Source organism: Balaenoptera acutorostrata, chromosome X, assembly GCF_949987535.1.
Source record: "Balaenoptera acutorostrata chromosome X, mBalAcu1.1, whole genome shotgun sequence".
Lineage (NCBI taxonomy): Eukaryota > Metazoa > Chordata > Mammalia > Artiodactyla > Balaenopteridae > Balaenoptera > Balaenoptera acutorostrata.
Genome location: NC_080085.1, coordinates 76774081 through 76846169, shown reverse-complemented (window position 1 = coordinate 76846169; position 72089 = coordinate 76774081). Strand labels below are relative to the sequence as shown.

The 72089-nt window shown below is 36.9% G+C and overlaps 1 pseudogene; it reads left to right on the top strand.

The window, feature by feature from the left end:
- The first annotated feature begins 71346 nt into the window (after positions 1–71346).
- LOC103019713 (ADP-ribosylation factor-like protein 5A) lies at positions 71347–71879 on the top strand (annotated as a pseudogene).
- The last annotated feature ends 210 nt before the right edge of the window (positions 71880–72089 follow it).

The window sequence follows — 72089 nt, the reverse complement described above, 5'->3', positions numbered from 1 at the left end:
AATTTAGTTTCTTGGTTTCCTGTGTAGAGCATAGACCTGAAATAATGGGGCAGTGAGAGTGGTACTTTGAGGATGAAAGAAGGGCAAAGAAGAAAAAGAGGTAAAGGTCAATGCAGGATAGCTTTCCTGGCCCAATTGGAGTACCTCAGTGGAAGGCACTTGAGCAACTTGCCAGAAGAGAAAAGACTAACATTAAAATACTGTGAATTAAAATGGAGAAGAGATGTGCAGAAGAAGAAAGTGAGAAGATGCTGAAATGAAGTTTTAGCTATTTTACCATTTTGCCAAGTGTGTGCAATAGCATTTGGAACCGTGCAAATATAACCTAAACCTCTCTGCAAGAAACACTTTCCTGGCAGATTTAAGTTAATGCCGTCGTCTCACATTTTAGGTGCCCCAACAACTATTTGAAGTTATAAAAACTTGAAATATTGTATTCAGGAATTGGCCATTCATACTTACAATAGTCTCACACTTTTCTTAAGTCTTCATAAAAAAAATCCCATCCACATGAATGAAAAATGTCACACAGTGTTATGTAATAAACAACAAAGTGGGGACTTCCCTGGTGGCACAGTGGTTAAGAATCTGCCTGCCAATGCAGGGGACACGGGTTCAAGCCCTGGTCTGGGAAGATCTCACATGCTGTGGAGCAAATAAGCTCATGCACCACAACTACTGAGCCTGTGTTCTAGAGCCCGTGAGCCACAACTACTGAAGCCTGTGCACCTAGATCCCGTGCTCCACAACAAAGAGAGGCCACCGCAATAAGAAACCCATACTCCACAACAAAGAGTAGACCTCACTAGCCACAACTAGAGAGAAAGCCCACGTGCAGCAACAAAGACACAATGCAGCCAAAAATAAATGAATTAATTAAAAAAAAAAGAAGTTTTGAAAAAGTAAATTCTGACATAGAAATATAGATTGATGGCATATACTACCACCTAAGTAAAATATTCTGTCCTCAATCTCATAAAACGTCTGTGTGTATGGATGGTAGTTCTTAATAAAGACTCAGAGTAGAATATAACCTCTCTTCCCTGAATTCCTTCTTAATGTCTCCTTCCTCTTATGGTGTTTCCCACAGAATGAATGTAAGAGAGGCTGATCTTTTTGTGTCAAGTCAGATGTGCCAAAGACTATAGCTTTTTTTAAGTTTTGTTTTCTGTTTTCTAGATGTGTCACTCAAAGGTTGACAAAGAAGCATACACTGCTTACCTACATTAATTAAACAGCCAAAAAAAGATTCAAATTGAACAATACCACAAGTCTGAACTTTTTCTGCTGGTTTTGTGTCTGGCTTTCTTTTTATACTTGCATTTGAGGATACCTATTTTTATGGACTGAATGTGTCCCCCAAATTTTATATGTTGAAACCCTAAACCCCAATATGATCCTATTTGGAGATAGGGCCTTTGGGAGGTAATAAAGGTTCAATGAAACCATGAGGGTGAGGCTTTTGTGATGGGATTAGTGCCCTTACAAGAAGACACACCAGAGAACTTGCTCTCCATCTGTGTCTCTGTCTCTCTTTCTCTCTCTCTTTCTCCCTGCCATGTAATGGCATAATGAGAAGATGACTGTCTGCAAACCAGAATGAGAGTCCTCACCAGGAGCCAAATTGGCTAGCACCTTAATCTTGAACTTTCCAGAACTGTGAGAAAATAAATGTATATTGTTTAAACCACCCAGTGTATGGTACTGTTATGGCACCCTGAGCTGGCTGAGACACCTATTTGCACATATCTAGTTTGGAAAGTATCTTCTTCTTTGTAAACTCCAGAATCTAGTCTCTTAACTAAAGAGACACTCAATCCACATATTATCTGAATCCATATTTAGGTGGTATCAATAACAATGTGATATTTAGATGTTGCCAAATCAATTCTAGACTGCAAATCTGTTTCAAAGTAGTCATTTTTTAGGACTACTCTGACACACCATTAAATGTTTATTATTAAAAATTGCCATTCCTTTCAGACACTTTTAACTTTGTTAGAATCTGCTGATGCAATTTTACAAAACTAGCTACTTTTAAACTTAAAATTAAGATTTGACCATTGAAAGCCAGTCAATGAATGATTGCCTGACTGGCTAAAGATTTACTATTAACTGATAAACCTAAATACTGTAGGAAGTTACTCCTGGCAGCTTCAAATTTAAAACAGTGGTTTGACATATATTTAAAAGATTACATCTGTTTTAATTTTATTAGAATTGTACATACACTATGGAAGGACAATTTTTTCCCTTTTTGTTTTGGTCACAGTTGATAATACATAAACTATTATCTTCTAAAAACTGTTTTTAAAAAAGATTTTGACACCGATATTTGAAGGCAATGTATAATTAGAAGGAAATAAAAAATATAACAAATATAAGTGATCTTGTGTTACCTAAAATTTTGGTACTTCTAGTCCTCTATCCTCAGAAACTAAAATCACTGTCCTAGCAGCTTCATCCTCCTTGTTCTGTCTATAGAATATGACTCATTTAATCACTCACTCTCTCATGTGGTTTTCTTGGCTTCCACTACATTATTCATTTTCTAGTTTTCTTACCTCTTTGCCCATTCTTCCTCAGTTTATATTGTTGATTTATCTTCCTTGTCTTCCCATTCGGTGTTGATGTGCCCCAGATTTTTCCCCTTGTTCTCTTATTTTAAAAATCTTCCCTTTGGGGTTTCCCTGGTGGCACAGTGGTTAAGAATCCACCTGCCAATGCAGGGGGCAGGGGTTCGAGCCCTTGTCTGGGAAGATCTCACATGCTGCGGAGCAACTAAACCTGTGTGCCACAACTACTGAGCCTGTGCTCTAGAGCTCGTGAGCCACAACTACTGAACCCGTGTGCTGCAACTACTGAAGCCCGCACACCTAGAGCCCATGCTCCACAAGAGAAGCCACTGCAATGAGAAGCCCGTGCACTACAACGAAGAGTAGACCCCACTTGCCGCAACTAGAGAAACCCAGCGTGCAGCAATGAAGACTCAAAGCAGCCAAAAATAAATAAATAAAATAAATATATTAAAAAAAAATCTTCCCTATGGTTTATATATTGATAACACATGGGCTGACTCTGGTCCCAGAAATATTTAATTTAGCAGTTGCAATATTAAAAAACAACAACAAAAATAATTTGGATGGCTTTCAAGCAAAGCATGTACTATCAATTTAGGCCATGATTTCCATCTTCCTTCCTTCATCCTACACTCTACATTGCTGATTTATTTCTTATAACTTGACTTTGGAAACCCTACTCTGCATAGCCTTTTGAGAAATCATAATCACTTCTATTTCTTTAATTATCATTTACTTTTAGATGATATCCACTTTGACATTTATAGTACCAGGCTCTCTCTTGAGTTCCAAATCTCCATTTTCTACTAGATATTTCCATCAAAATAAATAAGTTCTCAGGTTCAACTTATCCCAAAATAACTTTACCATAATCCACACTAAAGCAGCATTCTTATTTCCTGCAATTACGATTACACATTGCCATCGTCCAGATCACCAAAGATAGAAATTTTAAAGTCTTGCTGATTTAAACTGCCCCCCTCCTCCTAAATCCCAGATTACACTAGAGTAGATCTGTTTTGTAGTATAAGAATGAGCATTTTTTTAACGTCCAAAGTGATTCTGATGCTGATGCCTACTGCTCCACATTTTGAGGGATAATGATAAAGAGTTCCATCTCTGAATTCTTCTTCCTCACTTGCTATCTAAAGAATGGGTCATTTCTATTGATCCTACCTCTGAATGAGCTACCAAAACCTAGACTTTGTTCTTTTCCATTGCCACTGTCAAAGAATTAGTTCAGCCCCTTCTCTTTCCTCAAGGGTACCATTTCTCTAGCTTCCTAATGACTCATCACACCTCCATCTCCTTTTATACTTTGTACAGATATGATACAATCATTTCTCTGCTTGAAACACTTTACAGGATTTCTAATGGCTGTAGTACAAAGTTTAAATTCCTTAACATGACTTGCAATTTCTTCTGTGATCTGAATTTAGTATACGTTTTAGACTCATCATTCTCACCTCACCATGCTTCCCCCACAAACACATGCATTTTTTTGGCCCGGAGGACCACCTGAGGTTCCATTATACTGGCACAATTTGTTTTGGTCATTTATTTTCCTCCCGAGTGATTCTCCTTTGTGGCATGTCCCACCCCCCGAATATCTGTGTAGAAGTCTTTTAGAATTTAACTCAAATAAGACTTTCTTTATAAAGCCTCCTTTAACTCCCTCAGGATAAATCAATAGCTCCCTCATCTATGGAATCATAGAACCTTTAAACATTTTTCAATTATAATTTTTATCAGAACATATTATGATGGTCCATTAATGAGTATTTCCCCAAAAGAATGTGATTTCAAAAGGACTTATTTGTATCTCTAGCACTAGGTTCTCAATGCATGTTTGTTTGTTTGTTTGTTTGTTTGAACCAGTGAGTGAAAGAATGAATACTGAACTATCAGAAGTTTACTGATTTCAAACAAAGGATGCTATCTTATGTCCTCCTTTCATGTATGTAAAGCAATTTATGTCACTTACTGATATACTATAATTTCTTACAGCCAGGGATAACAGAAATGTGATTTTCTATTCACTGGAAAGCATAGTGTCTGTTGTTCTTGTTGTTTGATCTGGAAAAATCTTGAGTACTAGACAATTGAAATTTCTCACTTCTACTTTTTTTTTTGTTCAGTAGGTATGTTCTTAGTCCTCTTTCTCTTGGTAATTATAGAACAATAATTTGAAATGAAACTCCACATTTCATTATGACAACTCACTTCCAAGATTTCTCAGAGGCCTAAGTAAATAGATGGGCAATACTTCTCAATAACCTTCAACTCTAAAGGTCGGTTTTAGTGATTAATACAGAATATATTGACTAAGTAAATTTGCAATACAAATAATAAGAAAGAGTAAAAATTAATGAAATGAAATATATACCATTCTCAGATTTCTCTGTTTTGAACAGGTAATATATCTGTGAAGTTCTCTATGATGTTCTTCAAAGGAGATATAATGAGTCCACTTACTCTAAAAACATTTACTGAACAAGTATTAAGTACAAGGCACTATGCTAAGGAAAATGGGGAAATATAATTATTAATAAAAAATAGACCTTGTTCTCATTATGTTTGCAACCTAATGAAAAGAACCAACCTGTAAACAATAAAAACACACAAGGCAAATTTGAATAAATGCTACAATTGTCTTAGAAAATTATACCTTTCTAAGAATTTGTCCATTTCTTCTAGGTTGTCCATTTTATTCGTGTATAGTTGCTTATAGTAGTCTCTAATGATCCTTTGAATTTCTGTAGTGTCAGTTGTAACTTCCTTTTCATTTCTGGTTTCATTAATTTGAGTCCTCTCCCTTTTATTCTTGATGAGTCTGGCTAAATTTTTATCAATTTTGTTTCTCTTATAATACAACCAGTTTTTAGTTTCATTGATATTTGCTATTGGCTCTTCTAGAGAGCCAATGCCAGTGGTAACGGGTCATGTGAGGGGGCCTGCTGTTGCAACAGTGGTGGCACCAGTTCGGGCCCTTAACATGGCTCAGCTGCAAATGCAAGAGAGCTAGCCCTAGTCACTTCTATTTTTTAATGAAAAGTCAGCTGATTTGGTTATTTCCTAAGTGTGATAGCTCTGGTAAAAAGATTTTCTGAACCCCACTCTACAAATTTCAGTGTACATATGATTCATTTCTATTTTTTATACTTAATATTTTAGGTATAAGTGATTTTGGCCTCCCCCAAAATTTCCATGCAATAGAACTCAAGCAATTCATATTGTTGTATTTCAATACAATATCCATTACAAGGGTGACACACTCTTCCTGGAATAGTTGTCATAACAATTAACTCTGAAAAGCACTGAATTCACTTCTGGGGTTTGCTAATGTTGATTTAGTAGTAACAGAACCAAAAATCAACACTCAAATGTTTCGTTGGAATATTACTGTTCCATTAGTAAAGGAGTATAATATAAATTTAATGTTTTTTTAATAAATGCTATCATGCTTATTCAGATACAGAGTAGGCTATCACATTGGGAAAAGAGTGCACAAAATAAAATAAAAGAAATCCTCTGTGGAATTTTCATGACAGAATTTTATTAGAGAATGCACAATTTCTAGCTGATTTAATTCAATTTTTCATTTCTAGCAGATGGCAAATTCTAGTCTTCAGAATTCAATTATCCAAGCAGCTAATTAGAACTCTGAGACATTAGAGCCTTGAAATAACTTTTGGAGAAAATATGCTTTTGTAAAATTTATTTTCTATAATATTCAACATAGCTTTTGCTAGAGAAGGGCCAAAAATATTTGAAAATATTTAAAACATTTCCTTTACTTGTTGTACTGAAAAATTCTCAATTACGTATATTATAGTAAAATCATATGGCAATTTAATAAAGGATATATTAGAATCATAAGAAGGTATATATATTTACAAAAGAAACTATGAAATATAACTGAACTAAAAATTGCTTGATCCATTTCAGACCTAGGGACACATACAGACTGAAAGTGAGGGGATGGAAAAAGATATTCCATGCAAAGGGAAATCGAAAGAAAGCAGGAGTAGCAATTCTCATATCAGACAAAATAGACTTTAAAATAAAGACTATTACAAGAGACAAAGAAGGACACAACATAATGATCAAGGGATCAATCCAGGAAGAAGATATACCAATTGTAAATATTTATGCACCCAACATGGGAGCACCTCGATACATAAGACAAATACTAACTGCTATAAGAGGAGAAATCAACAGTAACACAAAAATAGTGGGGGACTTAAACACCTCACTTTCATCAATAGACAATTCATCCAGATAGAAAATGAATAACTAAACACAGGCCATAAATGACTCACTAGACTGGAAGGACTTAATTGATATTTATAGGACATTCCATCCAAAAACAACAGAATACCATTTCCTCTCGAGGGCTCATGGAACATTCTGCAGGATAGATCATATCTTGGGTCAGAAAACAAGCCTTGGTAAATTTAAGAAAATTGAAATTGAATCAAGTATCTTTTCCAACCACAACGCTATGAGACAAGATATCAATTACAGGAAAAAACCTGTAAAAGATACAAACACGAAACCTTCTTCCAGGGTCAGAGAGAAGATGGCGGAAGAGTAAGACGCGGAGATCACATTCCTTCCCACAGATACAGTAGAAATACACCTACACGTGGAACTGCTCCTACAGAACACCCACTGAACGCTGGCAGAAAACGTCCGACCTCCAAAAAGGCAAGAAACTCCCCCCGTACTTGGGTAGGGCAAAAGAAAAAAGAAATAACAGAGACAAAAGAATAGGGACGGCACCTGCACCAGTGGGAGGGAGCCGGGAAGGAGGAAAGGTTTCCTCGCACTAGGAGCCCCTTCGCGGGCGGAGACTGCGGGGGGCGGAGGGGGGAAGCTTCAGAGCCACGGAGGAGAGCGCAGCCACAGAGGTGCGGAGGGCAAAGCGGAGAGGTTCCCGCACAGAGGCTCGGCGCCGAGCAGCACTCACCAGCCCGAGAGGCTTGTCTGCTTAGCCGCCGGGGCGGGCGGGGCTGGGAGCTGAGGCTCGGCTTCAGTCGGATCGCAGGGAGAGGACTGGGGCTGGCAGCGTGAACAGAGCCTGAAGGGGCTAGCGCACCACAGCTAGCCGGGAGGGAGTCCGGGGAAAAAGTCTGCAGCTGCCGAAGAGGCAAGAGACTTTTTCTTGCCTCTTTGTTTCGCGGCGGGCAAGGAGAGGGGATTCAGAGCGCCGCCTAAACGAACTCCAGAGAAGGGCGCGAGCCGCAGCTATCAGCGCGGATCCCACAGCAACAGGGGCGCAGAGGGAAAATCGGAGAGACTCCTGCACAGAGGCTCGGCGCCGAGCGGCGCTCACCAGCCCGAGAGGCTTGTCTGCTCCCCCGCCGGGGCGGGCGGGGCTGGGAGCTGAGGCTCGGGCTGCGGTCGGATCGCAGGGAGAGGACTGGGGCTGGCAGCGTGAACACAGCCTGAAGGGTTTAGTGCACCACAGCTAGCCCGGAAGAAGTCCGGGAAAAAGTCTGCAGCTGCCGAAGAGGCAAGAGACTTTTTCTTGCCTCTTTGATTCGCGGCGGGCAAGGAGAGGGGATTCAGAGCGCCGCCTAAACGAACTCCAGAGAAGGGCGCGAGCCGCGGCTATCAGCGCGGATCCCACAGCAACAGGGGCGCAGAGGGAAAATCGGAGAGACTCCCGCACAGAGGCTCGGGGCCGAGCGGCGCTCACCAGCCCGAGAGGCTTGTCTGCTCCCCCGCCGGGGCGGGCAGGGCTGGGAGCTGAGGCTCGGGCTGCGGTCGGATCGCAGGGAGAGGACTGGGGCTGGCGGCGTGAACACAGCCTGAAGGGGTTGGCGCACCACAGCTAGCCGGGAGGGAGACCGGGAAAAGGTCTGCAGCTGCCGAAGAGGCAAGAGACTTTTTCTTGCCTCTTTGTTTCGCTGCGCGCAAGGAGAGGGGATTCAGAGCGCCGCCTAAACGAACTCCAGAGAAGGGCGCAAGCCACGGCGATCAGCGCGGACCCCAGAGACGGGCGTGAGACGCTGGGGCTGCTGCTGCCGCCTCCAAAAAGCCTGTGTGTGAGCACAGGTCACTCTCCACACCTCCCCTCCCGGGAGCCTGTGCAGCCCGCCACTGCCAGGGTCCCGGGATCCGGGGACAACATCCCCGGGAGAACGCACTGCGCGCCTCGAGCTGGTGCAACGTCACGCCGGCCTCGGCCGCCGCAGGCTCGCCCCGACTCCTCTGTACCCCTCCCTCCCCGCGGCCTGGGTGAGCCAGAGCCCCCGAAGCAGCTGCTCCTTTAACCCCGTCCTGTCTGGGCGGGAAACAGACGCCCTCAGGCGACCTACACGCAGAGGAGGGTCCAAATCCAAAGCTGAACCCCAGGAGCTGTGCGAACAGGGAAGAGAAGGGGAAATCTCTCCCAGCAGCCTCAGAAGCAGCGGATTAAAGCTCCACAAACAACTTGAAGTGCCTGCAACTGTTGAATACCTGAATAGACAACGAATCATCCCAAATTCAGGAGGTGGACTCTGGGAGCAGGAGATATTAATTTTTCCCCTTTTCCTTTTTTTTGTGAGTGTATATGTATATGCTTCTGGGTGAGATTTTGTCTGTATAGCTTTGCTTTACAATAGCTTTATTTTACTTCACTATATTATAGCCTCTTTCTTTCTTTCTTTCTATTTTTTCTCCCTTTTACTCTGAGCCGTGTGGACGAAAGGCTCTTGGTGCTCCAGCCAGGCATCAGGGCCGTGCCTCTGAGGTGGGAGAGCCAACTTCAGAACACTGGTCCACAAGAGACCTCCCAGCTCCACGTAATACCAAACGGCAAAAATCTCCCAGAGATCTCCATCTCAACATCAAGACCCAGCTTCACTCAACGACCAGCAAGCTACAGTGCTGGACATCCTATGCCAAACAACTAGCTAGACAGGAACACAACCCCATCCATTGGCAGAGAGGCTGCCTAAAATCATAATAAGGCCACAGACACCACAAAATACACCACCAGACGTGGACGTGCCCACCAGAAAGACAAGATCTAGCCTCATCCACCAGAACTCAGGCACTATTCCCTCCACCAGGAAGCCTACACAACCCACTGAACCAACCTTAGCCGCTGGGGACAGATACCAAAAACAACGGGAACTACGAACCTGCAGCCTGTGAAAAGGAGACCCCAAACACAGTAAGATAGGCAAAATGAGACGACAGAAAAACACACAGCAGATGAAGGAGCAGGCTCAAAACACACTGGACTTAACAAATGAAGAGGAAATAGGTAGTCTACCTGAAAAAGAATTCAGAATAATGATAGTAAGGATGATCCAAAATCTTGGAAATAGAATAGACAAAATGCAAGAAACATTTAACAAGGATGTAGAAGAACTAAAGAGGAACCAAGCAATGATGAAAAACACAATAAATGAAATTAAAAATACTCTAGATGGGATCAATAGTAGAATAACTGAGGCAGAAGAAAGGATAAGTGACCTGGAAGATAAAATGGTGGAAATAACTACTACAGAGCAGGATAAAGAAAAAAGAATGAAAAGAACTGAGGACAGTCTCAGGGACCTCTGGGACAACATTAAACGTGCCAACATTCGAATTATAGGGGTACCAGAAGAAGAAGAGAAAAAGAAAGGGACTGAGAAAATTTTTGAAGAGATTATAGTTGAAAACTTCCCTAATATGGGAAAGGAAATAGTTAATCAAGTCCTGGAAGCACAGAGAGTCCCATACAGGATAAACCCAAGGAGGAACACGCCAAGACACATATTAATCAAACTGTCAAAAATTAAATATAAGGAAAACATATTAAAGGCAGCAAGGGAAAAAAAACAAATAACACACAAGGGAATCCCCATAAGGTTAACATCTGATCTCTCAGTAGAAACTCTGCAAGCCAGAAGGGAGTGGCAGGATATACTTAAAGTCATGAAGGAGAAAAACCTACAACCAAGATTACTCTACCCAGCAAGGATCTCATTCAGATTCGATGGAGAAATTAAAACCTTTACAGACAAGCAAAAGCTGAGAGAGTTCAGCACCACCAAACCAGCTTTACAACAAATGCTAAAGGAAATTCTCTAGGCAAGAAACACAAGAGAAGGAAAACACCTACAATAACAAACCCAATACATTTAAGAAAATGGGAATAGGAACATACATATCGATAATTACCTTGAATGTAAATGGATTAAATGCTCCCACCAAAAGACACAGGCTGGCTGAATGGATACAAAAACAAGACCCATACATATGCTGTCTACAAGAGACCCACTTCAGACCTAGGGACACATACAGACTGAAAGTGAGGGGATGGAAAAAGATATTCCATGCAAATGGAAATCAAAAGAAAGCTGGAGTAGCAATTCTCATATCAGACAAAATAGACTTTAAAATAAAGACTATTACAAGAGACAAAGAAGGACACTATATAATGATCAAGGGATTGATCCAAGAGGAAGGTATAACAATTGTAAATATTTATGCACCCAACATAGGAGCACCTCAATACATAAGGCAAATACTAACAGCCATGAAAGGGGAAATTGACAGCAACACAATCATAGTAGGGGACTTTAACACCCCACTTTCACCAATGGACAGATCATCCAAAATGAAAATAAATAAGGAAACACAAGCTTTAAATGATACATTAAACAATATGGACTTAATTGATATTTATAGGACATTCCACCCAAAAACAACAGAATACACATTTTTCTCAACTGTTCATGGAACATTCTCCAGGATAGATCATATCTTGGGTCACAAATCAAGCCTTGGTAAATTTAAGAAAATTGAAATCGTATCAAGTATCTTTTCCGACCACAATGCTATGAGACTAGATATCAATTACAGGAAAAGATCTGTAAAAAATACAAACACATGGAGGCTACACAATACATTACTTAATAACGAAGTGATTACTGAAGAAATCAAAGGGGAAATCAAAAAATACCTAGAAACAAATGACAATGGAGACACGACGACCCAAAACCTATGGGACACAGCAAAAGCAGTGCTAAGAGGGAAGTTTATAGCAATACAAGCCTACCTCAAGAAACAGGAAACATCTCGAATAAACAACCTAACCTTGCACCTAAAGCAATTAGAGAAAGAAGAACAAAAAAACCCCAAAGCCAGCAGAAGGAAAGAAATTATAAAGATCAGGTCAGAAATAAATGAAAAAGAAATGAAGGAAACAATAGCAAAAATCAATGAAACTAAAAGCTGGTTCTTTGAGAAGATAAACAAAATTGATAAACCATTAGCCAGACTCATCAAGAGAAAAAGGGAGAAGACTCAGATCAATAGAATTAGAAATGAAAAAGGAGAAGTAACCACTGACACTGCAGAAATACAAAAGATCATGAGAGATTACTACAAGCAACTCTATGCCAATAAAATGGACAACCTGGAAGAAATGGACAGATTCTTAGAAATGCACAAACTGCCGAGACTGAACCAGGAAGAAATAGAAAATATGAACAGACCAATCACAAGCACTGAAATTGAAACTGTGATTAAAAACCTTCCAACAAACAAAAGCCCAGGACCAGATGGCTTCACAGGCGAATTCTATCAAACATTTAGAGAAGAGCTAACACCTATCCTTCTCAAACTCTTCCAAAATATTGCAGAGGGAGGAACACTCCCAAACTCATTCTACGAGGCCACCATCACCCTGATACCAAAACCAGACAAAGATGTCACAAAGAAAGAAAACTACAGGCCAATATCACTGATGAACATAGATGCAAAAATCCTCAACAAAATACTAGCAAACAGAATCCAACAGCACATTAAAAGGATCATACACCATGATCAAGTGGGGTTTATCCCAGGAATGCAAGGATTCTTCAATATACGCAAATCAATCAATGTGATACACCATATTAACAAATTGAAGGAGAAAAACCATATGATCATCTCAATAGATGCAGAGAAAGCTTTTGACAAAATTCAACACCCATTTATGATAAAAGCCCTGCAGAAAGTAGGCATAGAGGGAACTTTCCTCAACATAATAAAGGCCATATATGACAAACCCACAGCCAACATTGTCCTCAATGGTGAAAAACTGAAACCATTTCCACTAAGATCAGGAACAAGACAAGGTTGCCCACTCTCACCACTATTATTCAACATAGTTCTGGAAGTCCTAGCCACAGCAATCAGAGAAGACAAAGAAATAAAAGGAATCCAAATCGGAAAAGAAGAAGTAAAGCTGTCACTATTTGCAGATGACATGATACTATACATAGAGAATCCTAAAGATGCTACCAGAAAACTCCTAGAGCTAATCAATGAATTTGGTAAAGTAGCAGGATACAAAATTAATGCACAGAAATCTCTTGCATTTCTATACACTAATGACGAAAAATCTGAAAGTGAAATTAAGAAAACACTCCCATTTACCATTGCAACAAAAAGAATAAAATATCTAGGAATAAACCTACCTAAGGAGACAAAAGACCTGTATGCAGAAAATTATAAGACACTGATGAAAGAAATTAAAGATGATACAAATAGATGGAGAGATATACCATGTTCCTGGATTGGAAGAATCAACATTGTGAAAATGTCTCTACTACCCAAAGCAATCTACAGATTCAATGCAATCCCTATCAAACTACCACTGGCATTTTTCACAGAACTAGAACAAAAAATTTCACAATTTGTATGGAAACACAAAAGACCCCGAATAGCCAAAGCAATCTTGAGAACGAAAAATGGAGCTGGGGGAATCAGGCTCCCTGACTTCAGACTATATTACAAAGCTTCAGTAATCAAGACAGTTTGGTATTGGCACAAAAACAGAAATATAGATCAATGGAACAGGATAGAAAGCCCAGAGATAAACCCACACACATATGGTCAACTTATCTTTGATAAAGGAGGCAAGCATATACAGTGGAGAAAAGACAGCCTCTTCAATAAGTGGTGCTGGGAAAATTGGACAGGAACATGTAAAAGTATGAAATTAGAACACTCCCTGACACCATGCACAAAAATAAACTCAAAACGGATTAAAGACCTAAGTGTAAGGGCAGACACTATCAAACTCTTAGAGGAAAACATAGGCAGAACACTCTATGACATATATCACAGCAAGATTCTTTTTGACCCAGCTCCCAGAGAAATGGAAATAAGTACACAAATAAACAAATGGGACCTAATGAAACTGAAAAGCTTTTGCACAGCAAAGGAAACCATAAACAAGACCAAAAGACAACCCTCAGAATGGGAGAAAATATTTGCAAATGAAGCAACTGACAAAGGATTAATCTCCAAGATTTACAAGCAGCTCATGCAGCTCAATAACAAAAAAACGAACAACCCAATCCAAAAATGGGCAGAAGATCTAAATAGACATTTCTCCAAAGAAGATATACAGATGGCCTACAGACACATGAAAGAATGCTCAACATCATTAATCATTAGAGAAATGCAAATCAAAACTACAATGAGATATCATCTCACACCGGTCAGAATGGCCATCATCAAAAAATCTAGAAACAATAAATGCTGGAGAGGGTGTGGAGGAAAGGGAACACTCTTACACTGTTGGTGGGAATGTAAATTGATACAGCCACTATGGAGAACAGTATGGAGGTTCCTTAAAAAACTACAAATAGAACTACCATACGACCCAGCAATCCCACTACTGGGCATATACCCTGAGAAAACCATAGGTCAAAAAGAGTCATGTACCAAAATGTTCATTGCAGCTCTATTTACAATAGCCAGGACATGGAAGCAACCTAAATGTCCATCGACAGATGAATGGATAAAGAAGATGTGGCACATATATACAATGGAATATTACTCAGCCATAAAAAGAAATGAAATGGAGGTATTTGTAATGAGGTGGATGGAGTTAGAGTCTGTCATACAGAGTGAAGTAAGTCAGAAAGAGAAAAACAAATACAGTATGCTAACACATATATATGGAATCTAAGGGAAAAAAAAAAAAAAGGCCATGAAGAACCTAGTGGCAAGACGGGAATAAAGACACAGACCTACTAGAGAATGGACTTGAGGATATGGGGAGGGGGTGGGGTGAGATGTGACAGGGTAAGAGAGTGTCATGGACATATATACACTACCAAATGTAAAATAGATAGCTAGTGGGAAGCAGCCGCATAGCACAGGGAGATCAGCTCGGTGCTTTGTGACCACCTAGAGGGGTGGGATGGGGAGGGTGGGAGGGAGGGAGATGCAAGAGGGAAGAGAAATGGGAACATATTGTATATGTATAACAGATTCACTTTGTTATAAAGCAGATGCTAACACACTATTGTAAGGCAATTATACTTCAATAAAGATGTTTGAAAAAAAAAAGATACAAACACATGGAGGCTAAACAATACACTACTAAATAACCAATAGATCACTGAAGAAATGAAAGAGGAGATCAAAAAATACCTAGAAACAAATGAAAATGAAAACACAAAGACCCAAAACCTATGGGATGCAGAAAAAGCAGTTCTAAGATGGAAGTTTATAGCAATACAATCCTACCTCAAGAAACAAGAAACATCTCAAATAAACAACCTAACCTTACACCTAAAGAAATTAGAGAAAGAAGAACAAAAAACCCCCAAACTTAGCAGAAGGAAATAAATCATAAAGATCAGATCAGAAATAAATGAAAAATAAATGAAGGAAACGATAGCAAAGGTCAATAACACTAAAGCTGGTTCTTTGAGAAGATAAACTCAATTGATAAACCATTAGCCAGACTCATCAAGAAAAAAAGGGAGAAGACTCAAATCAACAGAATTAGAAATGAAAAAGGAAAAGTAACAAGTGACACTGCAGAAATACAAAGGATAATGAGAGATTACTACCAGCAACTCTATGCCAATAAAATGGACAACCCAGAAGAAATGGACAAATTCTTAGAAAAGCACAACCTCCCGAGACTGAACCAGGAAGAAGTAGGAAATATAAACAGACCAATCACAAGCACTGAAATTGAAACTGTGATTAAAAATCTTCCAACAAACAAAAGCCCAGGACCAGATGGCTTCACAGGCGAATTCTATCAAACATTTAGTGAAGAGCTAACACTTATCCTTCTCAAACTCTTCCAAAATATAGCAGTGGGGGGAACAGTCCAAAACTCAATCTACGAGGCCACCATCATCCTGATACCAAAACCAGGCAAAGATATTACAAAGCAAGAAAACTACAGGCCCATATCACTGATGAACATAGATGTAAAAATCCTTAACAAAATACTAGCTAACAGAATCCAAAAGCACATTAAAAGGATCATACACCATGATCAAGTGAGGTTTATTCCAGGAATGCAAGGATTTTTCAATATACACAAATCAATCAATGTGATACACCATATTAACAAATTGAAGGAGAAAAACCATATGATCATCTCAATAGATGCAGAGAAAGCTTTCGATAAAATTAAATGCCCATTTATGATAAAAACCCTCCAGAAAGTAAGCATAGAGGGAACTTACCTCAACAGAATAAAGGTCTTATATAACAAACCCACAGCCAACATCGTTCTCAATGGTGAAAAGCTGAAACCATTTCCACTACAATCTGGAACAAGACAAGGTTGTCCACTGTCTCTGCTATTATTCAACATAGTTTTGGAAGTTTTAGCCACAGCAATCAGAGAAGAAAAAGCAATAAAAAGAATCCCTGTCAGAAAAGAAGAAGTAAAGCTGTCACTGTTTGCAGATGACATGATACTATACATAGAGAATCCTAAAGATGTTACCAGAAAACTACTAGAGCTAATCAATGCATTTGGTAAAGTAGCAGGATTCAAAATAAATGAACAGAAATCTCTTGCATTCCTATACACTGATGATGAAAAATCTGTAAGAGAAATTAAGGAAACTCTCCCATTTACCATTGCAACAAAAATAATAAAATACCTAGGAATAAACCTACCTAAGTAGACAAAAGACCTGTATGCGGAAAACTATAAGATACTGATGCAAGAAATTAAGATGTTACAAAAAGATGGAGAGATATACCATGTTCTTGGATTGGAAGAATCAACTTTGTGAAAATGACTCTACTACCCAAAGCAATCTACAGATTCCATGCAATCCCTATGAAACTACCACTGGCATTTTTCAGAGAAGTAGAACAAAAAAATTCACAATTTGTGTGGAAACACAAAAGACCCCGAATAGGCAAAGCAATTTTGTGAAAGAAAACAGAGCTGGAGCAATCAGCCTGCCTGACTTCAGACTATACTACAAAGCTACAGTAATCAAGACAGTATGGTACTGGAACAGAAACAGAAATATAGATCAATGGAACAGGATGGAAAGCCCACAGATAAACCAACGCAAATATGGTCACCTTGTTTTTGATAAAGGTGGCCAGAATACACAATGGAGAAAACACGGCCTCTTCAATAAGTGTTGCTGGGAAAACTGGACAGCTACATGTAAAAGAATGAAATTAGAACACTCTCTAACACGATACACAAAAATAAACTCAAAATGGATTAAAATACTTAATTGTATTTCTATGTACTAGCAATGAAGAAATTAACAGCAAATTTTATAGGCAGTACCATTTATAAGATTATCAACATAAATAATTGAGTAGTAAAATCTCTAAAGCCCATGCAGAATCTGTAAAATGAAAGCAACTAAAATCTGACTTAAGAAATTAAAGATGATCTAAGTAAATGGAGAGATACTCTATGTTCATAAATTAAAAGATTCAATATTGTTAAGATATCAATTTTCCCTAATTTGATCAAGTCAACATTTTTTTGCAAACATATTCCAGCAGAAATTTATATTGATATCACCAAACTGATTCTAAAATATATATGCAAAGACAAAGGCAATAGAATAGCCAAAAATAAATCTGAAAATAAAAAATAAAGTGAAGTCATTCTGTACACATTTAATATAAACATATTATCACAAAGACATGGTATTGGTTAAAGAAGAGACACATAGATGAATGAAGTAAAATAGAGCTTATGAATATAAATCCAATAAAATATAGTCAATTTATGTTTGACAAAGGTGAGAAAGGAATGGAAAAGTATATTCCATGCAAATTGAAACCTAAAGAAAGCTGACGTAGCTATACTTATATCAGACCAAATAGGCTTTATAAGAAAGAATGTAATCAGAGGCAAAGAAGGGTGTTACATAATGAAAAGTGGTCAATCCAACAAGCGGATATAATATTTGTAAATATGTATACACTCAACATAGGAGAATCTAAATATGTAAAGCAAATATTAACACAAATGAAAGAAGAAATAGACAGCAATACACGTAGTAGAGAAATTTATATGCCACTTACATCAGTGGATAGGCCATTGAGACAGAAAATCAATAAGGAAACATTAGCCATAAATGACACATTGGACCAGATGAAGTTAACAGATATATACAACATTCTATCCAAAAACAATGAGATTTTTCTCAAGTGCACTTGGATCATTCTCCAGGATAAATCATATGTTAGACCCCCCAAAAAAGTCATAATAAATTTAAGAATATTGAAATGATATTAAGCATCTTTTCTAACCACAATGGTATGAAACTAGAAATCAGTTACAAGAAGAAAAATGAAAAAATAATAAATGTGTGGAGATTAAACAACACGCTAGTGAACAATCAATGGATCTAAGAAAAAAAGAGAAATAAAAAAAAGCACCTTTAGCAAATGAAAATGGAAATACAATATACTAAAACTCGTGGGATACAGCAAAGGCAGTTCTAAGAGGAAAGTTTTTAAGGATAAATGCGTACATCAAGAAACAAGAAAGACTCAAACAACCTAACATTACACCACAAGGAACTGGAAAAAGAACAAATGAAGCCCAATGTTTTTAGAAGGAAGGAAATAACAAATATTTGACAGACATAAATGAAAAAAATAGACACTAACAAGATCATACAGAAGATCAATAAAACTAAGAGCTGATTCTTTGAAAATATAAACAAAATTGACAAATCTTTAGCTAGACTCACCAAGAAAGAAAGAGTGAAGACAAATAAATAAAATAAAATATGTAAGAGGAGACATTACAACTGATACTACAGAAATACAAAGGATTATAAGAGACTACAATGAACAACTATACAACAAAAAATTTGACAACCTAAAAAACGTGGATGAATTTCTATAAATACACAACCTACAAAGACTGAATCATGAACAAGTAGAAAATCTGTAAAGACCAATTACTAGTAAGCACATTGAATCAATAATCAAAAACCTTCCAAAAAACAACCTCCAAGACCAGACAGCTTCACTGATGAATTCTACCAAACATTCAAAGAAGAATAAATACCAATTCTTCCCAAACTCTTTCAAAAACAGACAAGGAGGGAAGACTTCCACACCCATTTTACAAGGTCAGGATTACCCTTATACCAAAACCAGAGAAGAATGCCACAAAAATGAAAATTACAAGCCAATATCCCTGATTAACATAAATGCAAAAATCCTCAACAAAATATTAGCAAACCAAGCTCAACAGTACATTGAAAGAATCATATATCATGATGAAGTGGGTATTTATTCCAGGGATGCAGACATGTTTCAACATCTGCAAATCCATCAATGTGATACACCACATTAATGAAATGAATAATAAAAATAATATGATAATCTCAAGAGATGAAGAAAAAGAATTTGACAAAATTCAGCATTCAGTTATACACTGAATACACTCAACAAAGTAGGCATAGAGGGAACACACCTCAACATAAAAAAAGCCATATATGAAGAGCCCAAAACTAAGATCATAATGGTAAAAAGCTAAAAGCTTTTCCTCTAAGATTAGGAGCAAGACAAGGATGCCTACCTTTGCCTACTTTATTCAACTTAGTATTGGAAGTCCTAACCAGAACAGTTAGGCAATAAAAAGAAATTAAAGGCATCCAAATTGGAAAGGAATAAATAAATCTATCACTATTTGCAGATGACATGATTTCATAAATAGAAAACCCTAAACACTCCACAAAAATCTGTTAAAACTAGTAGATGAATTAAGTAAACTTGCAGGATATAAAATCAATATACAAAAATCTGTTGCATTTCTATACACTGATAACAAACTATAAGAAAGAGAATTTAAGAAAATAATCCCATTTACAGTTGCATCACAAATAGTAAAATACCTAGTAATAAATTTAACCAAGGAGGTGAAATATCTATACTCTGAAAACTATAAAATATTAATGAAGGAAATTGAAAATAATACAAATAAATCAAAAGACATAATGTGCTCATGGATTTGAAGAATTAATATTATTAAAACGCCTGTACTATGCAAAGCATTCTACAAATTCAATGCATTCTCTATCAAAATTTCAATTCTACTTTTTAAAGATATATTGAAACAGTCCTAAAATTTGTATGGAACCACAAAATACCCTTAATAGCCAAAGTGATCTTGAGAAGGAAGAACACATTTGAAGAAATTATGCTCCCTGGTTTCAAACTATACTGCAATGCTATAGTAATCAAAACAGTATGGTACTGGCAGCACATCAGACACATAGATCAATGGAATAGAATAGAGAGTCCAAAAGTAAACCCACCAATATATGGTCAATTAACTTATGACAAAGGAGATAAGAATATACAATGGGGAAAGGACAGTCTCTTCAATAAATGGTGAGTAAACTAAATAGCCTAGCCACATTCAAAAGAATAAAACTGGATGACTACCTTACACAGGACACAAAAATTAACTCAAAATAGATTAAAGACTTGAATGTGAGATCAGAAACCATAAAACTTTTAGAAGGAAACATAAACAGTAAGTTCCTGGACATTAGTCATGGCAATAATTTTCTGGATCTGACACTAAAGCAAAGACAACCAAAGCAAAAATAACAAGTGAGAATACATCAAACTTAAAAGCTTCTGCACTTCAAGGGAAATCATCAACAAAATGAAAAGGCAACCTATGGAACTGGGGAAAATATATGCAAATCACATCTGATAAGTAATTAATATCTAGAATATTTAAATAATTCATACAATTCAGTTGCAAAAAAAAAAAAAACTACACAATTTGATTAAAGAATGGGGGAAAAATGTGAATAGACATTTTTCCAAAAGAAGACATACAAGTAGCCAGCAGGTATATGAAATGATGATGAACATCACTAATCATACAGGAAATGCAAATCAAAGCCACAATGATTTTACACCGTTTAGAATGGCTATTATCAAAAAGACAGGAAATAACAAGTGTTAGTGAGGATGTGGAGAAAAAGCAACCTTCATGTATTGTTATTGGGAATGTAAATTGGTGCAACCTCTATAGAAACCTGACTCCAGATCTGGGGCTGGAATCATACAAGATGAACCTAGAACATGACACATGCCTAAAAGTGAGAAATCTCTTAAAAACTACAGAGAACATATGAAGGCTTCAAGAGACAACTTGAAGAAGCTCCCACTGGCCAAAATAAAATAATATGAGAGGGGATTCCCTGGTGGTGCAGTGGTTGAGAATCTGCCTGCCAATGCAGGGGACACGTGTTCGAGCCCTGGTCTGGGAAGATCCCACATGCCGTGGAGCAACTAGGCCTGTGAGCCACAATTACTGAGCCTGCGCGTCTGGAGCCTGTGCTCCACAACAAGAGAGGCTGCGATAATGAGAGGCCCGCGCACCGCGATGAAGAGTGGCTCCCACTTGCTGCAACTAGAGAAAGCCCTCACACAGAAACGAAGACCTAACACAGCCATAAATAAATTAAATAATAAATAAATAAAATAAAATAAAATAAATAATATGAGAATCAAAAAGAACGTTATTTGCATATATATAGTAATATCTGTTAAAGTAATTTAAACAACAAAGCCATTAGACTGACATGACCTTAACACCTTGCTTACCTACACAAGCAAACAAAACCCAAGCCAGAGTCAATGAACTCGAATCCTAGAAAATGAAACAGAAGAACAACCAATCACAAACACCAACTATGTTTTCCCAAATAAGGACTGCTTAAGCTATGGCCAATAAAATAATTTCCTTGCTTTGCTTCCACATCTTCTCTATAAAAATATCTCCCCTAGCTCCTGTCAGTGGAATGTTTCTAGTCACCTTTGTTTTTGTGTTGCTTGATCCAAATGCCCAATTCAATGCATGCTCAAATAACTTTTAAATTAAAAAAAAGAATTTGATGCCCCAGCAGCCTACAAAGAGGATAAAGATTTTTAGTATATTTATGAATATGTGTATTTCATAAGTTAAAAAGCAAACTGAGGCATCAATTTCTTTTTTTTTAAAGGAAGTCAAGTTAGAAATAAGTTGATGAACCATAAGAATTTGTATACTTGAGGGGATTTACACATGGCTTTCATGTGTAAATAGTACTTGTTAGGTGGTAGAACACACCAAAGACCAGTTATTTAAAAACACCCAGTGTTTCTAATTTCTTGAAGTATTTAGACACTTATAATCTTCTGCATAACCATGGAGGTGATGCTTCTCAAAATCATTTTAATCTGGAGATAATTTATGTTTCAGAGAGTACCAGAGTTATAACATTGCATAATATACACCTAATGATAATAAGGGTGATTATGGGAGGAAGGGGACTGAGGTTACATGTATAAATTTGAATAAGCTAATGTTGACTACTATAGTAGTTTCTCATCAAAGACAAGTTTATGTGCCACATGTATTTAAGGGTCATCTAAAATACTTTTCAAATAGTATTGCATGGACATAGATCACTCAGAATTGATTCAGTCTATATCCATGGCACAAGATCATAGAGCCCCTCTTCTTTGCCAGGCATTACATGTTTGATGGTTTGTGAAGAGGTCTAGGAGATCCTGGGACTAGAAATTCATGGGACACTGACGGGCTAGGTAGTAATTAGTAGGTAAATGTTAAAAATTTTAATATCCAGTATAACAAAGGCGATTATTCATCTATTTGTCCTGGCTGTAATAAGAGTGTACTGTAGGATGTTAAGGTATACATTTTTGCCCCTTTCCTTGCTCTTCCTTATGTTACATTTTTATTTATCTTTCATTGTATCATTTTCAATACACAATATTTTGTAAAGTTTCATGTTCTGTTATAAGCTTATTTTTTTTTAAACATCTTTATTGAAGTATAATTGCTTTACAATGGTCTGTTACTTTCTGTTTATAACAAAGTGAATCAGTTATACATATACATATGTTCCGATATCTCTTCCCTCTTGCATGTCCCTCCATCCCACCCTCCCTATCCCACCCCTCCAGGTGGTCACAAACCACTGAGATGATCTCCCTGTGCTATGTGGCTGCTTCCCACTAGATATCTATTTTACGTTTCGTAGTGTATATATGTCCATGCCACTCTCTCACTTTGTCACAGCTTACCCTTCCCCCTCCCCATATCCTCAAGTCCATTCTCTAGTAGGTCTGTGTCTTTATTCCCATCTTACCCCTAGGTTCTTCACGACCTTTCTTTTTTTTTTTTTCTTAGATTCCATATATATGTGTTAGCATGCGGTATTTGTTTTTCTCTTTCTGACTTACTTCACTCTGAATGACAGACTCTAGGTCCATCCACCTCACTACAAATAACTCAATTTTGTTTCTTTTTATGGCTGAGTAATATTCCATTGTATATATGTGCCACATCTTCTTTATCCATTCATCTGTTGATGGACACTTAGGTTGTTTCCATGTCCTGGCTATTGTAAATAGAGCTGCAATGAACATTTTGGTATATGACACTTTTTGAATTATGGTTTTCTCAGGATATATGCCCAGTAGTGGGATTGCTGAGTGGTACGGTAGTTCTATTTTTAATTTGTTAAGGAACCTCCATACTGTTCTCCATAGTGGCTGTATCAATTTCAATTCCCACCAACAGTGCAAGAGTGTTCTCTTTTCTCCACACACTCTCCAGCATTTATTGTTTCTAGATTTTTTGATGATGGCCATTCTGACCGGTGTGAGATGATATCTCATTGTAGTTTTGATTTGCATTTCTCTAATGATTAATGATGTTGAGCATTCTTTCATGTGTTTGTTGGCAATCTGTATATCTTCTTTAGAGAAATGTCTATTTAGGTCTTCTGCCCATTTTTGGATTGGGTTTGTTTTTTGTTATTGAGATTCATGAGCTGCTTGTAAATTTTGGAGATTAATCTTTGTCAGTTGCTTCATTTGCAAATATCTTCTCCCATTCTGAGGGTTGTCTTTTGGTCTTGTTTATGGTTTCCTTTGCTGTGCAAAGCTTTTAAGTTTCATTAGGTCACATTTGTTTATTTGTGTTTTTATTTCCATTTCTCTGGGAGCTGGGTCAAAAAGGATCCTGCTGTGATTTATGTCATAGAATGTTCTGCCTATGTTTTCCTCTAAGAGTTTGAGAGTGTCTGGCCTTACATTTAGGTCTTTAATCCATTTTGAGTTTATTTTTGTGTATGGTATTAGGGAGTGTTCTAATTTCATACTTTTACATGTACCTGTCCAGTTTTCCCAGCACCACTTATTGAAGAGGCTGTCTTTTCTCCACTGTATAGTCTTGTGTCTTTTATCAAAGATAAGGTGACCATATGTGTGTGGGTTTATCTCTGGGCTTTCTATCCTGTTCCATTGATCTATATTTCTGTTTTTGTGGCAGTACCATACTGGCTTGATTACTGTAGCTTTGTAGTATAGTCTGAAGTCAGGGAGCCTGATTCCTCCAACTCCATTTTTCGTTCTCAAGATTGCTTTGGCTATTCGGGGTCTTTTGTGTTTCCATACAAATTGTGAAATTTTTTGTTCTAGTTCTGTGAAAAATACCAGTGGTAGTTTGATAGGGATTGCATTGAATCTGTAGATTGCTTTGGGTAGTAGAGTCATTTTCACAATGTTGATTCTTCCAATCCAAGAACATGGTATATCTCTCCATCTATTTGTATCATCTTTAATTTCTTTCATCAGTGTCTTATAATTTTCTGCATACAGGTTTTTTGTCTCCTTAGGTAGGTTTATTCCTAGATATTTTATTCTTTTTGTTGCAATGGTAAATGGGAGTGTTTTCTTAATTTCACTTTCATATTTTTCGTCATTAATGTATAGAAATGCAAGAGATTTCTGTGCATTAATTTTGTATCCTGCTACTTTACCAAATTCATTGATTAGCTCTAGTAGTTTTCTGGTAGCATCTTTAGGATCCTCTATGTATAGTACCATGTCATCTGCAAACAGTGACAGCTTTACTTCTTTTCCGATTTTCATTCCTTTTATTTATCTTTCTTCTGTGATTGCTGTGGCTAAAACTTCCTAAACTATGCTGAATAATAGTGGTGAGGGTGGGCAACCTTGTCTTGTTCCTGATCTTAGTGGAAATGGTTTCCGTTTTTCACCATTGAGGACGATGTTGGCTGTGGGTTTGTCATATATGGCCTTTATTATGTTGAGGAAAGTTCCCTCTATGCCTACTTTCTGCAGGGCTTTTATCATAAATGGGTGTTGAATTTTGTCGAAAGCTTTCTCTGCATCTATTGAGATGATCATATGATTTTTCTCCTTCAATTTGTTAATATGGTGTATCACATTGATTGATTTGCATATACTGAAGAATCCTTGCATTCCTGGGATAAACCCCACCTGATCATGGTGTATGATCCTTTTAATGTGCTGTTGGATTCTGGTTGCTAGTAGTTTGTTGAGGATTTTTGCATCTATGTTCATCAGTGATATTAGCCCGTAGTTTTCTTTTCTTGTGACCCCTTTGTCTGGTTTTGGTATCAGGGTGATGGTGGCCTTGTAGAATGCGTTTGGGAGTGTTCCACCCTCTGTTACATTTTGGAAGAGTTTGAGAAGGATAGGTGTTAGCTCTTCTGTAAATATTTGATAGAATTCACCTGTGAAGCCATCTGGTCCTGGGCTTTTGTCTGTTGGAAGATTTTTAATCACAGTTTCAATTTCAGTGCTTGTGATTAGTCTGTTCATATTTTCTGTTTCTTCCTGGTTCAGTCTCGGCAAGTTGTGCATTTCTAAGAATTTGTCCATTTCTTCCACGTTGTCCATTTTATTTACGTAGAGTTGCTTGCAGTAATCTCTCATGATCGTTTGTATTTCTGCAGTGTCAGTTGTTACTTCTCCTTTTTCATTTCTAATTCTATTGATTTGAGTCTTCTCCCTTTTTTTCTTGATGAGTCTGGATAATGGTTTATCAATTTTGTTTATCTTCTCAAAGAACCAGCTTTTAGTTTCATTGATTTTTGCTATTGTTTCCTTCATTTCTTTTTCATTTATTTCTGACCTGATCTTTATAATTTCTTTCCTTCTGCTGGCTTTGGGGTTTTTTTGTTCTTCTTTCTCTAATTGCTTTAGGTGCAAGGTTAGGTTGTTTATTCGAGATGTTTCCTGTTTCTTGAGGTAGGCTTGTATTGCTATAAACTTCCCTCTTAGCACTGCTTTTGCTGTGTCCCATAGGTTTTGGGTCGTCGTGTCTCCATTGTCATTTGTTTCTAGGTATTTTTTGATTTCCCCTTTGATTTCTTCAGTAATCACTTCGTTATTAAGTAATGTATTGTGTAGCCTCCATGTGTTTGTATTTTTTACAGATCTTTTCCTGTAATTGATATCTAGTCTCATAGCGTTGTGGTCGGAAAAGATACATGATACGATTTCAATTTTCTTAAATTTACCAAGGCTTGATTTGTGACCCAAGATATGATCTATCCTGGAGAATGTTCCATGAGCACTTGAGAAAAATGTGTATTCTGTTGTTTTGGGATGGAATGTCCTATGAATATCAATTAAGTCCATCTTGTTTAATATATCATTTAAAGCTTGTGTTTCCTTATTTATTTTCATTTGGGATGATCTGTCCATTGGTGAAAGTGGGGTGTTAAAGTCCCCTACTATGATTGTGTTACTGTCTATTTCCCCTTTTATGGCTGTTAGTATTTGCCTTATGTATTGAGGTGCTCCTATGTTGGGTGCATAAATATTTACAATTGTTATATCTTCTTCTTGGATCGATCGCTTGATCATTATGTAGTGTCCTTCTTTGTCTCTTGTAATAGTCTTTATTTTAAAGTCTATTTTGTCTTATATGAGAATTGCTACTCTAGCTTTCTTTTGATTTTCATTTGCATGGAATATCTGTTTCCATCCCCTCACTTTCAGTCTGTATGTGTCGCTAGGTCTGAAGTGGGTCTCTTGCAGACAGCATATATGCGGGTCTTGTTTTTGTATCCATTCAGCCAGTCTGTGTCTTTTGGTGGGAGCATTTAATCCATTTACATTTAAGGTAATTATCTATATGTATGTACCTATTCCCATTTTCTTAATTGTTTTGGGTTTGTTATTGTAGGTCATTTCCTCCTCTTGTTTTCTTGCCTAGAGAAGTTCCTTTAGCATTTGTTGTAAAGCTGGTTTGGTGGTGCTGAACTCTCTTAGCTTTTGCATGTTTGTAAAGGTTTTAATTTCTCCATCAAATATGAATGAGATCCTTGCTAGGTAGAGTAATCTTGGTTGTAGCTTTTTCTCCTTCATCACTTTAAATATGTCCAGCCACTCCCTTCTGGCTTGAAGAGTTTCTGCTGAAAGATCAGCTGTTAACCTTATGGGGATTCACTTGTGTGTTATTTGTTGTTTTTCCCTTGCTTCCTTTAATATGTTTTCTTTGCATTTAATTTTTGATAGTTTGATTAATATGTGTCTAGGGGTGTTTCTCCTTGGATTTATCTTGTATGGCACTCTCTGTGCTTACTGGACTTGATTAACTCTTTCCTTTCCCATATTAGGGAAATTTTCAACTATAATCTCTTTAAATATTTTCTCAGACCCTTTTTATTTCTCTTCTTCTTCTAGGACCCCTATAATTCGAATGTTGGTGCATTTAATGTTGTCCCAGAGGTCTCTGAGACTGTCCTCAGTTCTGTTCATTCTTTTTTTCTTTATTCTGCTCTGCTGTAGTTATTTCTACTCTTTTATCTTCCAGGTCACTTATTCGTTCTTCTGCCTCAGTTATTCTGCTATTGATCCCTTCTAGAGTATTTTTAATTTCATTTATTCCGTTGTTCATCAACTTGTTTGTTTCCTCTTTAGTTCCTCTTTAGTTCTTCTAGGTCCTTGTTAAATGTTTCTTGCATTTTGTCTATTCTATTTCCAAGATTTTGGATCTCCTTTACTATCATTATTCTGAATTATTTTTCAGGTAGACTGCCTATTTCCTCTTTATTTATTAGGTCTGTTGGGTTTTTACCTTGCTCCTTCATCTGCTGTGTGTTTTTCTGTCTTCTCATTTTGCTTATCTTACTGTGTTTGGGGTCTCCTTTTCACAGGCTGCAGGTTCGTAGTTCCTGTTGTTTTTGGTATCTGTCCCCAGTAGCTAAGGTTGGTTCAGTGGGTTGTGTAGGCTTCCTGGTGGAGGGGACTAGTGTCTGTGTTCTGGTGGATAAGGCTGGATCTTGTCGTTTTGGTGGGCAGGTCCATGTCTTGTGGTGTGTTTTGGGGTGTCTGTGGCCTTATTATAATTTTAGGCATCCTCTCTGCTAATGGATGATGCTGTATTCCTGTCTTGCTAGTTGTTTGGCATAGGGTGTCCAGCACTGTAGCTTGCTGGTCATTGAGTGGAGCTCGGTCTTGGTGTTGAAATGGAGATCTCTGGAAGATTTTTGCCATTTGATATTACATGGAGCTGGGAGGTCTCTTTTGGACCAGTGTGCTGAAGTTGGCTCTCCCAACTCAGAAGCACAGCACTGAGTCCCGGCTGAAGCACCAAGAGCCATTCATCCACACGGCTCAGAATAAAAGGGAGAAAAAATAGAAAGAAAGAGGATAAAATAAAATAAAGATAAAGTAAAATAAAGTTATTAAAATAAAAATAATTATTAAGAAAAAGAATTTTTTAATTAAAAAAAAAACGAAAAAACGGACAGGCAGAACCCTAGAACAAATGGTGAAAGCAAAGCTATACAGACAAAATCTCATACAGAAGCATACACATACACACTCACAAAAAGAGGAAAAGGGGAAAAAATAATATATCTTGCTCCCAAAGTCCACCTCCTCAATTTGGGATGATTCGTTGTCTATTCAGGTATTCTACAGATGCAGGGTACCTCAAGTTGATTGTGGAGATTTAATCCGCTGTTCCTGAGGCTCCTTGGAGAAAATTCCCTTTCTCTTGTTTGTTCGCACAGCTCCCGGGGTTCAGCTTTGGATTTGGCCCCATCTCTGCGTGTAGGTCGCCTGAGGGCGTTTGTTCTTCGCTCAGACATGATAGGGTTAAAAGAGCAGCTGATTTGGCGGCTCTGGCTCTCTCAGGACAGAGGGGAGGGAGGCTTATGGAGTGCAGGGCGAGCCTGTGGCAGCAGAGGCCAGTGTGACGTTGCACCAGCCTGATGCACACCGTGCGCTATCCTGGGGAAGTTGTTCCTGGATCCCGGGACCCTGGCAGTGGTGTGCTGCACATGTTCCCAGGAGGGGAGGTGTGGGTAGTGAACTGTGCTCGCACACAGGCTTCTTGGTGGCTGCAGCAGCAGCCTTAGCATATCATGCTCGTCCCTGGGGTCTGCGCTGATAGCCGCGGCTGGCACCCGTCTCTGGAGCTCCTTTAAGCAGCGCTCTTAATCCCCTCTCCTCGCTCACCAGGAAACAAAGAGGCAAGAAGAAGTCTCTTGTCTCTTCAGCATGTCCAGACTTTTTCCTGGACTCCCTCCTGGCTAGCTGTGTCACACTAGCACCCTTTAGGCTGTGTTCACACAGCCAACTCCAGTCCTCTACCTGAGATCCGACCAAAGCCCGGGCCTCATCTCCCAGCCCCTGCCCGCCCCGGCGGGTGAGCAGACAAGCCTCTCGGGCTGGTGAGTGCTGGTCTGCACCGATCCTCCATGCGAGAATCTCTCCACTTTGCCCTCCGCACCCCTGTGGCTGCGCTCTCCTCCTTGGCTCCGAAGCTTCCCCCCTCCGCCACCCACAGTCTCTGCCCATGAAGGGGCTTCCTAGTGTGTGGAAACCTTTCCTCCTTCACAGCTCCCTCCCACTGGTGCAGGTCCCGTCCCTATTATTTTGTCTCTGTTTTTTCTTTTTTCTTTTGCCCTACCCAGGTACATGGGGAGTTTCTTGCCTTTTGGAGGTCTGAGGTCTTCTACCAGCATTCAGTGGGTGTTCTATAGGAGCAGTTCCATGTGTAGATGTATTTCTGATGTATCTGTGGGGAGGAAGGTGATCTCCACATCTTACTCTTCTGCCATCTTCGAGCCAATCTCCCTGGTAATCTTTTTGATTAAGTTAAAATGATAAGAGTATTACTAAATATTACTTAAAATTTTTTTAATTCTATTGATGCTCTCTCACCACATTTGTGTGTCATTGAAAAAAAAATTTACCTAGGTTCAAAACTATTGAATTTACATGTCAACATTGTCTATGTCCATATACAGAGTTGGCCTAAATAGAACTGTGAGATGGAAAAGATTTGGGTCTTCCTAAAAGCTGGTTTTTATCTGTTCTCTTTCTCCTGTGCCCATAAGCTCAGTACTGTTCACATTTACCAACATATTTTCCCTTAATCCAATATGTAATGTACTTGTGTCTCATCACTTAGGCATTTTCTTAGATATATATCTAATCTGGCCAATTATATTTTTATTGGAAATATACTCTATCTTCTGTAGCAAACTACATCAGTACACTAAAGAAAGAAACCTAGCCCACCAAGCTTCTATTTAAGAAAACATGCATGACATATGAGATATACATGCACCCTAAATTGGCAAAATTTCACCAGACATAAAAAATAGATTGGTTTCTCTTAGGTGGGCATAATATGTTTGGACTGGTGTAAGAATTGGGATTAGCCCATCTTTTCTTGTCATTAGTTTTCCCCATCTCTGTACTTTTAAAGACATTCTTTCCATCACATCTTATGCCTTTAATAGTATGTCTTTGGGGGATACTTGCATTCTATTGCTTCACATATGATCCATTTGATAGCCGAATTATTTTAACCAAAGTTTTATAATCATTTTAATTACATATAATAGATAAAATTCACTTTAAAAAGGACTGTCAAGAGCAAGTGAAATTACTGGAATGAACAAGGATTTTAAAAAACTTCCACAATGTTATCCTTCAGTAAGCAAAGCAATGCAGCAAATGGGAAGCTATCTTCAATGTCATGCTCCATAATTATTTGGAGTTTCTGATTAACTAAGAATGGTGAAAGCACAGTAACAGAATTCTTTACATATTTTATCAATATTCTATTTGTAACAGGATATTCAAGAAATATAACAAAGGACTATTTTCCTCCAGGTGACTGCTAAATTATTCTATTATTTTTCTAAGTGAGGCCAGAAACTGGTTGGTTTCTTCACATAAGGGTATAGCTGTCAAGGACAGCATGTGACCTACAGTAATTTCCAAAAGGGATGATATAGTCAATCTGGTATTTGAATTTCAGCCAAAGACAATGCTGGAAGTAGTTCCTACTCAGCCAAATTGACTTATGAATGGTAAAATATTTTATTTCAAAAATACATCTCTCTCTATGGGCTTCCCTGGTGGCTCAGTGGTTAAGAATCCGCCTGCCAATGCAGGGGACACAGGTTCAAGCCCTGGTCCGGGAAGATCCCACATGCCACGGAGCAACGAAGCCCATGCACCTCAACTACTGAGCCTGCACTCTAGAGCCTGTGAGCCACAACTACTGAAACCAGCGTGCCTGGAGCCCATGCTCCGCAACAAGAGAAGCCACTGCAATGAGAATCCCATGCACCACAACGAAGAGTAACCCCCGCTCACCGCAACTAGACAAAGCACGCACGCAGCAAGGAAGACCCAATGCAGCCAAAAATAAATAAAATAGATTAATTAATTTAAAAAAATACACCTCTCTGCTTCAACGTGTTATTTCTCAGCACAAACTATCTTTTGTTATTACCACCAAGATTTGTTGTAAACCTTTGTATTATGCTTCTTTCAGCTACCTTTTGCAAGAGTAAAAATGATTCCCAGAAAACAAGTAAAATTACTGAAAGATCTATTAACCTTTTCAAGTAACTGGGGAAATGTGCACTGAACACATAGTTGTCAGCGTCAAGTAAAAAAGATACTGCTAGATATAGAACAGGGAATTTATATGTGTATCTTAGATTCAATGAGTGAAAAATATGGAAAGGAGTTATGAAAAATTAATTTCTGAATAATTAATTAAAGGAGGACAATTGTTTGTGAAGTAGATTTAAGATGGTATTAAAAGATATTGAACCTGAATCTTGGGACAAATATTATTTATTCCACTAGGTACATATTAGCCCAAGGCTCACCATAAGCTTGACACATCTCATTATTACTTCTTAGAACACCCCATCTTCAACCAAGTCACATGGTTATTATGGGAGCCTCCATGAGGATAATAAGACCCTGTCACTGACCATAGTTGATTAGTTCAGGTGAGGGAATCTGACCAAAGCTGCACAAATTAAACTCTTTTACTCGAGAATGTCACAACTTAAACTGAGAGAAAGCTCTCAGTCAGTATCCATTTGGTAAAAGTTCAGGAGCTGTTAGCAACCATTTTCTGCCTTGTAAACTAAAGAAAAAAAAAAAAAAAAAAAGAAGGAAACACAGAGACATGGATAGACTCTCAAAGAACAGGCAAAACACACCAGAACAAAACAACTCCTGGGGAGTGATGTCAGCAAAATGGTGAAGAAGTCAACTTAAAACATTCTTCGCTCCACAGAAACACTGAAAAATAAGCAAAAAACGATCAGAACTAACTTTGTTAAGACTCTGAAAACAGTCAAAACATTACAGCAGCAAGTGAATGTTGAATCAAGAAAAAAGCAATTTAAAAATATTCTTGCCCTACAACTAAACACAAACAAAGCAAAAATTTAGGAAATGAGGGGAAAATATAAGGTATATAAAAGCAACTAACAAAGTGGCAGAAGTAAGTTCTTCTTTATAAGTACTGAATAATTATTTTAAATTTAAATGGATTATACTCTATATTTTAAAAATGGCCCAATTAGATACTGTCAACAAGAAACTCACCTTAGATCCAAAGGTGCAAATAAGATGAAAGTGTAAGGGTGGAAAAAGGTGTTCCATGTAAATTGTAACCAAAACGAAAGATTTATGGCTAAACAAAAATTAGACAAAATAGACTTTAAGTCAAAAACTGTTACAAGAGAAAAGAAGAATTTTATGTAGTGACAAAAGTGTAAATTTATCAAGAAGATATAACAGGGAAAATCATACACACCTCAAACAATCAGTGCACCAAAATATGTGAAACAAATATTGATTTGAGGGAAAAAATAGTCTTCTACAAATCTTAGAGACTTCAATACTTCATTTTCAATAAATGGTAGAATATCTAGACAGAAAATCAATAAGGAAATAGAGCTTTTTAGCAACAATGTAAACCCAAATAATCCTAACAGACATTCACAAATCAGTCATCCAACCATAGCAGAATATGACGCATTTTTTCAAGTGCACATGGACCAGTCTTCAGAATGGACCACATAGTAGGCCACAAAACAAGTCTAAATAAATTTTTAAATGTTGAAATCATACAAAGCATCTACAAACTTTCTTCTCCAACCACAGTGGAAGGAACTTTGAAATCAATAACAAAAGAAAAACTGCAAATTTCACAACTTTGCTGAGAATGGAGTTTAAATTTAATTTTCTTCATACACACACACACACACACATAGGAAACTTAGCAAATATTAAGTATACAATGCAGTATTGTAAACTGTTGTTACCATGATGTATATTAGATCTCCAGATATTATTCATCTTACATAACTGAAACTTCGTACCCTTTGACCAATATCACCACCTCCCCTTGGAAAAGTGTATGACAGCTCTCCAAAAAGTTAAACATAGAACTACCATACGATACATGCATTTACACTCTTTAGTGTATATCAAAGATTTGAAAACAGGTACTCAAATGAGTACAAGTGTATGTTCGTAGCAGCCTATTTCACAGTAGCCAAAAGGTGGAAACTGTGCTAATGTGCACGAAGAGATTAGTAGATAAACAAATTGTGCTATATACAGACAATGGAATAGTTTTCACCCAGTAAAAGGGGTGAAGGAGTTCTATATGCTACAGTGTGGATGAAACTTTAAAATATTTTGCTAAGTAAAAGGCTAGACACAAAAGAAACATATGTTTAATTACATTTATAAGAAATATCCAGTATAGATAAATCCATAGTAATAGAATGCAGATTTATGGCTGCCAGAGGTTAGGCAAAGAGAGAATGGGAAGAGACTGCTTAATGAGTGTGAGTTTTTACTTTGGCATGTTGGACATATTTTATAATTAGAAAGAGGTGGTGATAGCAAAACATTGTGAATATGTTAAATGCCACTTATTTTCTCACATTAAAATGGCTAATTTTGTGTTATGAAACTTTTGCCTGAATCAATTATTATTTTTAATTCCTGGGTTCTCTACAGGATTACTATTCCTTGTAAAATATCATTCTCAATTCCTGCATTCCATAAGAAAATGTTGTATCACTAACAAATCCCCCTTTTGTTTTGCTTAAACCAATTGTATTTAATTTCTATTATGTGCAATCAAAATGTCTTACCAATACACCAATTATTTACATTCCACCATATACTTAAAATTTTCTAAATGTAAAAGTGTACTTTGGAGAGAAAAAAAAAACAATTTTCAAGACAAAGAATATTTGAAGATGCATTCAGCCAAAATAATAGCAGGAAGAAAAGTTGGCATTTTAATATTTATTGTACCTGCACACATTTCAATATGTAAGAAAAGTTAGAGCAAGATGGCTTATTTATTCTTACATCTTTTTTTCTTTAAATTAAGATAAAGTGTCACCAAAATAGTAGCAGTGCTGTTCTTATGTTGCTATTGCCTGGCCAGATACAACAAACAGAAAGCTCAAAATAGTTTTGTAGATGTTATTAAAACATATTATAAAGCCACTGATTTCTTTAAAATGTAAGAAAAACACAGAAATATACAGAAAGTTCAATGTAACACACTAGAAAATTCATAAATAGACAAAGTACACATGAAAGTTTATCATAAAATAAAGGCAGCACATCAAAACAGAGGAAATGATGGACATTTTAATAACTGATGATATGAAAACTAGACAGATTCATAGAAAAATGTAAAATTGGATCCACTCCTCACACTAAGCACCAGAATAAATTCCAAATGCAGCAAATAATTAAATGTAAAAAATACTAGAAAAATAATGGTTGCTTAATTTGTTACTTGGAAAAAGAGAACAGTTACCTAACAGTGGCTCAACTTCCAGAAGCTAAATGTGAAAATATTGATTAATTTGATTACCTAAAAAAAGTATTTTGCATGGTAATAAAAACACCATAAACAAAGTAAAAAGACAAATTGTAATCTGGGACAAAGTTTACAACTAATGTTACATTAAAAGTGTTAATATGTTAATATTGGTGATCAATACAGAGCTTTTATATCTGTAAAAACAAAAATGACCAAAAGTCTTAGAGAAGAATATGGAAAATATTGAACAGACATTTCACAGAAAAGAAAGCAAATAAAAAGATATTTAACATTACTCACAATTATATAAATGCAAATTAAAATCACATAGAAGGATCATTTCTCAAATATCAGACTGACAAAAACAAAATTCTGCCAAAAAACTTTTGTCATGACTATAGGGAATTAGGCACTCTCAAACACTGATGGTGAAAAAGAAAAATGTATGAGCCTTATAGAGAAGTCTATACCATGCCTATCTATTAAAATTGCACATCCATTTACCTTTTGATCCAGTGATACAACTTTTAGGAATTTATCCCAAATACACCTTAAGAAAAAATAGGAAATGATATGTACACTGGTTTATTCATTGCAGTCTTATTTACAATAACCACGATTGGAGACAGCCTAAATGCCTATCAATAGAAAACTGATTGAACAAACTCTAGGAATCAACAGAGTTGAGTACCATGGAGATCTTTCAAAAAATGAAGAAAATCTGTAATTACTATATGGTATCATCAGCAGAAAATATTAATAAAGGAAAAGATGGAAAATCATGTTCAGAGGATGCTACAATTTTGTTTAATGAAGATGAAGATCTAGATTCCAATTTAGGTGAGACAGTGTAAGGAGTTCTGTGAACACACTCTGTAGATAAACTACTGAAAACTATAAAAATACAATAATTAAATGTCTCCATAAATGACCCTAATTTCTTGCACTAATTTAAAAACTATTTATTCAAGAAATTCTATAAAATATTGGTAACAATATTGAAATTCTGTGGCATGTGAACCAAGAACTACACTTTCTCTACCCATCCCCAGTTCAGTGAGACAGAAATTTCACACCACACTGGTGTAGCCAAGAACAAAGGGCTCCCTCTCTCAAACAAAGTGCCATTTTCACAAGAAAAGTAAGATGTCAACATTTCTCATTCTGTTGTTAGCTACCTGTTCTGATGCTATGTTCTGGGTGAGAGGTGGGGGTTTCTTTCCTCTACACAATCCCTTCCATGAGATGGAGGCACTACACTGAGAGTAGTTGGGTCTGAGAATACTAGTGCCCGAATCACCCTTGCTATGGCTTGTAAGGCATTGAAGCCCACCTAGAAAAGTTAAGCCTAGAAGAGCCGAGGCCACTTCCTCATTCTCCAATGATTATTCAGCTCCTAATCCTGAGGATCTGCTAAGAAAGAAATGCATCACTGTCATCACCCAAAATGATCCAGAGATTCAACACAATCCCTATCAGAACACCATCTGATTTCTTGGTAGATATTGACAAGCTTATTTTAAAATTTATATAGAAATCTAAGTGACATAGAATAGCCAAAACAATCTTGAAAAAGAACAATATAGGAAGACTCACACTTCCTGATTTCAAACTTACTATGAAGTTGCAGTATTCATGGAGGTGTGATACTGGCCTAAGGGAAGATATACAGATCACTGGAATAGAATAAAGAGTCCAGAAATAAACGTATGTGTCTATGATCAGCTTCTTTTCAACAAGGTCACCAAAACCATTACATGGAGAAAATCATCCTTTTCAAAAAATGTCATTCTTTTCACTATATGATGATGGGAAAAGTGAATATCTGCATGCAAAAGAATGAAGTTGAAACCTTATCCAACACCATACATAAAAATCAACTCAAAATGTATAGAAGATACAAATGTAAGAGATGCAACTATAAAACTCTTATACGTAAACAGGGATAAGACATTACAAATTTGGGTTTAGCAATGGTTTCTTAGATATGACATCAAAAGCACAAGCAACAAAATAAAAAATACACCATGTTCTTGGATTGGAAGAATCAATATTGTCAAAATGACTATACTACCCAAGGCAATTTAGATTCAATGCAACCCCTATCAAACTACCAATGACATTTTTCAAAGAACTATAACAAAAATCTTAAAAGTAGTATGGAGATGCAAAAGACCCCAAATAGCCAAATCATTCTTGAGAAAGAAAAACGGAGCTGGAGGAATCAGGCTCCCTTACTTCAGACTATGCTATAAAGCTACAGTCATCAAAACAGTATGGTACTGGCACAAAAACAGAAATAAAAATCAGTAGAACAGGATAGAAAGCCCAGAAATAAACTCATGCACCTATGGTCAATTAATCTATGACAAAGGAGGTCAGACTATACCACAGAGGTAAGACAGTCTCTTCAACAAAGAGTGCAGGGAAAACTGGAAAACTACATGTAAAAAAAAATGGAATTAGAATATTCTTTTACACCATACAAAAAAAGAAACTCAAAATGTATTAAAGACCTAAATGTTAGACCGGATACTATAAGACTCAGAGGAAAACATAGAACACTCTTTGACATAAATAGCAGCAACATCTTTTCTGAGCCGTCTGCTAAAGTAATGGAAATAAAAGCAAAACTAAACAAATGGGGCCTAATTAAACTTAAAACCTTTTGCATAGCAAAGGAAACCATAAAGAAAACGAAAAGACAACCCACAGAATGGGAGAAAATAATTGCAAATGATGAAACGGACAAGGGATTAGTCTCCAAAATTTACCAACAACTCATGTGGCTCAATATCAAAATAACAAACAACCCAATCAAAAAACGGGTACAAGACTTAAATAGACATTCCTCCAAAGAAGACATACTAGGTGGCCAAAAGGCACATGAAAAGATGCTCAACATCCCTAATTATTAGAGAAATGCAAATCAAAACTACAATGAGATATCACCTCACACCACTCAGAATGGCCATCATCAAAAAATCTGCAAACAGTAAATGCTGGAGAGGGTGTGGAGAAAAAGAAACTTTCCTACACTATTGGTGGGAATGTAAATTGATACAGCCACTATGGAGAACAGTATGGATGTTTCTTAAACAACAAAAAATAGATCTACCCTGTGATTCAGCAAGTCCACTCCTGGGCATATATCTGGAGACAAACATGGTTCAAAAGGATACATGCGGGCTTCCCTGGTGGCGCAGTGGTTGAGAGTCTGCCTGCCGATGCAGGAGACACGGGTTCGAGCCCTGGTCTGGGAGGATCCCACATGCCGTGGAGCGGCTAGGCCCGTGAGCCACAGTTGCTGAGCCTGCATGTCTGGAGCCTGTGCTCCGCAACGGGAGAGGCCGCGGTGGTGAGAGGCCTGCGCACCGCGATGAAGAGTGGCCCCCGCTTGCCGCAGCTGGAGAGGGCCCTCGCACAGGGACGGAGACCCAACACAGCCATAAATAAATAAATAAATAAATAAAATTAAAAAAAAAAAAAAAAAGGATACATGCACCCCAATGTTCATTGCAGCATTGTTTACAATAGCCAAAGCATGGGAGCAACCTAAATGTCCATTGACAAATGAATGGATAGAGAAGATTTGGTGCATATATACAATGGAATATTACTCAGCCATTAAAAATAATGAAATAATGCCATTTGCAGCAACATGGATGGACTTGGGGATTATCATACTAAGTGAAGTAAGTCAGATAGAGAAAGACAAATACCATATGATATGGCTTATATGTGGAATCTAAAAAATAATGATACAAATAAACTTATTTACTAAACAGAAACAGGCTTACAGACTTGGAGAATGAACTTATGGTTATTGGGGGGAAGGGTGCGGTGAGGGATAGATTGGGAGTTTGCGATTGGCATGTACACACAGCTATATTTGAAATAGGTAACCAAAAAGGACCTACTGTATAGTGGCAGGGAACTCCTCTATCTATTCTGTAATAAACTAAATGGGAAAAGAATATGAAAAAGAATAGATATATGCATATGTGTAACTGAATCACTTTGCTATACACCTGAAACTAACACAACGCTGTTAATCAACTATATTCCAATATGAAAATAAATAAATAAATAAATATTAAAAACATTGCCTAGTTTAAAAAAAACTGGAAGAAAAAAGGAGCTATCTGTAGCAAATAAGAAAGATTAAGGAGGAATAAGTTGAATGCAAGAATACTACAAAAGCAAGGAAGGAGTTGGAATAACCTAGATGTGAGTTGAACTAAGTTTAGACTACAGTGATATCAATGGGAAAGATGTGGTATATCAAGAACTGTAACTGAGGACTTATTAAGGGATTTGATATGAAGAGGTAATGGAAATGAGAAGAATTGACTTCAGGGTTGCTTACTGGGTTTTATTCCCTAGTAATTAATAATAGGAAATTTAAAACCCAAAGCAGACTTTGGAGGAAGATAATATATTTAATTTTACAATTATAATTATAGTCAATTATAGCAAGCATAGATTTTCTGAACATATTTAGAAATATGGTACTGATGTTTCGGTAAAAAACTGTGTATAAATATATAGATTTCAGTTATTTTTAAATTGGACTAACAAAATCATATTACCAGATTATCTTTCTAAGGATGATTACATGCATACAGAGTGGCAGCAATTCCATGGACAGATATTTGGAGGAGTGGACACAAAAATTTAAAGAGGAAGAAAAATTAAATAAAGAAGAGAAGTAGTCAGATAGTTAACTATAGATCTCATCAACAACATCAATCAAATTTAGTGCCATTGAAGCCAAAGCTGAGGGGGAAAAAAAAGATAGAAATAAGAAAGATAAGATCTCCAGTGAGCTTTCAGAGCATACTTTCAATAGCATGGTATGAATGAAATCTAGATTTCACATGCATATACAGGCAAAGTTTGAGAAGAATGGAAGCCTAAGGTGTACACTATTTTGGGAGGATGTTTAAAAGTGGGGAAGATCCACCAGAGGGCAGATGGCAGAAGCAAGAAGAACTACAATCCTGCAGCCTGTGGAACAAAAACCACATTCACAGAAAGAGAGACAAGATGAAAAGGCAGAGGGCTATGTACCACATGAAGGAACAAGATAAAACCCCAGAAAAACAACTAAAGGAAGTGGAGATAGACAATCTTCCAGAACAAGAATTCAGAATAATGATAGTGAAGATGATCCAGGACCTCAGAAAAAGAATGGAGTCAAAGGTGGAGAGTATGCAAGAAATGTTTAACAAAGACACAGAAGAATTAAAGAACAAACAAACAGACATGAACAATTCAATAACTGAAATGAAAACTACACTAGAAGGAATCAATAGCAGAATAACTGAGGCAGAAGAACGGATAAGTGACCTGGAAGACAGAATGGTGGAATTCACTGCTGCAGAACATAATAAAGAAAAAAGAACGAAGAAATGAAGACTGCCTAAGAGACCTCTGGGACAACATTAAATGCAACAGCATTCACATTATAGGGGTCCCAGAAAGAGAAGAGAGAGAGAAAGGAACCAAGAAAGTATTTGAAGAGATTATAGTCGAAAACTTCCCTAACATGGGAAAGGAGATAGCCACCAAAGTCCAGGAGGCACAGAGAGTCATACACAGGATAAAACCAAGGATAAACACACTGAGACACATAGTAATCAAATTGGCTAAAACTAAAGACAAAGAAAAATTATTGAAAGCAGCAAGGGAAAAATGACAAATAACATAAAAGGGAACTCCTATAAGGTTAACAGCTGATTTCTCAGGAGAAACACTACAAGCCAGAAGGGAGTGGCATGATATACTTAAAGTGATTAAAGGGAAGAATCTACAACCAAGATTACTCTACCCAGCAAGGATCTCATTCAGAGTCAATGGAGAAATCAAAAGCTTTACAGACAAGCAAAAGCAAAAAGAATTCAGCACCACCAAACCAGCTCTACAAAAAATGCTAAAGGAACTTCTCTAAGTGAGAAACATGACAGAAGAAAAGGACCTACAAAAACAAACCCAAAACAGTTAAGAAAAGAGTCATAGGAACATACATATCAAAAATTACCTTAAACGTGAATGGATTAAATGCTCCAACCAAAAGACACAGGCTTGCTGAATGGATACAAAAACAAGACACATCTCTATGCTGTCTACAAGAGACCCACTTCAGATCTAGGAACACATACAGACTGAAAGTGAGGGGATGAAAAAAGATATTTCATGCAAATGAAAATCAAAGGAAAGCTGGAGTAGCAATACTCATATCAGATAAAATAGACTTTAAAATAAAGAATGTTACAAGAGACAAGGAAGGACACTACATAATGATCAAGGGATCAATACAAGAAGAATATATAACAATTATAAATATACATGCACCCAACATAGGAGCACCTCAATACATAAGGCAACTGCTAACAGCTATAAAAGAGGAAATCGACAGTAACACAATAATAGTGGGGGACTTTAACACCTCACTTAAACCAATGGACAGATCATCCAAAATAAAAATAAATAAGGAAACAGAAGCTTTAAATGACACAATAGACCAGGTAGATTTAATTGATATTTATAGGACATTCCACCAAAAAACGGCAGATTAAACTTTCTTCTCAAGTGTGCACGGAACATTCGCCAGGACAGATCACATCCTGGGTCACAAATCAAGCCACAGTAAATTTAAGAAAATTGAAATCATATCAAGCATCTTTTCTGACCACAACGCTATGAGATTAGAAATGAATTACAGGGAAAAATACATTTAAAAAAACACAAGCATACGGAGGCTAAACAATACATTGATAAATAACCAAGAGGTCACTGATGATATCAAAGAGTAAATCAAAAAATATCTGGAGACAAATGACAATGAAAACACGACAATCCAAAACCTATGGGATGCAGCAAAAGCAGTTCTACGAGGGAAGTTTATAGCTATACAAGCCTACCTCAAGAAACAAGAAAAATCTCAAATAAACAATCTAACCTTACACCTAAAGGAACTAGAGAAAGAAGAACAAACAAAACCCAAAGTTAGCAGAAGGAAAGAAATCATAAAGATAAGAGCAGAAATAAATGAAATAGAAACAATGAAAACAATAACATAAATCAATAAAACTATAAGCTGGTTCTTTGAGAAGATAAACAAAATTGATAAACCATTAGCCAGACTCATCAAGAAAAAGGGGAGAGGACTCAAATAAACAAAATTAGAAATGAAAAAGTAGAAGTTACAACAGACAACACAGAAATACTAAGCACCCTAAGAGACTACTACAAGCAACCCTATGCCAATAAAATGGGCAACCTGGAAGAAATGGACAAATTCTTAAAAGGTATAACCTTCCAAGACTGAACCAGGAAGAAATAGAAAATATGAACAGACCAATCACAAGTAATGAAATTGAAACTGTGATTAAAAATCTTCCAACAAACAAAAGTCCAGGACCAGATGGCTTCACAGGTGAATTCTATCAAACATTTAGAAAAGAGCTAACACCCATCCTTCTCAAACTCTTACAAAAAATTACAGAGGAAGGAACACTCCCAAACTCATTCTATGAGGCCATCATCACCCTGATACCAAAACCAGACGATGATACTACAAAGAAAGAAAATTATAGACCAATATCACTGATGAATATAGATGCAAAAATCCTCAACAAAATACTAGCAAACAGAATCCAACAACACATAAAAGGATCATACAGCAGATCAAGTGGGATTTATCCCAAGGATGCAAGGATTCTTTAATTTATGCAAATCAATCAATGTGATATGCCATATTAACAAACTGAAGAAGAAAAACCATATGATCATCTCAATAGATGCAGAAAAAGCTTTTGACAAAATTCAACACCCATTTATGATAAAAACTCTCCAGAATGTGGGCATAGAGGGAACCTACCTCAACATAATTAAGGCCATATACAACAAACCCACAGCAAACATCATTCTCAATGGTGAAAAAGTGAAACCATTTCCACTAAGATCAGGAACAAGACAAGGATGTCCACTCTCACCACTATTATCCAACATAGTTTTGGAAGTCTTAGGCACAGCAATCAGAGAAGAAAAAGAAATAAAAGGAATAGAAATTGGAAAAGAAGAAGTAAAACAGTCACTATTTGCAGATGACATGATACTATACATAGAGAATCCTAAAGATGCCACCAGAAATCTACTAGAGCTAATGAATGAATTTGGTAAAGTTGCAGGATAGAAAATTAATGTACAGTAATCTCTTGCATTCCTATACACTAATGATGAAAAATCTGAAAGAGAAATTAAGGAAACTCTCCCATTTACCATTGCCACAAAAAGAATAAAATACCTAGTAATAAACCTACCTAGGGAGACAAAAGACCTGTATGCAGAAAACTATAAGACAGTGATAAAAGAAATTAAAGATGATACCAACAGATGGAGAGCTATACCATGTTCTGGGACTGGAAGAATCAATATTGTGAAAATGACTATACTACCCAAAGCAATCTACACATTCAATGCAATCCCTATCAAATTACCAATGGCATTTTTTACGGAACTAGAACAAATATCTTAAAATTTGTATGGAGGCACAAAAGACCCCTAATAGCCAAAGCAGTCGAAGGAAAACAACGGAGGTGGAGGAATCAGATTCCCTGACTTCAGAATATACTGCAAAGATACAGTAATCAAGATAATATGGTACTGGCATAAAAACAGAAACATAGATCAATGGAACAAGATAGAAAGCCCAGAGATAAACCCATGCACCTATGGTCAACTAATGTATGACAAAGGAGGCAAGGATATACAATTGAGAAAAGACAGTCTCTTCAATAAGTGGTGCTGGGAAAACTGCACAACCAGATGTAAAAGAATGAAATTAGAACCCTCCTTAACACCATACACAAAAGTAAACTCAAAATGGATTAGAGACCTAAATGTAAGACTGGACACTATAAAACTCTTAGAGGAAAACATAGGAAGAACACTCTTTGACATAAATCACAGCAAGATCTTTTTTTGATCTACCTCCTAGAGTAATGAAAATAAAAACAAAAATAAATGGGACCTAATGAAACTTCAAAGCTTTTGCACAACAAAGGAAACCATAAACAAGATGAAAAGACAACCCTCAGAATGGGGAGAAAATATTTGCAAATGAATCAACGGACAAAGGATTAGTCTCCAAAATATATAAACAGCTCATGCAGCTCAATATTAAAGAAACAAACCAATCCAAAAATGTGCAGAAGACATAAATAGACATTTCTCCAAAGAAGACATACAGATGGCCAAGAAGCACATGAAAAGATGCTCAACATCACTAATTATTAGAGAAATGCAAATCAACACTACAATGAGGTATCACCTCACACCAGTTAGAATGGGCATAATCAGAAAATCTACAAACAACAAATTCTGGAGAGGGTGTGGAGAAAAGGGAACTCTCTTGTACTGTTGGTGGGAATGTAAATTGATGCAGACACTATGGAGAACAGTATGGAGGTTCCTTAAAAAACTAAAAATAGAATTACCATATGATCCAGCAATCCCACTACTGGGCATATACCCAGAGAAAACCATAATTTAAAAAGACACATGCACCCCAATGTTCATTGCAGCACTATTTACAATAGCCAGATCATGAAGCAACCTAAATGCCCATCGACAGATGAATGGATAAAGAAGATATGGCACATATATACAATGGAATATTACTCAGCCATAAAAAGGAACGAAATTGGGTCACTTGTTGAGACGTGGATGGATCTGGAGACTGTCATGCATTCATGCAGAGTGAAGTAAGTCAGAAAGAGAAAAACAAATATCGTATATTAACGCATATATTTGGAACCTAGAAAAATGGTACAGATGAACCAGTTTGCAGGGCAGAAATTGAGACAGAGATGTAGAGAAGAAACGTATGGACTCCAAGGGGGAAAGCGGCGGGGGTGGGGTGGGGGTGGTGGTGTGATGAATTGGGCGATTGGGATTGACATGTATACACTGATGTGTATAAAATTGATGACTATAAGGACCTGCTGTATAAAAAAATTAAATAATATTTTAAAAATAAATAAATAAATAAAAGTGGGGGAAAAATAAATATGTTGCCAGAACTAAAAGATCTTGCTTTTTATTTTTAAGTAAAAATATAATGAGAAATGTAGAAAAGTAGCATAATTAATCTGCCATTCATTTCAGATCATAAAAACTATTATATAATGGTTATATTTAGGCATAACAAACTACAACAGAATAGATTTTTCTGTAATAATTTCTTTCTTGTTAAAAAATCATAAAATAAGGATTAACATTATTTATCTTAAAAGCTAAAATGTCCACAGTGTATGTGAGATCCAACAATGGTTTCCTTCTAGAGCAAGTCCTTTTAACTGTCATATCTATCCATCATTCCTCCCCTTGGAGGTAAAAACTGAAAGCCTGTAGTGATCTGTGTCTTAAAAATAAAATGTTCAAGGAGTATCATTAAAGGTAATTTTACATTTTAAAGTTCCCTTTAAGTTTGTTTGTGGTAGGCAGAGCTATAGTCCCTCAAGATGTTCACATCCTAATGCTTGGAACCTGTGACTATGTCACCTTACATAGAAAAAAGGAATTTGCAGAGGTGATTAAGGTTATGGACCTTAAAATGGGAGAGATTATCCTGGATTATCTGCGTGGGGCCGATGCAATTACATGATACCTTAAAAGCAGAAGAGATAGGGAGAAGAGTGAGTCAGAGAAATGAGACAGAAGGAGAGATTCAGTGTGAGAATACAGCGACTTCTGTTGGCTTTGAAGATGGAGGAAGGGGGCTAAGAGCCAAGGAATACAAGTAGCCTCTAGAATCTTGGAACACTCTTAGCTGACAGACAGCAGGGAATGGAGGACCTCAGTCCTACAACAGCAGGACCTGAATTCTGCAAAGATCTGAATGAGCAATAAACAGATTCTGAGAGCTTCCAGAAAGGAATACGACCCTTCTGACACGTTGATTTTAGCTCAGTGAAACCCATGTTGCACTTATAGCCCCTAGAATTTTAATATAATAAATCTGCATCATTTCAGCAACTAAATTTGTGATAATTTTTATGCAGTAGTAGAAGCCTTAATGAAGTGTTGATGAATTAATTACTCATTTTGCAACCTATCTGAATCAGAATTCTCACCTAGGCTTAGCAGTATTTTTTTTTTTTTGCATTTCTATTGTGGAATTCAAATAATAAGCTAGATTCACAATTTAGCTTTGCCACTCTCCCCAGGAATTTTATAATCTAATTTAACCAGATGAAACAAAAAAATAAAACTGGGAACACGAGAAAGTATGCATTCATATGTACAGGAAAAGAATATGCTGGGACAAGGAAGAACACTCAACTGGGATTACAAATAAATTAAGAATGTTCTGGCTATACAGATACAGCGGGATTGAACTTTCAGAGATATGTCCCTCTTTCTTTATTGCAATTAATTTCCTTTAAAATTAATGAGACGTATTCATAGCCAGGTGAAAATAAACGTTCTAATGAGCAATGATTTAAATCCCTATCCAGGGGATAATTCAGTAGAATTTATTAAATCCTTTAAAATAACCATGGAGAATACCCATGTGAATATTTAGCATATGATGTTGTTCAGACCGTTAAGAAGAGAAAGGTATAGTGTAGGTTCAGTGCCTATATTCATTCTGAATATTTTTGTATGTGTTCTTTTTATTCTCCATTAATTAAAAGCTACTTAAGAGGAAAATTATCATACCTATGGCAATATTTGATTATTTTTAAAAAGTGGCCTAATGTTTTTTAGCTAAATTATTTAATGCAAAATGACAAAGATATTCTAAACTGTTTTCACGAGTTCTAGAAAGTGTTGTGTCTCTGTGTCTTTTGAGCCTGATGAGATTGTATTTTTTACCTGTACCCATGAAATTCATCCAGATAATATATATTTTATATAGTCATGCAGTTTATAGCTTATGTTTATGGCTCACTGCCTACTCTAGTATCATGATTATTTTTCTATTTTCGTTGCCTTTGAAGTTATTATTCACTCACATGGAGTAGATATGCCCATTTTATTGTCTACCGGAGGATCAAAATCTCTTAATATTTTATAAATGCAGTGTTTGGCCCCATATTGATTGAGCTAGATTTTTATAGTGTGTAAACTACTCCCTGGGAGAAAGTTGGGCATTTTTGGAAGTTGTGTGAACTCTTCTTTGCCACTGGAGTTCCATTAAGTAAGAACTGCTTCATTGGCCTGAAAGAAGTCATTCAGCTTCCAAAATGCCTAATTGACTCTCTGGGAGTAGTGCAGGAGGTAGCTGCTCAGTCACCATTGTTTTTCATATTGTCAACTTCCACTTCAATGGTGAATTTAATGGAAGGACACTAAGTAAGCCAGAATCCCCAGCATGGGAACCCATCAAGGCTAAATCAGGCAGTCTCTTGGCTAATTTGAGAATTCAGCCACAACTTGGTGGTAAGAATTGGAGGTAATTGTTTAATGACTAAAGAATGTTGAATGACACTGAGGTTAAAGGTCAGTACCAAGGACTTCAGTAATAGATCTGACAGAATTGTATCACATGGGGGATATTATGGCACCAAATAGAGAACCAGAGATCAGAGCTATTTGAAAAACAATGACTGCATCTTAAGAAAGCTTGTTTTAAGGACTTGATTACATAGTCCCTGAAATTAGGTGCTTTCAAAGAATTTTGAAAATAAAATATACTTTAAAAAGATGGGGGCTTCCCTGGTGGCACAGTGGTTGAGAGTCTGCCTGCTAATGAAGGGGACATGGCTTCGAGCCCTGGTCTGGGAAGATCCCACATACCGCGGAGCAACTGGGCCCGTGAGCCACAGCTACTGAGCCTGCGCGTCTGGAGCCTGTGCTCCACAACAAGAGAGGCCGCGATAGTGAGAGGCCCGCACACCGCGATGAAGAGTGGCCCCCGCTCGCCGCAACTAGAGAAAGCCCTCGCACAGAAACGAAGACCCAACACAGCCAAAAATAAAATTAATTAATTAATTAATTTTAAAAAAAAGTAACAAATGTTCAAGTACAATTGGTGTCTTTAAGAAAAAAAAAGATGGGAAACATTTTGGTGGGATATTAATAAATAGTCACTCTTCAGATAAGGAGTAAAAGCCGGCTTTACAGGCATCAGTTAAATCCACAGGTCCTACTGAATGACAACCAAGTGTCCTCTGACATATATAGTACCAGTAGCTAATTAACATATAGGTATAATATTACACTGCAGAGGAATAAAATGTGCACATATTTTAATGGTATTATAATTATGCATAAAATGCAATTCTTAAGAATTAACCAACGCCCAAGGAAATGCGTGATATAGTTATCTACTTTGCTTTAAATATTCAGATAAATTGTCTTCTTAAGAATTATCTAACATCTGCTGTTTCATAGAGCCCATTATTTTTGCAAACTTCTGACAGCTGTAAAGTTTTTTAAGTACTTAAATTATTATTCAATGATTACCCATCACTAAAAGTGTAATTGTCATGTTTTGTTTATGGATGATTTGATTCTATTTAGAGAGACCTTAAAAAGTAGAAATGTATATTGAAAAGGAAAATTGGAGTCCTGTGCTACCTTGAGAAAAGCAAGTAATTTGCCTTTCAACTGGAAATTTTAAAAAAACAATCAACAAGAGTAAAAAGTATGTAAAGCATATTTGTTAACATGTGAATCTAAAGCTAGAGTAATAAGACCCTATCCTCACTATAAGATTCCACAGTCAAATGCTTAAGACCAGCTGTTCCATAATCCCCATTACCTGTGCCATTGAATTTAAAGTGTGTAAGGCTTTTGTGTCTACATCCCAGAGCATCATCACTTTTTATTGTCTTTTGTCCTAGGTGTGTTTGTATTTGACAAGAAAGTGGAGAAAAAGCATTTATATGGTAATCTAGCTAACATTTCTACTTTGTAGAAATGACCAACAAATTATGTCTATCTTTGTTGGTTATCCAACATAGATTTTTCTGAAGACGTTTTCTAAGGCAGCAGAAATTAATAAAAATATTAAAGTTGAGAAAAAAACATTTTTTTTGAGCTTAGCTAAAATATTTTTTCAGAGAACTCCATTTAGATTTCTTAGGAACTTGTGGTATCTTTTATATTAAGGTATTAGGTATTTATGCAGTTGTGGATATTGTTACATGTTCATCAGGAATAGGTTAATTGCCTCAGCAGAACATGTCTTTAGTGGATTTTCAAGAACTCTAAAATTAATCATTTCATTGACATAATTTTCCTTTTTCTATTGCCAGTCTAGTCGTAACCCCTGGGGTTGGGGTAGGGAGCAGAATATACCACCCTGGAATGTGCATTTGGCATGTGGATTACTTTCAGCTGAAGACAATCAAGGCAGACTCAGGAAGAGCTTTTTAACCGCCCCCCTTAACTGTTTAAAAGAATTTAGATAAAGGGCCTGTACTAGGAAGAGAGCTATTGCTAGGGATAACTATATCAGAAACTTTTTTATCTTATCTGTATGGCATGGCAAACATTTGTTTACCAAACTGTTGCTTTTCCCATCTTCTTGTGAATTGTCTTCTTCCCTTTGATGCCCCAGACTCCTACCCCCTTCTCCTTAGCTCAGGTTGGCATATAAGCCTCAATTACCTGACTGCTGGGGAGTCTCATATTTTTATGGGGCTCCTGTATGTACAAAATTTGATTTTTTCTTGTTAATCTGTCATGTCAATTTAATCATTAGACAGACAATGAATCTAGAAGGAAAGAAAGGAAAACTTTTCTGCCCCTACATCCATTTTATTCTCACTCATTTTTTTACCTCCATTCCACCTCACTCTCTAGCCCAAGGACATAAAAACTAGAAAACACTATAAATTGAAGAAGAAATGTGACTTATGTGTGTTTATATATAGCCCCACAGGCACACACACACACATATATGCTGGGACTCCCACAAAATGGAAGACACTCTTGTTTGGCTTGCTTAACACCCATTCCCAGCCACCATTTTTTTCTTGCTTTCCTCCTATAAAGAAGGTGAAAAGTAAAATATTGCCCTTCTCAAATTTCCCTGCATCTAGAACTGGACATGTGACATGGTTTTGGTAAATGAAATGAAAGTGGAGGTTGTTGGGGGAGTTTTGAGGAAAGTTTTCTTGCAGATCACTCCACTGGTATTTGCTTTAGCCACCACCTTCTTTTTTTTTTTTTTCTTGCAATGCCCAGAGGTACAGCAACTAGAAAGACCAAAGGCGCTCATTAAGGCTGGGACAGACAATGTGGTGGTATGAATAATGACTCCCCAGAGATGCCAGCAGCTTCTAAAATTTGAAAGAGGTAAAGAGCAGATTGTCCCCTGGAGCCTCCAGAAAGCACCAGCCATGGCTCCACCTTGATTTTAGCTCCATAGGATTCATTTTGGACTTCCTCCAGAAGTCTAAGAGAATAAATTTGTGTTGTTCTAAACGAGTAAAGTTGTGTTTTTTTTTTTTACAGAAGTCATAGGAAATTGATATAGCAGGAATATATAAGCGTATGCATCCTTGTCAATACTGTGTAATGGCTGTACAGTGGACTGCCTTCCCCAAGTTTTCTTATTATATGAGGTAAGCAAATAGAAAACAAACTACTTGCTAAGTCACTGTTTGGGTGAGCTTTCTATTATTTGGCTGACGACAACTCTAACTGATACACTCATCCCACTACACACATATTGCCTCCAATAGTCATGGACAGTCATGTACATGACTCCAGGTCTTGTCCAGGACTATGATATAATTTACCATCCATCCCTTTTTGCTGATGCCTTAGTCTTCTCTTTCTTGTTCTCACCAACTTTGAATAATTGGAATAATCTTCTTTATGACTATCTCCCTTCCTAAATTGTCCTAGAAAAAGGTAATACTTGTTTCCAGGTGTCATTTTAAACTTGTACTCTCCTCTAAAGATTATGACACCTCAAAATTTCTTTTAACAACAATAAATGATCTCTAATTTTGATCTTTAATGTCCTCCAAAATCCATTGCTTAGCTACTATTGTCTTTTTGTATTGACAGTGTACCCTTTGCTCTAACCATGACAATATACTACTATCACTTTCATGTGATTAATCTAATTCTATCTGCTTGCTTTTAATAATGTCACTCAATTTTCCTTGCTCTAACCAACCATATTTATTTACAACACCTCAATTAAGCCCCTTAGCATTCACAAGCAGTTATGTCTATTAATGTATAAAATGTTTAACGTTTTTATTATTATTTCTATTGATGATTACCTTACCTGTCACAAAGTTAAGATGCTTTATCAATATCTTTGCTGACTCCTCCGGGCACCTTATTCACTCTTTGTACATTATGGCCACTTAAATGTTCTAGAGTGCTCTAGGAAAATTAATGAGAGTGTTTGCTGGGAAATTAGTTTAAATGAATTATTAAAGAACATTTCAGACTCTTATAGTTACTTGCTTAAAATCAGACAATACTCCAATAGCCCACTCTGGGGGAGTCAAAGGAGAACAGTTCAGAATGATTACTGTTGATTACCTCTGGTGATTGCATCAGGGTTCCAGTTAATTAAGGATAATTGTAGAGCTGACATGTGTGACAAGCCTGGTAATTATCTGGCTGACCTTATTGGGCTCACTCCATGGGAAGTGTTAAGAATATAAAATGTGTAAAAAGCTGCTGATCTAACAAGCAAGGATTAATGCTGAAGTTAAATAGCTATATTAGTTAAATCACTATTTGTTGTAACTTAATATGGAAGTATCAATTGATATGGCAATTTGTTTCAAGTGTAGAAGATTGATTGGGAGAGATATAAATTTGCAGTTCTAACCCTCCCTTATCCAATAATATTATCAAATAGAACACACCATACCCAAACAGTTCTTTGCACAAAGTTGATGATTTTTGTGGCTCAGCAATCAATTCAGCTTGACAGTTGAAATCAATTATGAAGATATGCAAAACACTGTATCATAGCTTGTGTTGATAGCTGTGCAAAGATAAAGCTAAAAGAACTGGAAAATCTAACTTATCTTTGTTATTTTGATATTTTCACTAAAATCAGAAAGACATCTGAAAATCTATAAGCCACTAGGAATAAATTAGTTAACTAATGAGTAAATATGAAAAGAATTATTAAAGTACAAAATAAAAATATGTGCTATGTTTTTCCTGAATAACTTGTATTCCTCCAGAAAGATTTGACCCAGAAATTGTCTATTCCAATAAGTATTCTCTAGGGTTAGACTAAGAACTCTGCCTCTGTGTTCCAATGATGCCTGGGGCATACCATTATATTACTGCTTAGCAAATTAGAGTAAAATTATTGGAGTATGTGATTGTTCCTCATGCTTCTAAACTCTAAACTCCTCAAGGATAGGGACTATGCCTTATTAATCTTTCTTCCTTCCTCACACCCTTCTTAGGTGCCTATCACAGTGTTTTCCACATAATAAATAATAATACACATTTATCAAACTGACATGAACTAAAATCCTCAGATCTAAACAGTTTTTGTATACAGTTAGAATTTTAATCGATTTATTAATTGTTTTAATTTATAACTTTGAACTAATTTTAGACTTACAGAAAAGTTGCAAAAATAGTACACAGAGTTTCTATATAATTTCACTCAGTTTCTCCTAATATTAACATGCTATATAACCATAGTATAATTGTCAAAACTAAGAAATTAATACTGGCACAAAACTATTAACTTCAGACCTTATTCATATTTCACCAGTTTTTCTACTAAATATCCATTTTCTTTTTCAGGATTCAATCCAGGAACCCACATGACATTTATTTGACATGTTTCCTTTGTCTTCTCTAGTTTGTTATAGTTCTTCAGTCTTCATTTTTTTATGATCTTGACACTTTTAGAGGAGTACTGTTCAGTTATTTTGTAGAATATCTCTCAATTTGGCTTTGCCTGATATTGTCTCATGCATAGATTCAGGATATAGATTTTTGACACAAAGATAACAGAGATGATATTATAACCTTCTCTGTAAATTGTATCAGGGACTCAAAATATTGATATGCCTAATTATTGATAATGTTAATCTTGGTTAAGGTGGAGTTTAGCAGGTTTATCAACTGTGAAGCTACTATTTTCCCCATTTTACTTACTATCTTGATTAAGCTACTTTAAAACTGTGAAAGTATCCTGTTTCTCCTAAAACATTTAGCTACTAATTTTATCAGCCATTGATGGAACTTGTCTGCAGCAATTATTATTGTGTTGTTTGTCTACTGGTGATTTTTCTAGTTCCCACTTTTCTTCTAATATTTTTAAATTGGAATTCTTCCATAAGGAAGAGTTATCCCTTCTCAAATGTTATTTATTTATTTATTTATTTATTTATTTATTTATTTATAACAGTATGAGCTCATGGATACTTATTTTATTATTTGGATTATTATCCTATACTGTCTTTACTTATTTTCTTCCTCAAAACTTTACAACTTTGGCCATTAGGCACTCCTTTAGTTTAGTTGTCCTTTCAACAAGCCCTCTTCTTTAATTTCTGAAACCAGAAGATATCCCAGGTTCATCTTCTGTTTTTTTTTTTTTTTTTTTTTTTTTCTGCCACAACCCTACAGTTAGTCACTTCTTCAAGGAGCCCTGAATTGTTGTATTGGGGAAAGGTATTTAGAAACCAATATGTTAGCACTAAATTTGTTCATTCCTACTGGAGTGACATTGATTTAGGAGACAGAGCTAACGCACACTTGTCCATGCATCTCTATTTCAATATCTATATATCTATCTATCCATCTATACATATAAGGTCAATGAATTCATATTTAATATCTCTGATTCTAATCCAATGGCAATCCAACACAGGGTTCATATTAGCTTTCCCTCTTTCTCATCTATAACTTCTTTTTCCAACAGTTAAAACTCAGCTCTTATTAGCTGTTTATATATATGTATATATATAAAACTATCAATATATATAGCTCAATTTTAGTATACACTTAAAGTAGTTTCACAATTGTTAACCAATACCTCTATGAGAAGTGTGAGATCAGAGTGCCCTATCCTTGTTTCCTCACATGGTGGAGGGGACAAGGAATCTTTCTGGAGCCTCTTTTATAAAGGCACTAATCCCTTGCATGAGGGCTCTGACCTCGTCACCTAATCAACTTCCAAAAGCCAAAATTTCTAATACTGTCACCTTGGGAATAAGTTTCAACTTATGAATTTTAAGGGGACACAACCAGTCATCCCATAGCATTCTGCCCCTGGCTTACCAAAACTCATGTCCTTCTTGCATGCAAAATACATTAATTTTATCCCAGTAGCCCCCAAAGTCTTAACTTATTTCAGCATGTAACTCAAAAGTCTAAGTCCAAACCTCATTAAATATCAATTAAATCAGATATGGGTGAGGCTCATGGTACTCTTCATCTTACAGCAAGTTGCTTTCTAGCAGTAAACATATGAGCACGTAGCCCCCAGACCTACTGGCACTTAAGGATTGCTGTAAACATATGAAATCAAACTTTTATGAAACCAAACTTGGGTCCACTTGCCCATGAGCAGTAAAGCCAATCTACTGACACTGATTGTGGTGAAGGAAAGTGCAGCATTTATTACAGGGAGCCAAACAAGGGGTTCAGAACGGCTGGTGCTCAAAATACCCAAGCTCCTGGATAGGTTTCAGCAAAGCATTTTAAAGGCAAGTTGAGGGAGGGGTGTCCCAGGGTATGTGATGATCTCATGTACAATTCTCTGATTGGTTGATGATGAGGTAACAGGGCAGTGTCACAGGGGTTAACATTATCAATCCTTAGGTACCAGTAGGTCTTGGGGCTACATGCTCATGATCATCAAGTAGTTAATTTCTTCCATTTGGTGGTGGTTTTGGCATCTGTAAAATTACTCAGGAAATGTGCATTAGATACTACTATCTAGATACTTCAGAGAGGAGCTAAAGCAGAGGCTATGAGGGAGGGGTCTGTCTATGGAAGGCCCCATAGGGTCCTGCTCAGTTACAAGATGTGTTATGTGCTTTCAAAATATAATGATAAGACAGGCATTGGGTAGGTATTCACATTCCAAAAGGGAGAAATAAGAAATGGATAAAAGGTCCCAGGCAATTCCAAAAATTTAAGGCCCGCTGGGGCAAGTGTCCTGTGTTCCAGACACTGGGATGAAGATCTCCTTGCTGGACGCAGCCCACACTGTAACTTTCATGGGTTGCAGTACTGTGCCTGCAGCTCTCCCAGGCTGGGATTTCAGGGACAACTCCATTCTCACAGCTCCACTGGGCATTGCCCTAGTCAGGGCTTTTTGCTGTAGCTCTGCTTTTGCAGAGGTTTTCTTTCTGGGCCCTTTGGCTCTTCAGGGCATCCTTTTAAATCTAGGTGAAGACAGTCATGCCCCTACAGCTCTTGCACTCTGTGCATTGGCAGAGAATGCTGATGCTCCTCCAGAGGGGCAGCCACCTTAGCACACACTTCAGTTGAGGTGGCTGAAGAGCATGGCACCCAAATGTGAGAAACAGAGTCCCTAATGTGAGACAGACCAAGACAAGGTGGCCCCTCCTTTGAAATTGTTCTGCCCTGCAGACTCCTGTAGTCTGGGACTGTGATGGGTGGGGCACCCTGAAGAGCTTTGAAATGCTTCTGAGTTATTTTTCCATTGTCTTGGACAATAGGTTCTGGCTTCTGTTTAGATAGCCAACCAATCACCCCATTGTCTTAATGAATAGCTCCCAGCTTCTGTTGAAACTGTTGATCCAAGCCAAAGTCCTTTTCAAATTTGACCACACGCTTTAAATTCTTTCCCAAACAAGCTTTCTTATTTCTTTCAATATGGATGGGCTGAGAAATTTCCCAATTTTTAAGTTCTGTTTTTGATTAACTAATGCATTTTTAAATTATTTTTCTCTTCTGATATTTCACTATAAGCATTCAAAAGAAACAAGTCTGCTCCTTCAATACTTCGTTTAGAAATTTCTTCAGGAAAATATCCAATTTGCATTCCTAGCAGCAATATATGAGTGTCTATTTCTGTACAAACTTGCCAACAGAATATGTTTTTAACTTTTAAATTTTTGGCCAATCTGAAAAGTGAGACATGTTGTTAGTGTTGTTTTAATTTGTATTTCATTAATTACTATTGAGTTTGAAACTTTTGTATAGGTTTGAGGGCTATTTTTACATTTTATATATGTGTGTGAATGAATTATCTCTTTGCCTTTTCCCATTTTTCTGTTAGTATTTTAGTTCTCTGTCCCTTGAATTTTAAGATTTCTTCATTAGCAGTAAAAGCTCTTTATCAGTAGGATATGCTATCAATATTTTCTCCCAGTTTATCTGTTGTCTGTAAACTTTGTCTGTGGTGTTTTTCTCACACACACTTTCTTTTTGTGTAGTCAAATTTATCAATCTTTTCTTTTAATATTTCTGCATTTCGAGTCATAATTAGAAAGCTATTACCTATACCAAGATTTAAAAGGAGTTCACCTATATAAAAATGGTTTTTAATCATGTGGTATTACAAAAAGTAATGAGGACATGTACAAACACTACCATATTCTTTTCAATCAAAATATAGTATATAGTATCTTTTGGTCACTCTATGCAACTTGCTTTGGTAATCACTTTTCATCCTGACCAGATATAATGATAATATCTTTAACATTACATTAATTTTCTGAATGAGAATACCATAACTATCAAGCATCATGGCAGAATAAGATGCTCCCTTTGTCTTGCTCTTTCAATCTATAACTAGTAAAACATCCATAACTCAACAAAAGTTCCTCTGCCCAAGACACAGGATGCTGGAGAGATCCACATCTGTACATCTGAAGGTGGGTGTATTGGAACACATACAGAAAGTGGAACTGGAGGAACAGAAAAGGTGGTGCCTACAATCTTGGCCCTCTGGCCAAGGCAGCTGAACTTGCAGGCACAGAGAACCCAGTAGTAGCAGTAGAGGTGGTACAAAAGACTCCAGCCTCAGGCAGCAGTGGCAGTAGGGACCACAATCCCAATCCCTCATCCATGGCAGTGTTTGTGACTCCAGCCCCCCTGCCCACAGTGACAGTGCCCATAAAGCAGACAACACCAGAGTGGGGGGAGGTACCAAAAACCCTGGCTCCCCTTCCACCCTCCCACTTCCCCCACTACAGTGGTAGTGCCAAAGACACAAGTGACACTGAACACAGCCAAGGTGTTTACCAGCACGATGCCCCCAACAGTGACACCAACAATGTCAGTGACACCAGCTGCAGGAAGGCACAAGTGACCTTGGAAACACAAGCAGTGATGACAATGACAAGAGCACTGGGACATCTCTGACAGAGGCTGTGGAGGGTGGAAAGCCCTGATTCTCAAATATAGCCAAAGGCATATTAGGTAAGAGAAAACAAAACTTGTGCTATAGTGCCTCCTACTGAAAAGCAAAGGAAAGCCCTCTAGTTACCAATCTCTTGAAAAGTTAGAGTCAAAGCAAACAAAGCTTTACCTAAATAAGAAAGCTGTTCACTACTACAAATACACTAGCAGAATAAAAACTCATTAAGCAACATGAGAAAGCATGGTAACATGATATCACAAAAATAAGATGAAAATTCTCCAGAAACCATGGAAGAATGTGACCTAACTGACAGAGAATTCAAAAGAGTTGTCATTAAGAAACAAAATAAGCTACAAGAAAACTCACAAAAGCAGCTCAATTAGCTCAGGAATAAAATTAATGAACAGAAGGAATAATTTAACAAAGAGACTGAAACTCTAAAAAAGAACCAAAAGGAATTCTGGAGCTGAAGAACTTGATGACTGAGATGAAGAATGCATTAGAAAGCATTGGAAATAGAACAGACCATATAGAAGAGAGAATGAGAAAACTAGAAGGTAGAAACCAGAAATGACTCAAGTAGAAGAGGAGAGAGAACTAAGTTTTTTTTTTAAATGATGAAACTCTACAAGAGTATTTGACTCTATTAGAAAAGGCAATATAAGAATAATGGATATCACAGAAGGAGAAGAGAGGGAGAAGGAAGCAGAACACTTATTTAAAGAAATAAAAGCTGAGATCTTCCCAAACCTTGGGAAAGAACTGGATATAGAAGCCCATGAAGCTAATAGCTAATAATTTCAATGCAAAAAGGCCTTCTCCAAGACACTTTATATCAAAAGTGTCAAAAGTATTGCTGAACAACTATTGGGTCGATAATGAAATCAAAGGATAAATAAAAACAAATACATGAAAACAAATGAAAAGGAAAAATATGACATGCCAAACTCCATGGGATGCAGGAAAAGTTTTATTAAGAGGGAAATTTATAACAATACAGGCCTACATCAAGAAATAAGAGAAACCTCAAATAAGCAATCTAATCTTACACCTAAAGGAACTAGAAAAAGAAGAATAAATGAAGTTCAAAGTCAGTAGAAGGAAGGATATAATAAAAATCAGAGTGGAAATAAGTGAAATAGAGACTAAAAAACAATAGAAGTGATAAATGAAGCTAAAAGCTGATTCTTTGGAAAGATAAACAAAGTGACAAACCTGTAGCTAAACTCACTAAGAAAAAAAGGGAGAAGGCTCAAAAAAGATCAGAAACAAAAGAGAAGTTACAATGGATACCATAGAAATACAAAAGATTATGAGAGACTGCTACAAACAATATGCTAACAAATTGGCCAACCTAGAAGAAGTAGATACATTTTTAGATTCATGCAATCTTCCAAAACTGAATCATGAAGAAATAGAAAATCTTAATATACCAATAACTAGTTAGGAGATCCAAACAGTAATCAAAAATATTTTTTAAAAAAGTCCAGAACCATATGATTTCAGTGTTGAATTATATGAAATATTCAAAGATTTAATACTTATCCTTTGCAAACTCTTCTAAAAAATTGAGGAGGAGGGATTGCTTCCTAAGTCATTTTACAAAGCCAACATTACCCTGATGCCAAAACCAGAAAAGGACAACACGAAAAAAAGAAAATTATAAGTCAATATCTCTGATGAACATAAATGCAAAAATCCTCAACAAAATATTAGGAAACTAAATACATTAAAAGGATCCTACGCCATAATTAATTGAGATGTATTCCAGGGACACAAGAATGGCTCAACATCCACAAATCAATCAAGAGGAACACATCATTAACAAAATGAAAGCTAAAAAAACAGATGGTCATCTCAATAAATGCAGAAAAAAAGCATTTAACAAAACTCAACATCCATTTATGATACAAACTCTCAATAAAATGGGTATGGAGGTAATATACCTCAACATAATAAAGGCCGCATATGACAAACTCACAGTTAGCATCATACTCACTCAATGATGAAAAACTGAAAGCTATCCCTCTAAGATCAGGAACAAGACAAAAATGCCACTCTTGCCACTCTTATTCAACACAGTACTGGAAGTCCTAGCCAGAGAAATTATGCAATAAAAATAAACAAAAGGCATCCAAATAGAAAAGGGAGAAATAAAACTTCACTATTTTCAGATGACATGATTTTATATATAGAAAATCCTGAAAACTACACCAAAAACTATTAGAAATAATAAACCAATACAGTAAAGTTTCAGGGTACAAAATCAACTTGCAAAAATCTACTGTGTTTCTATACATTAATAACAAACTAGCAGAAATAGAAGTTAAGAAAACAATTCTATTAATACTTGCATCAAAAAGAATAATATATCTAAAAATAAATTTGCCCAAGAAGGTGAAAGACCTGTACAATAAAAACTATAAAGCATTGTTGAAAGAAATTAAAGAAGACACAACTTAATACAAAGATATTCCATGCTCATGGATGGGAAGAATTAACATTGTCAAAATGTCCATATTAACTAAAGCAATCTACAGATTCAATGCAATCCCTACCAAAATTCCAATAACATTTTCCATAGAAATAGAACAAACAGTTCTAAAATTTATATGGAACTACAAAACACCCTGAATAGCCAAAGCAATCCTGAGAAAAAATAACAAAGCTGGAGGTATCACACTCCCTGATTTCAAAATAGACTACAAAGCCATAGTAACCAAAACAGCATGGTTCTGGCAGAAAAACAGACACAGAAATCAATGGAAGAGAATCAAGAGCCCAGAAATAAACCCATGTGTATATGCAATGAAAAAAGGATAATCTCTTCAATAAGTGGTGTTGAAAAAACTAAATAGCACATGCAAAAAAATGAAACTAGACCACTATCTCAAACCCTATATATGTTGATGAGCACCTGGGTATTTACATATCTTGGGTATTGTAAATAATGCTGTGATGAATATGGAAGTGCAAATATCTTTTTCAATTAGTGTTTTTGTATTCTTTGTATAACTACCCAGAATGGGACAGGTGGATCAGAGTGACCTTTTGGGTCTCCCAGAAGTAGTGTCAGTTTAGAGCCAAGGTCCAGTATTTCCCAAACGTTGTGATTATTTCTTTCTCACTAATGCACAGTTACCCTGGTACAAGGCCATAGATCCTTTTAGGCGGAGGCAGGGAGAAAGAGTAACTGTATAAATTTTTGGTAGTGAATGAGAGTCCTTCCTCAAGAGGACTCAGCCTCTCCTTTATACAAGGTGTTGTGGGCATATAAACTGGCTCAAGTATGGGGATAAATTGACTCTGTTTTTATGATTCAGGTTAGACTTTATTCACTTGAACTAGAACTTTTCTGTTTGTACAGATCAAGTAAGAATTTAGTAAGCTTCCTATTTCACTTCCAGGGACACATGATCAACTAGTCAATGCCATTGGTCTGCATAAGTCAGACTATTCTGGTTGCTGCTTTGACTCTACTGTTCGTTACAGTAATCATGCCCACCTTGCCTTTGAAAGTTGAATGCCAACACTTGGCCCCTGTCACCTCAGAATCCTATTACTCCCATTTCATTTAGGTTTCCTAATTCAGTGACTACAGTCCTCTCTGTAAGATCTGGCCTACGAAGGAAAGCAATCATGGAGATTTAAAGGATGCTGGGGCTCCACTCATAAATTTATTTCTCATAGTCACAGTGGAAGGTATGTCTCATAACCCTCTCAGTGCGGGTGAGTAGGTCTTAAATGAAAAATCCACTCTAATACTCCAGTCTCCCTAAGCCTTTGAATCCCTCCCTCTACATTAAACCAAGGCAGGTCCAGCATTTTCAACTTACTCACTGTTGGCCACCATTTGGCCCATGTTTTTGCCAACCAAACAAACAGAGTTCTTTCTAACCACCCCCCCCCACCTGCAATATTAAATGCAGAATCTGTACTTAGTGAGCACTTATCAGTAAATTTGGCCTCATCCAACTTTATGTTCCTTTCACCATTAGCCCATACCCTTAATATCCATTCTCACACATTTTCCCCAGGTTTCAATTTGTATAAATTAGAAAACTCAAGTAGTTTATTTGGATTGTAGTGCACCTCCTCAGGGGTTACACTATGTACCTCACCTTTAGGGACCTGCTGAAATTTGAGCCTAAGTATAGCTCTAGAAGTAAAGAAGCTTGAAAAGGGTGGTTCCTAAGGAAACTCACCATTATCTTGAATGGCAACTAACTCAGGGGAGGCCATTAAAAATTCCCCAGGTCATGCAGAGCTAATCCTCTCACATGGGAGTGGAGAGGCTTTTTCCACTAACGAAGAAGACTAATCAGAATTTAGGGGCTCAATATCCCCAGCTTCATCATGGACTTCTCACATATCCCTACTTCAACTTTCAGAATTCCATTCCTTCCCAATCAATTCTTGCTTTAAAAACAGTTATTCTTTGAGGCTGGGAGTTCCACTGCATTGTAATTCAGCCAGTCACAAGATGAGATTCTGTGTTTGATTTTTGGCAATCTCAGCTCTGTGTCTACAGTAGATAAGTGTTTCCTTCAGGTCACATATAGAAGCTTTCAGGTTATTTATGCAGTGCTTTAGCTGGGAATTCAAATCCTTGAGCTCATCCTTTTCTCTGCTTCACTTTTTCAAGCAACTTTAGGAGCAACCATCAAATTTCATTATATTTGCTTTTTGCCAAAATTGTTCAAAAGTATCATATACACTGTCACCCAGATCCTTCTTTTCCATAAGTGTTTGAATAGGAGTAGCCAATGAAGATATTTTGTGTATCTCTATTGCCAGCTCACACCATGGACTATTCGTGCTCTCTTTACTACTGGAAAGAGTCATTGACATATTTAAATGTAATCAGATTATATAATCAATTCCAGAAACTCTAAGAAAATTCATCCTAAAAATTCTGTTCCTCTAAAGTCACTCTGGGTACCAAAGTATCTGTTAATCAGCATTCTCCAGAGAAATAAAACAGAACCAATAGATAATGAAAGGTGACAATTTCCAAGATCTGCAAACGGCAAGATGAAGATACAGGAGAGCCTCTGTGTTACACTGCTTCCCACAGAAGTCTCCAATAGCTTATAGACTCTCCAAGGAGAGGAACTATGTCTCATTAATTTTCTCTAAACTGAATTCTGTTTAGAGCCTCCAAATGGAAATGTCTCAGTTACATTAAAGCACATCCTTTGATGTTAAAATCATCCAAAAAGTGGAATCAGAGTCAGAGAGAGATGTGACGACAAAAAAGAATACCACAGAGGTGGAAGCACGAGGGCTCAGCCTGATGTTTCTGGTTTTGAAGATGGAGGGAGAAGCCATGAGTCAAGGACAATTACCAGCAACTAGAAGCTGGAAAAAAGAAACAAGAAAATGGATTCTCCTTTGGAGTCACAAGAAAGGGACACAGCCCACCCAACACTTTGATTTTAACCCAATGAGACCCATGTTGGACTATTTATGTACAATACTGTAAGATAATAAATGTGTGTTTTTAAGCCACTAGTTTGTGGTAATTTATTACAGCAGCAAAGAGAAAACTAATACATTGTAAATATCTGTATCAAATTATTATACTTAGAGTGGCCATTACACTTTGAGAAAGATAATATTAGTGTGATCTCCAAGATACTATAATGCAACTTTCTTTTTTTTTTTTTTTAATTTTATAGCTACTTTATTTATTTATTTCTTTATTTTTGGCTGTGTTGGGTCTTCAGTTCGTGCGAGGGCTTTCTCTAGTTACGGCAAGTGGGGGCCACTCTTCATCGCGGTGCAGGGACCGCTCTTCATCGCGGTGCGCGGGCCTCTCACTATCGCGGCCCCTCCCGTTGCGGGGCACAGGCTCCAGACGCGCAGGCTCAGTAGTTGTGGCTCACGGGCCCAGCTGCTCCGTGGCATGTGGGATCTTCCCAGACCAGGGCTCGAACCCGTGTCCCCTGCATTAGCAGGCAGATTCTCAACCACTGCGCCACCAGGGAAGCCCCAACTTTCTTTTTTTTAAATAGGCTTTTCACTGACAATGCAGTCTACACAAAGGTGTTCAAACTGTGATCTCTTGCTTTGGTCAGTGCCAGTTCCTATAAGCCATGCACCCTTGATGCTCATCTACTTGGAATTTCAACTGACTTAGGTAAGGAGCATCTCAACTACTCTAGCACATACTTCTCAACTCCAATCTAGTGAGCCTGAATGCTGATTCAATTAATTCAGTTGAGAAACAGTGCCCAGTTATTTCTTCTGAACTCATTACTTGTCACACCTTAATCCCTATCCATCAAAGGTAACCCAATTCTGATAACGTTGGTTCTTCACCCAAGTTGATGAGTGTGTTGTTCATGAGTGCTGGTCTTGGCAGTCCAGTCAGTTTCAAGTTCATATATATTGGCTCTATCACTTATTACTTGTGTGACCTTAAGCAAGTTATATAAACCTTCCTCTAAACCAGTATTTCCCACAGATAAATGTGTATAATAATAGAACATAATTCATGGAGTTATTGAGAAGTTTAACTTATACGTCAGGAGCTGAGCTGAGCTAGAGAGAGTTGAGTGGTTGGTTAAAATAACAAGCCAAAATTGAAGTAACAACCAAGGCTTTAATCACTTACTGTGATAGTATAAGCAAGAGGTTAAACCAGAGAAAGTGCTGATACTCCCACTGTTCCATCTTTTCAAAGGGAATATTGATGCTTTAGGGTACAGTGGATGAGCACTGATGTGAGGAATTATTTCACTGAACAAAAGGCTCATGTCGTTTTATGGAACCAGGACCTGGGGTAGGGAGAAGAGAAAGAGTGTAAAAGTACTGAGTACTGAGTCAAAGTGGAGAAAAAGTGTCTTCAAGTTCCCTTCCATCTTTCCTTCCTCATAAGAGTGTCTTGGCAGAGACACCTGAGGAAAGCCTTAGTCAAAGGCCCAGATAAAGAAGCCTCTGAATGAAGATGCCTGGGCTAGAAATGCAGACATGCATAAGAGCATGGCTGACCAGGGAAGCCTAAATTTTTGACTGCAACTGCCCTCAGGTACTCAATGCATTTGGCTATATACCAAGCATGGTATTGAGAAGACAACCTTGTCCTGTGAAGACGTCCAGGTAAAATCTTTGTAATTAACTGCTTATGATTGGATATGAAAAATCCTACCTTAAGTCAGGTAACACAAAGTTTTTAGCCAGGAGCTAGACTCTTCTTGTGATTTGTGTGAGACAACTAACACAATAATCATTGTGAATTCTCAATAAAAGGTAGCTATTATTATTTAGATATTGAGTTCTCTTAGTTCATTCTGCCATGATAACTATCTTTTATAAGTCTTTTTCTCTGTTTTTGTACATTTGGTGGAAGGTCTCCCTTAGGTATCTGAACAAGAGAAATGTAGCCCCATCGGCATTTTCCTTACATTACTGTGCACACCTAGAGACAGTCCAGCTGCTCCATTTTGTCTGGCTTCTTGCTATTAATAAAATGAAATATTTCACTGATAAATATGAAATCAGGTAAGAACTAAAGCAATGTCAACCCATTAGACTCCTTCCTAAGACTTCTAACTTCGAGAATAAGTATCTGAAGACATTAAAATGACCTTAGGACAAGTATAGCTGAATGTAATATCTATCTGATCAAAAAGGAAAATAAATCTATTAATTCAGAGGCTGAGTTAAATTAAAAGCAACCTCACTTTCCCTTCTCTATATTCTATGCACTAATTTATGCTTTTACAAGTATTTATCTATATGATTATAGCAAATGTCTTTCTATAACAACAACAAAAAATACTATACAAGTAAGTTAAAATTAAAAATTTGGCCTTCTATTTGTTTCATTTAAAATTAGTATTTAAATACAGTTATGATTAAAATTTTCATAGGGGGCATTTCAAAGTTAACAAAATATGCCATCTTAAACTTAAAGATAAAAACCAAACAAGAAAAATTTTTCTTTAAGCTAGATTTGCCCTCTATATTCCCTTTAATAAAGTGTTCAGCTGCATCTTGCTTTACTACTTGATCTCATTTATATTTTTAAGTACTCTGTGCTTTGATGCATTTTATGGGGCATTGCATAATGATTAAAATATCTTAATATTGCTAAACAAGTGTTGTATTATTAAATATCTGATAGTAAGTAAAAAGGAACAACCATTAATTTTGAGTCCATCTTTCCTAAGCATTTATGTATTTATATTTTAAATGGATAAAATTAGAATAACATGTTAAACAAATATTAAATATAATTCAGATTCAAATTATTTGAATTTCTCCTACTTCTAGGTGTTTGTGCATGTTAAAATGAAAAAAAAAAAGATAAAAGTGCTTAAGTCCAAAAGCGACCCTAAAAGAGTCTTTTGAATATCCCCCAAAACACCATGATATGTTTCTTTTTACATAATACTTGTTCTTTTGGGTTAAGTATAAAGACTTTTAAACTCATCTTTAGAAGAATGTAATGGTGACATAGACCTTGCTTCCCCTACTAAAGTCCTCTAAAGGAAATCATCAGCTCAGAAGGCAAAGAGTATGTCCCAATTAAAGTACTTTGCATTAATTTTATTTTAATATTGTATAGCTATCACTTTGATGATTGTAGGTTCAATTTCTAAAGTTCTATCAAAACAATATAGACATATTTAAGAAAAGATACTAAAAGATAATATTGTTCTTTCCATCTAGCCCCATAGTATAAATATCTCAGCTTGATAAAGCAATGGGATCTTGTTCAAAGTTGGGTAAGTAATCAGTATATTTAAAATAAAAATAAAATTATAATAAATATACCGAGTATGTAAATTTTACTTTTTACCTATACCAAATGCTTTGATGAAAATATTGAAGTTGTCTCTCAAGCTTTCTAAACTTTATGTTATATTTTAAGATGATTAAAACTATTTAAATAGAGTAGTGATGTCAGCAAAATGGCAGACTAAGAAACTCAAGGCCCTGGTTTCCCCAAGGAAATATTTGTAAAAAATTAGAGACTGGCTAAAATAATTTTAAATGAGTTCTTGTAATGACTCAAAGATCTAAGCAGCTGAGTAAATGTGCAATCAGTAAAAAGCCACATTTAAAATGATAGGAAATTTCATGACAACTTTACTCTCCCTTGTCCCACACACTCTGGCACAGTTCAGTGTACTCAGGTGTAAGTGGCCCAAATCTTGGTTCTCCCCTTAGGCTTGAAGGAGAGAGAAAAAGTTATTTGGGCTGCTCAATGGACTGATCTCTGTCTTGCCTGACTCAGAGCTCAGACAGGAAAAGGCAGTATAAATGGGATCCCATGCTAGCAAAAGCCACAGAAGACAATGTTGGACACTGTGGAATGTGAAGGTTGCAGGTGACTTTAGACCCACAGATGCCTAAGGCAAGAGATAATGGGTAGAGGATACAGTGGAACATCTAAAGCCCCAAGAAAAAGCTGATGTGAGAGTCTTTGAGAAATTAAAATATTTAAAGACAACAGAATATATGGGAGGAATCAAATAGAACAAATATAGGTCTAGGCAGAACACAAGTCTGGAAAAAAAAACTTAGGAGACATTCAGCTTTCATCTAGGCTGATTCCAAGGCTCAAAACATACCCTACTGGGGCTTCCCTGGTGGCGCAGTGGTTGAGAATCTGCCTGCCAATGCAGGGCACGCGGGTTCGAGCCCTGGTCTGGGAAGATCCCACATGCCGCAGAGCAACTCGGCCCGTGAGCCACAATTACTGAGCCTGCGCGTCTGGAGCCTGTGCTCCGCAACAAGAGAGGCCGCGATAGTGAGAGGCCCGTGCACCGCGATGAAGAGTGGCCACCGCTTGCCACAACTAAAGAAAGCCCTCGCACAGAAACCAAAGCCATACATACATACATACATACATAAATAAAAAGAATGTAAAGCAGACAAGAATAGCATTAAAAAAAAAATTTAAAAAAAAAAAAAAAACATACCCTACTGATTATTAAATGTCTTCAGAACCATTCTGTAAAGACTGGGAGTGGTGTCTGTTATTTCAAATGCCCAATTTTCAACAAGAGAGTACAATAAGTACAAAAACTAAAACCAGAAAGCATAGTCCATTTAAAAGAACAAAATAAATCTCCAGAGACTACATGAAGAAATACAGACTTTGGACTTAGACAAAGAGTTTAAAATAACCATCTTAAATATATTCAAAGAGCTAAAGAAAAACACTTAAGTAGAGAAAATCAGAAAAATAAAATGATAATATAAAACCAGAGATAAAAATTACGAACATGAATCAAATAGAACTTGAGCTGAAAAATACATTAACTGCATTGAAAAAATTCACTAGAGGGATTCAAAGAAGACTTGAAGAAGCAGAAGAAAGAATGAGAAAAGTTGAAGATTGGTCATTTGAAATGATTGAGTCTGAGAAACAAAAGAAAAAAGAATGAAGAAAAGTGAATGGAGCCTAAAGGACCTTTGAGATATTATCAAGAAGACAAGCACACACATTACAAGAGTCCCAGGATGAGAAGAGAGAGGAGAAAAGGGCAAAGAGATTGCTGAAGGAATCATGGCTGAAAACTTCCACAGTTTGTGGAAATGCATGAATCCATATATCCAAGAAGTTGAACTCCAAGTAGTAGGATAAATCCATTATAATCAAGCTGTTGAAAGATAAATACAAAGAAAGTATCTTGAAAGCAGCAAGAGAAAAGCAACACATCATGTATGAAGGATCCTCAGTAAGATTATTAGAGGATTTTTTCATCAGAAATCTTGCAGGCCAGAAGACAATGGAATGGTATATATAGCAATTGATGAAAGAAAAAAATCCTGTCAAGGAAGAACTGTACACCTGGTGGAAGCAGCTCTTTTGCTCCTTCCCTGTTTACCCATTTCTGTCTCCCTCTAACCTTAAAAATCTAATTATAGAAATGAGATCACTAAGCAATTGAAACTAACTCCTGACTTATGCTCTTCTGAATGTACACCATGCCTTGTCTAACCTGTTGATTCTTTTCCTAGATAAAAAGAAATAAGAATGACAAATTAAGTAGTTAAAGAATGATTAACTCTTTAACCCCAACAGCCCTCTAAAGAATCCTGCAGGCAGATCCGTGGGCAAGATAACATCTGATGAGAGAGTCAGCTAGTTTGCACGCGATGGAGAATGATGCAGAATGCAACCTCCTGCCTCAATGATTCACTGAGATTCTTCCCCCAATTTTTCCCTTAAAAACTGTTATGGCTGAGCAGAATCTTCAGAGTTGGTCTCTGGACAGGAGTTCATCACCTCCTCAGATTGCTGGCTTTTCTGATTAAAGTGACTTTCTTTTCTACTGATACTTGTCTCTTGCATTATTGGCTTATGAGCAGTGAGTAGGTGAACCTGAGTTTGGTAACGTTGGCAAAACTGTCTTCAAAAATGAGGGATATATTAAGTCATCCCAGATAAACAAAAATTGAGGGAGTTCATACCACTAGAACTTCATGACAAGAAGTAACATAGAGAATCCTTCAAGTTGAAATGAAAGAAAGCTGGATTAATGTCAGCATGATGTCAGCATAAGACATTTCTCCTTTTTGTCCCCCATTTTCAACAAAGAAATAGACATTCATCAATGAACAAAAGTGCATTTGTAGGAGTTGTGGGATCTAGCACCATATTCCAAGGAACCCAGGAGTCTGGCCCACCTGTGCATCCAGGAATATGCAGGCAGACCTCGATATGAGTGGTGAAACAAGCAGAGCAAAAACCTGCCCTGACCCCTCTCACTACAGTCAGGAAAAAATCTGGAGGGTGCTGACTTCGGCAAATTCCCACGGGCAAGAGAGAAACTTCAGAATTCCAGTCTTACTAAAGGGATATCATAACATGCCATTGGAGCAAAATATTAATAAATAAATAAAAGTTTTGACACAGCTGAGATGGTAAGAAGAAATTTACCAGTGATGCCCCCTACAAAGATAACACTGCACAAGGCTAAACCTTCAGGCAAACCTTTATCCCACAGGGGTAAAGGGGAACAGTAAGTGAGCACCCAGCTACTCCAGTAGTGTGGGATGCAACTGGAGAACTCCATTTCTCTACAACAGTACTGAGGCAGGACTTCCATGACTAGGAGGAGGGAGAAGATCAGGAAAGAGACAGATAAAATTATCAAGAGGCATTAAAGGGCTTTGGTTCCTGATGACTGCATTCAGCAGAAAGTTTAGCCACAAGCCTCTGGGAGTTCCACACTCAGGGATTTCCCTACCATGTCTGTGGGAACCCATAACACCACACGTACTTAACCCACATCTCCCTGAACTCTGTGGCAGCTCCTTGTGCATTATCTCAAGTGCAGCAGTGAGAATATGTTCAGGTAGACTTGGAGTGTATTCAGAACACAGGCAAGGATCTGTGGGCAAGGAAGAAACCATAAACTTGAGCTATAGTGTCACCTTCTGGGAATAAAACAGGAGGTTTCCAGTAGCCAGCCTGGTGAATTCTAAGAACCAGAGAAGACATAAAAGCTTAAGAATTCTGTCTCCAAGAGGGAGCAAGAAGTGTGGAACAGGTGTACCTAAACAAAGGCAGGGAAAACACCAGATAATAACAGCACCAACTAACAGAATACCCCATCTGAAGGCAACTAACAAATACTTTAGGAGGTGTTTACTACTTCAAATGCAAAATCAGAATTGCAAAACAAGAGAAACATGAAAAATCAAGGAAATATGGTATCACTAAATGATAAAAATTATTTGACAATACTGAGCCCAAAGCCACAGAATTTTGTAATCTAGCTAAGAATCAAAATAGCTTTTTTGAAGAAACTCAGTGAGCTACAAGAAAACTCAGAAAGACATTTCAATGAAATCACAATAAAATACATGTTCAAAATAAGATATTTACAAAAGAGATAGAAATAATAAAAAAGAACCAGATATTACAGACCTGAAGATCTCAATGAATGAGATAAAAAATGCTATAGAGAGCATCTGCAGGTGAGTAGGGCAAAGAACACAGAATAGGTTAGTTAGAAGATAGGAATTTTGAAATAACCCAGTTAGAGAAGAACAAATGAATAAGGTAGAAAAAGAGTAAAAAAAGCCTTTATAATTTATGGAAACCAGCAATAGAATAAATACTAGAATAATGGTGATTCCAGAAGAAGAGAGAAAGAAGAGGGAGTAGGAAGCTTATTTAAAGAAATAATAGATGAGGACTTCCTGAACCTGGGGAAAGAGTTGGACATCCAAGTTCATGAAGCCAATAGATCACCAAATTATCTCAATACAAAATTAACTTCTCTAGGACACATTATAAAGAAACTGTCAAAAATCAAAGATAAAGAGAATCCTGAAAATAGCTAAGGGGAAAATAAAAGAGTGTAACTTACAAAGGGCCCCCATTAGGCTATCAGTGGAATTCTCAGCAAAAATCCCAAAGGCTGGGAGAGAATGGAATGACATATTCAAACAGCTGAAAGAAAAAAATGGCCAGCCAAGAATACTTTATCTGGCAAAATTATTCTCCATATAAGAAGGAGGAATAAAGACTTTTCTTGACACACAAAAAATGAGGGAGTTCATCACTGCTAGACCCACCTTGAAAGAAATACCAAAAGAAGTTATTCAAGCTGAAAAAAAAATGACACCAATTAGCAACTGTTATATGAAGACATATGAAAGTATGCAACACACCAGCAACGGTATATATACAGACTTCCAACACTCTGATTCTCTAATAGGATGGTGTGATAACCACTTAACTATAGTATAATGATAAATAGGAAAACAGTAGTAAAAATAATTATAGTAATTATAATTTGTTAATAAATATGCAATATAAAAAGAGGTAAATAATGACATAAAATATAAAGAGGGGGAGTAAAATGGAGAAGCTTTTGTAGACAATCAAAGTTAAGTTGTTATTTGCTTGCAATGGATTGTTTTATTTAAGAGATGTCTTCTGTAAATCTTTTCCTGACCACAAAGCAAAAACCTAGAGTAGATCCACAAAAAATGAAGAAAGGGCAAACTGAACATATCACCTCAGAAAATCACCAATTTACAAAGTAAGGCAGAAACAGAAAAAAAGGAGCCAGGTGAGTGCCAGCCTCCCTCCAGTTCCTAGGAAGCAGCCAGTGGCCAGCATGGAAGCAGCAGTTGCAGAGGCTGAGGCTCAGGCATGTCTCTCTCCTCCCCTTCAGCCTGAGCCTGGGGAGGCCAGGTGGCCCAGGTGACTGGAACAGGTCCACTGCCTGAGAATGGGAATTCTCTTCACCAGGATATGGAGACTGTTCAAACACCAGAAGCACAAATTTATCATTCATGGGCTGGATAATAAAGGGAGAACTACCATCCTTTACTAATTTTCTATGAATGAAGTTGTACACTTACAATAGGAAGTAATGTAAAAGAGATAGTGATTAATAAGACACATTTCCTAATGTGGGATATTGGTGGCCAAGAATCTATTCGTTCTTCCCGGAACACTTACCATACTAACATAGAATTTGCAAAAGTTGTTGTGGACAGTACAGACAGAGAAAGGAGTTCTGTAACTGGAAAGGAACTCTCTAAAATATTAGCCCATGAGGATCTAAGTAAACCTGGATTGCTGATTTTTGCTAACAAACAAGATGTTAAAGAAAGCATACCTGTTGCAGAAATATATCCATTTTTGAAACTAAATTCTATTAATTATTACCAGTGGCATATCCAGGCATACTGTGCTCTTACTGGGGAAGGATTATGGCAAGGATTTGAATGGATAATGTCACTATTTAAGATTAGATAACCTCTACTGACTGTTTCTCATAGACTTTGTATAAACAATGTGCTGGACTTTACCTGAAAGCTGCAAAAATTAATAGTTTAGATATATTTATAATAAACTGATTTAAACACTTAAACTTCTTCTATAAGAAGAAAACATTTGAAAACAAGAACACATATATGAAAACAAGGATGGAGTATCACCTTTCAATCTGCATTCTTATTAGTTCCT